Source organism: Hirundo rustica, chromosome Z (genome assembly GCF_015227805.2).
Source record: "Hirundo rustica isolate bHirRus1 chromosome Z, bHirRus1.pri.v3, whole genome shotgun sequence".
Taxonomy (NCBI): Eukaryota; Metazoa; Chordata; class Aves; order Passeriformes; family Hirundinidae; genus Hirundo; species Hirundo rustica.
Window position 1 is genome coordinate 14,880,268 of NC_053488.1, and position 72,089 is coordinate 14,952,356.

The 72,089-nt window shown below is 39.4% G+C and overlaps 1 protein-coding gene across 1 annotated transcript; it reads left to right on the top strand.

Annotated features, from left to right (window-relative positions):
* Positions 1-3,221: 3,221 nt before the first annotated feature.
* On the top strand, positions 3,222-30,328 carry EMB (embigin). Its single transcript, XM_040091166.1, has 10 exons — positions 3,222-3,549; positions 8,363-8,443; positions 13,071-13,154; positions 15,279-15,450; positions 16,631-16,719; positions 20,172-20,296; positions 21,242-21,518; positions 22,187-22,220; positions 23,806-23,870; positions 26,016-30,328. Exons 1-9 carry the CDS (start codon positions 3,462-3,464, stop codon positions 23,840-23,842), a joined length of 987 nt encoding a protein of 328 aa, XP_039947100.1. The 5' UTR covers positions 3,222-3,461; the 3' UTR covers positions 23,843-23,870; positions 26,016-30,328.
* Positions 30,329-72,089: the final 41,761 nt, after the last annotated feature.

Here is a 72,089-nt window from a genome sequence, read left to right on the forward strand (position 1 = left end):
AGTTAAATCCTTAAAAGAGAGCAAGCAAAAGATAAATGTTTCAGGGAGACAATAAAATTCTGGTTTGTAGTCTTGTACTAGCACTATTACTAGCACTATTACTAGCACTATTACTTTGGTTCTCAGAAGCATGCACATTTTGCATTGTTTTCTAAAAATTTTATTATAACCTGACTGTTGCCAGAGAATGGAGAAGTCATTCCCCAGTGCATGTGTTGCATAACATCTATTTCAGCACATCATTTTGATAGTGATCCACAGTTTAAAAACATATTATCTCCTGGCCATGCTTGCAAGACTTATTTCTAAAGTAATTCTAAATTGTGTCTCCTATTTACTACTGTTTACTTTAATGCTTTTACAATTAAAAATTTAATGCACATAAAAGAAGTAAAGCCTGATAAGGTCTTGATTCGGCTTCAGATATTGAAAGCTGCTAAGCACCATCCCTGAAGTCAACTTCCACCTTAAATGGTTTTCAGTCCATTTTGCTCATTTCCTTCTTTCTCACAGTTCTTCTCACATACACATTAGTTACCTTTTCACAATTTTGAGTGAATTTGATAAAAAGCAAACCTGTAGCCAGGAAAACTGCTGGATCACTTATGTCCTTTAGATATTTTACTATTTTAGTTTTCAACAGAAATAAATGAATGCCAAAGACTGGGCTTTGAGAACACAGGGTTTTGTTGTCAGTGAAAAGGAGCTGTAAAACTACAAATTATAATCAACATTTTTATTCAGCCAATAATAAACATATATCAGTATTTAGAGTTTCATTTACTTTCCTTTTGTCATGAAAAATTTCAGGAAATATCTTCCTGAATCAGCTGAATAAACCAGCAATTTCCCTGTATCAGAAGTTTTATTAAATATATATTTTTTTTTATAATCCAGAGTATGGTGCAACATATTAATTCTTGTTCCAAAACAACTGTCACATTTGCCAAGCAACTACCATGTGAGAATAAGTCAAAGTTTCTCTACAGAAGTGAAAGAAGAGGAAAATATGCTGGAGATTAATAAGTGGTATAGATGAGACTTGGTCTATAAAATTTAAATACTTTTCCTGAAATTTGTAATTACCCACCAGACAATGTTTCTAAATGCAAGTCGATTTTTATTTTTAATATTCCAACTATTCTACTTTATTATTGTTATCGCTAACCTTATAATTTCTAAAACCTCTCACTCTTACCAAATACAGCTGTAGTTCTTAGGAAGTAATCTAATCCAGCATATTATAATGCTAAGGTGATCTCTGGAGCATGGAAACCATTAAAGGGCTGTTTGGTTTGCTTTACAAGTTCCTCTAAATTCTGCTTCTTTTTTTGCCTTCCTTCTGATATCCTTCCTCTTGTCTTTGCCTTTCTCTTTATTGTTCCATTCTCATACTGTTCCATTTGTGGCTTCTGTTATCTCATACCACGAGTATAGGAAAAAACAGCTCCCTCAGTAGCAGTTTAATAATTGCTTTCTTTCAATTCAGCAGTAAGTGTGGGGTGAACCATTAGAAGATGACAAGAGCTGAGAGGGAATCCTGTGAAGATGTTCATCACGTTTTTTGACTGCTCACCATAGTTAACTTGGTGGAAAAGACAAAAGCCAGTCCTATACAGGACTAAACACCAAGTTACTCAAAACAACTTGTCTCCATCAGAACCTCTACAGTTTCCATTGAGCAAGAGATGACAAAGCTACAGCTAGGTCCCAGGCGAGACCTCCCTGTGTTTAGTCATACATTTCTCCCAACCAATCCATGTTGATTCCAGGCGGATAAAATCTATCTTACCAAAAGGAGCTGTATAACCATCAGCTAAATAAAGTGAATATAAACTTTTCTTTTCATCCAGGGAAAACTAACTGGAACTACAAACCAGTCCTTTCATATCTTTAGGCAGCTGACACTCCTCTCTCCCTCTCCTCCCCTTCTCTCTCCTCTCCTTTCTCTCACCCTCTCCCACTACCATGAGAGAAGTGTCTTCAGTCCTAACTGGTTCAGATAAAATAGCTTTCAAGTGCCAGCCAATTTTTTTTTCCTATTAAAAGCTGAAGATCATCTACCATTCCTAAACAGCTTTACCTGATATGGATTCTCTCTCTGAGTCCCATCACTCTGTGCTGTTTTAGCAGGCTGGCAGATTAACAAACATGGGGGGGGGGGGGGGGGGGGGAAGTGTAATCTCTCCTCGTAGCTCATTGCATTGTGAGTACTCCTGAACACACAGAAGAGAGGCTAAAGAAACAATCCAATTCCCACTCTTTTGCCATTAGCTGTATTTATTAGGAGGTTTTATGGATGAAAATTTTATTTTGAAGGTCACTGTACTGGTATTGTAAAATATGGATGGAAGCATGAACATGTCCAGTGCTGGAAAATCAAGGCACAGGGCATTTACTCTGCAGAAATTCCTAGAGCTCTGTCAGCATGGTGAGCTAAGATGATGTAAAGGCTTTTTTGCATTGACCTTTTTGCACCATTGATAAAAACCTCTTATACAAGTCAACCTCTGTATTAGCTGAAGCTGACAAGAAGGAAGAAACAGGAAGTACCCCATCACAAAGTTATTCCTTCAGAAAATGCCACCTTGCTAGAGTCCATTTTGCACTATCAGAATTCAGTTATTTATGAAGCAACAAACAGAAATGCATGTAATGCACATATATAAGTGTGCATATATACACATATGTGCAGGCTTACTACATAAGCACACATCTACCAAAAAAAAAAAAAAAAGTGTAAACAATTTTACTTAGCCATAATCAAACACCTGAGAAGCTTTTGCTAGAAATGGTGTTCCCTGGGCACGGCTGTGTAAGCTGGGAGATTTAGAAAAAGGGATGCAAAAGAGTCGCAGCTCCCATACAGTATAACCCAGTCGTCCTGGAGCCAGTGACCCTCGAGGCTGGGCTCTCCAGAAGATCACCAGCCAAAGGGCAGGGCTGTCCCTGCCAGGCTCTGCTCGAGGCAGCCTTCTCCGGGCAAGCCGTGCCGGAGGAGCCGTTTGCCGCCGAGGGTTGCTCCTGTCCAGGTGGCCCTGCAGCCACTGTCCCTTAGGGCCAAAAATAAGTCCCGACCCCGTGCCCCTACCGGCCCCGTCAGCCTCTCGCTGCCCCGGGAGTGTCCCGGGAGGCTCAGGCGCCAGGGCCTCGGTCCAATTAGCCACCGGTGCGCGCCCCCGCCCTTCCCCCGCCACTTAAAGCGCGGCGGGCCCTGCGCCGGGCACATCCTCCCGCGGAGGGAAACGGCCGTGCGCGCAGGGCCCTCTCGGCGGTTATTTCGGCCTCTTGCTTTTTCCTCCTAGTGAATTTGAGGCACCTTTCCTTTACATTTGGCCTCCGTCGTTACTGGCATAGCCGGCTCTCCCGCAGAGCTGCTCCGGCCCGCTTGAGGCTTCCTCAGGTGGTGCAGCCGCGGGGTGTGGATCCGGGCCGAGGCAGGGGAGCGCGGCGGGGACACCATGCCTGCCACCTTCTACGGGCGGTGCCTGGGGCGCCTGCTGCTGCTGCTGCTGCTCTGCACCAGTGTCTCGGGCGGGAGCCCTACAGGTAAATGTAAACTCTCCCCGGGCCGGGCCCCCTCCGTGTCGGGCGGGCGGGAGCGAGATGGACCGGAGCATTGCCTTGGAGCAAAGGTCCTTCTTGCTCCGCAGCATCCCCCCCCGGCTCTCCGGGGGACGCAGCACTGCCCCGGCACGGCAGCTGCCTTTCGGCCTTGCCTGTGGGAGCGGCTGAGGCGTTTCTTTTTCTCAGTGGCTCCCTGCCCCGGACCCTGCTCGGCTTCCCTGTCTCTCAGCGTCCGGGGTTCTTGTGGGACAGCGGGCATCCGCTCTCGCTGTCCCCCGGCAGCGGGGTGGTGGGCGGCGGCAGGTGGGCACAGCCGCATCGGCCATCCGCCGTCCCGTAGCCTCAGCACCCTCTCCGTCACTTACGGAAGGGTTTATTAGCTCACAGGTGCAGGATTGGGAATGTGTGGTGTTGTGTCTTGTTTCTGTCCTGTCCTTACAGAGTAAAGTGTTTAAATGCTGAAAAGAACCTGCAAAATACGTAAAAACTCCCCACAGATCGATTGATTGCATTACTGAGGTATCAGTGTGCCTGATGGGTCATGGAGGGGGGTTGTTCCTCGGGATTTTGTATGGCTTATTTAAGTATAGCAATTAAAATCCATAAAGAAAGAGGGACTTGAGCCTTCTGGTCTCTGTTCCTCCTCTAGAGGCTTTCAGCAGTTCAGGAGCAGGCCTACTTCTTCTCAAGAAATACGATCTTTTTTAAAACTAATGGATTTCTGTTAATTCTTCCTTCTTTTAGACGCCCTGCAAAGTAGTAGAGAATGGTTATAGTAGGAATTACCAGGTTGCTGGTGCTTGCTGTGGAGGGTGAGATTCTTGGAGTAGATCTTGAGAAGGCAAGAGTTCTGTCCTGTGTGCGCACTCGTACTTGCATGTGAACATCAGTGCTGTGACTTGAATTCATTGTGGTTTAGCTGCATTTTCAATGTGGGAAATACAAGCAGTTACGTTTTCTGCTGCCTTTGTTGCACTTCCTAGTACTGAGAGGACCAGTACTGCTTCCTAGGTGATGGTATCTTCTGTAAAATTTCTAGTAGATTTGCATAATGTGAAAGGTAACTTAATTTGCACTTCTGAAGACTTGTTTGAAATGCGTATTGAAGTATGTACACAGATGAAAATCTACTTTATAGTTCTTAAGTCGTCTTTAAAATGCATGTGTATTTATGTACACACAGAACTTGAAGTCCTTTCTAACTGTTTACTTAATTGAGAAATTTTTTGAGTGCAAATTGTTAGATATTTGTAGGAATGTGTGAGTCGGCATTTGGCTAATTGCCATAAGTTATTTATTTTTGGTAGCTGTTAATGCCAAAAAGCATACCTGATGATGGCTGAAGCCATTTTAAGTTTACATAAAGCCATTGGTGAAATGATAGCATCTCATGGGGAAAAAAAACCCCACAGAACAAACAAGTGAATCAAACAGCAAAACTTCCTTTGTGTTTCCAAAAATTCCACAAATCTACCATTTTCCTGAAGTGATGGGTATCATTGGGTTTAGAGCAGACATCAGAAGTAAGCCACTAGCTTTAGTATTTTTCATCTGTATAGAGTGAAGCTGTTGTTTTCCAGACCTCTAGTAAATGTTTTTATAGCTCTATGAACTAGATAGGCATCATACTTTGACTACTGTGATGATTTAAATTAAAAAATGGTAGTTTACTCTTTCATTGGTTATAAACTAAAGGTGTATAAAGCTAGTCAATCACAGGAACTATCTACACAGCTGCAGCAGAGGGAAGTTCATCTCACCTGAAGAGAGAAGAACTTAAAACAGTTTTCCAGTGAAGTCCAGAAGATGTTTTGGAGATGTGAGGGTTCTTCAACCAAAAGAAATGCTTGCAGAAGGAGCACTTACTGCACAAGGACTGAGTTGCAGAAAAGTGGATTACATGGTCTGCAGCTGGTCAGGCAGATGCCCCAGAAGGCCTGTTTGATTTTTATTTTGTGATAATATCTTGAAGAAGATAAATATCTTGTTATTCTTATCTTAGTCGTGTAACTGTTAGTTAATTGTTATGGAAAAATCTAAACTATTGTTTTTATTTTGCATTGAGTTAAGGGTAATTTCTAAGTAAATGTCAGCGCTGTTTCAGAGTTTGCTGCTTTGTTTGGTTACCTTTGTGGTTGTCTAATTTAGTTGCGGTAAGTGCTGCCAGGTTGATTTAGGAAAAGCAATCCCACCACATCTCATCTCTCACCTTCTGGTCCTGAAGAATTCAGGGAGCTGTGAGAGTAGAATATACCTTTCCTTACAGACTTTGCTTCCACTTTGGGTTTTTCTGGTTTGTTCTGAGGGAATGGCTTTTATCAGGGTATTTGGAAGGCCTTAATCTTGGTTCTCTGATGTCTCAGAGACATTAAGAGGTTCTAGTGGCTGGTTTTGGATGCTATTGAATGCATGTGAACTTGAAAATATATGATTGATATTAAATGAAAGAATAAAATAAAGATGTTAAATTAAACCAAACTTTATTTCAGCCTTTTCTTACTTAGCTGCTTTTCTGGCTGAAAGAGAGCAAGTAAATTTTTAAGCCTGAAATTACTCTGATAATAGTAAGCATGGTACATCCATACTTTTTTTCCCCCCAAATACTGGCTGCCGTATGAAGCAGAGGTGATGCAGAAAACTAAATTTATTATATCATACTCTTGCTTATTCCATCCTGCATGGAAATCAGGGAAATGAGAACTCTGCAAGCTGCCACACTATTAATTAAATCTAATGCAAAACAATTACAGGTTGAGGTGCACAGCTATGATTAATAGTTTGAGAAGTTACTTCATGTGACTTGCTTAAGTCATTGCCTGGCTGGATGACACTAATGATGCAGTACTGGCCCGTCTTGACTTCCAGCACTATTCAGCAAGTATATATGAGAGGAAGAGAGTGGTGCAATGTTATCTCTTTTCTATGTAGTTTGACATGTGGACAGATCAGATGAAAGATCTAGAAGCAGGGGTGACAAAAAATAACACTGCTTGACTTCTTTCACTTGATGCATGAATCAGGGAAGAAAGCCAAGATGAGAACCCTGTTAGTATGCAAACCACATTGCAGGTTATCTCCCTTCATGAATTGCAGGGAGATAACAGAGCTGCTGTACAGCTTGGCACTGTCACCTTCTAAATTTATCATCTTTGGGGATTTTAATTAATGTGCAGGTGATCCATGACATATTTAGAACACCTCAAGATGCTGCAGATAAAAAAAAAAAATTCATGGACCTTTCTTCAGCTGTACTGTGAATATCAGAAAACTAATAGCTCTCCCTACTCAGTACCACTGTCAGGCAAAGAATAAGACTCAGATTTCTTACTGTCTGGCTAATAAGCCAGCATGTCCTCAGAGCAGATTTTTTTTTAAAGTTTTTTTCCTTAGTGAAGGGCTGAGAGGGAGCAGCTGGCTGTGGGACCAGTGGGCTGGTGTTAAGAACTAATGCCTAATTCTTTTAATCATATCTTTTGACTACTTTGTTTTACTCTTCATCCAAACTTGAAGTACAGTGGGCAGATTGAGACAGCAGATGGTGTAAGCCAGGCATGGCTGTGGTGGAGTAACTGTGTGCTGGAGGTCCCAGTGGAGAATCTATAGGTTGTCTATGCCTATTGGTGCTGAACTGGGGTAGGAGTGTTGGTAATGTTCATTTGTAGAAAGTGGCAGACTACTGGCGCCACTTTCTGCAGAAGGTATGTGGTTCTCAAGTCTGAATGCACTTAAAATACGATGTAGCTTTCCACTGTTCACTTAAGAGTTGGACTGGATCCTTGTGGGTCCCTTAAAATTCAGAATATTCTGTGATTATGTCATCTGTATATGTTTGTTGCTGTCTTGGATGTCCAGAAGAGTTCATGATCCTGATTCCACCCCCCTCCAAGACTTCAATTACAAGTGTGAAATACATGTCCGCTTTTCCCCTCATGTGGCTGAATCACTTTCTCTGAGTGCTATGGTACTAGAGTATGTCCTGGAAGATCTTTGTCGGCCAAGATAGTACAAAATAAACACTAGTTCTGTCACCCAGATGTGGAAGTAGAGGAATGAGGAGATGTTTTCATTCTTATTGAACATCTAGATATCTTGAATTCTTAAGAGTTACACAACTACTAACCAAGTCCTTTGCCTCTTCTGCTGCTGTTCTTTTTCCAGTCAAGATCATAAAGCAAACTAGAGTCTTAACTGGTTCTTATAAAAACTGTATTATAGGAGGAGGAGGATCAGATTTGCAGTGGTACTGAGGAAAACTGAAATAATTGTTAGTATTAGATGTTGAAGTTAATGTTTGATACAGATGTCTTTTTTTTTGCTTACCGAGGTGCTAGTGGAAGCAAATGAGGTATGTTCATTGCTTGTTCATCAGACTGTATTTTTAAGGTTGTAATGAAGTCCTTACTCTATTGGAAAATCTGCTAATTTGTGTTAAAAGTAATTGACCAGTGTAAGTGGTGTCTCAAGCCCATGAGCAAAAAGGATGTGAGTACAGCTTAAAAAGTTCCTGTATGAGGAGTGGCTTTGCCTGGCTATAAGCTAACTGCAAGAAAAGAACTCTATACAGAAACTAGAGTTCAAATAAATATTGTCTTCATTCTTTAATCTTTTCTTGCCTAAACTGAGCAAAACAACTAATGAAAAACAATTTGTGTGTATTTTTTCATATGTATACTCATAACTTGGGGAAAAAAGGCTGGGGTGGGGATGTTCTGCTGGAATTATTTTCATGAGCTAGCTTTTTCTGACTCAAAGCTTCTTTAAACTTTTTCTGGTGTTTTATTTGGGTATTTTTTAGATCCAGCTATGACAACACAAGATTCCAATCAGACTGAGGTGAATTCTGTGACTAAGATGCAAGCTGGACATGAATCATCTGGTAATTATTTTATTTCAGTACACTTAAAACTATAGTCCTTTTTTCCTATCGATATTCATTTATCATATAGAGTTTGTTTTCACACTTAAGTCTCAAAATAAGATTGTGGCTTTTTGGAAGAAACAGAAGTAGGTATAGCACCTAGGTCATTTAAAGCCACTGCAAGAGCCTGAGTATCATAAGTATCTCCAGAACTGGAAAAGGCTATACAACTGCCAATTTCATGACCTGTTGCCCTTAGGCGTAAATGCCTTAAAAGCAGAAAAGCAGACAATGACCTGGGTAGTGCCCAGATTAGTACCACTGCAGGGAGGTTGTGTTCTAGCCTTTAGACATGACAGTTTTTTAATTTGAGAGCTCCTTATGCCTGTGTGAAAGGTATAAAAATGCCCTTGCTTAGTGAAAGGTGTAAGAATGCCCTTGCATCACTGTGCCTGCCTGCTTCATCTTTCTTAATTATGTCTGTGTCAAAACTGTCTGTTGTCCCTTATACCTCATTTGATTTTTAACAAGGAGCTGAGAATAAATTCCAGGCAGGAAAATAAACTAATGGTGGTTGTTTTTATTTCTCCTTTCTCCATAAAGATCAGAGAATCAGAATTTCAGCATGTAATAGTTTTAATTTTGAAACTGGGCAGAAACACCAATTAATGTAGTGGTTTCACGTTCACTAAATTCTGGTCTTAGCACTTACTCTTTCTGTGGGAGAGAGACTAGGAGAAAAACAAAGCAGGCTTAACTTTAAAAATAACAAATAGTTTTATTAACATAGACGAAAAGAATAGAAAAAAAAGAAAGTTGGAAAAAAAATAAAACAGAATAAAACTTCAAAAACACTCTTCCTTTCCCTTACAAACTGTTCCCTTTCTTACAAAACAACATAAAGAGACAAAACTTGTAATTTTCAGTCAGTTTTACTATCTGACAATAATGTTTCATCAATTCTTTAGGGGAAGAGTCTTTCTTAGAGTCAAGGATCCCACTGACAACTTAGAACAGTTCTCTTGTGGGTTTTAAACTGTCACAAAAACAACCGCCTGGAGAAACCTGCCTTTGTGACTTTCTCCCATTCGCAGGTTCCCAAGCTGCTTATGGGTCATGGGTCTTAGACTTTTGCATACTGGGGTGTTACTTTTTAAAGATTAATAACTCCAAAGCAAAGGATTCTTCATCTCAAGGCACAGAGATATCTTCTCACTACTTCACTGGCGCAGAGATCTTCTCATTTTTATCTCTGTTCAAGCATCTTACAGGATTAATATTACTTAGTCCATCACAAACACCTTTGCTCAAATCCACACACAAATCAAAACAATCATCTCCCCAAATGCTCATCTTTCCCATGATTTACAGGAATGGTCTAAATATAGAGTTCATTTCCACGGCTCAAGTAAGAATGGAACAACCAACTTTTCAACCCTCTGTCCCAACAGTCTTTTCACTCTTGCTCTACTGACTTCATGCTGTTTTTCTTTATGTTCACTCTCTTTTCTTTCTCTCTCAGAGAAGGGCTAAGCTCTGGAAGCTTCATCCTGCCAGGAAAGGGTTAAATCTGCCCAGAGTCTTTGTCTCTCCCTCTGTAGCTCCTGGTGCTAGATGTTCAAGGCTGTGATGGTTAGGGAGGAAGAACTCACACAGAAACATCAGAGATCAGAGTACTCGGGCAGTCCGGAATCACAAAAAAACCCCCGGCAGGATCATAAATGCCTTCTCAGCCCACCCCTCGGTGTAAATCGGGGCGGCCTCAGCCTAAATGGTGCCCATAGCTCTTATCAGGGGCCTGACAGAGATCTCTCCCTGCTCCAGGGAAGGTTAGAGAAAGTAGTTGTAAAGCAGCGACATCTCGTTCCACCTGCCCCCCCACGCAACCTGGGAGCTGATAGAATCCGTCCTGGCCTCAGGCCAGCTCCCTCCCAAAAGGGGGAGCAGCAGGCCCAGCTCGATGTTACCTGTCTCTCTCAGGCCAAAGGAAAGAAAAGACCCACCTGTGGGAAATCAAGGGGTTTTATGTGGTACTTCCCAAAGTCATAGCTAACAATTTCAGTGGTCAGAATAGGTGCCAATATTCCAACTAACCCTCTGATAGGTCCCTGTCCTTTCTAAAGCAATTCCCAGGTCCTGACCTGGAGAATTATTTTATATTCTTCTATAACTAAAAAACCAAACTGTACTAACCCATGGGTGTCCCAAAGCTTGTGTTGATTAGTGCAAGACAGACATGACCTAAGTTGTATTTCTGTGTGAACTCAGTTGAGTTTTGGCAAGTTATTTCACCTAAGAGTTTAGGTTTTTTTGAGGTAAAGGTATTTATCTGGTGTTCGTCTTCAGAGCTTTTTAGCACAATGTGCGAACTAGGACTGCAATACCTAATAGATTCAATAGTTCTCTACTTAAATAACACACACAGACATATGAAACATAGAAAGTGTTGCATATAATATGACCTCATCTGAACATTTTCATTTGATACCTGAATTGAGGAAGAAAGTCAGTATGAAAATCCTGTTTGTTGCGAGACACTTTAAAAGGCTGGTTTTGTGGCTGGATCTACCATATGAACTAGCACTGTTGCCTTCTGAATGTGTCATTGTGAGGGAGTTCAGTAAAAAAGCAGGTGATGCATGCACTGGACTGACGTGATAAACTTGGGTGAATTGTGACAACCCTGGCATGCTGTCTGAGTGTTTGCACACACAGGCTGGCTGAGATCTGCCAGAACTTTTCACCCTTCAAATTATTTTCCTGGGTAAACACTTGGACTAGTTTACTTCTCCTTGGGGCAGAGATCAAGGCTTGTTGTGTTCCTTTTTTGAGTCAACAGGACTGTTGTCTACTGCTCAAGACAGCTTTGATTTCTCTGCTTAAAAAGCCTTTTTTTTTTTTTCTATCAGTTGAGATTAACAGCAATCTACTGTCAACAACACCAAAACAAATAGCCCTGAAGTTCTCTTTTTCCTTACCAACCTGTAGTACACCTTAGTGTACAGGTTTATTTTTACTTAAACTGATTGAAGCTTGAGGGGAAGTATGGAAATGAAGATGGAGCGACCCAGGCAGAAGGTTGGTTGCCTGTGGCACAGAATTCCTTGTGCTGTAAACTTGACAGTATGTTTTCTGAAACCGGCCATCAACTTGAAACGGCAGGTGTACCTATGCTTATGCCTTTAGTTGCAAACCTGGCAGGGACCTCCTTCAGCATAGCCAGATCCTTTCAACCATAGCTCAGTCATGTATTTAAGAGCTTTACCTGAGAGTTTGGTATTTTTTGCAAGGGAAGAGAAGGAGTAATTTGATGAAATGTAGGCTTTTGGAAGTGCTGTTTCTACTTCACAGTGATCAACCCAGTGTATTTCTGAGTGGGAAGGCTGAAGCTGTAGCCCAGTTCCTCTGTCTTCTCAATTGTGATTGGGAATCTTTACAATCTGTGAACAGGAGATGTAATCAAGCCCCTTCTACAAAAAACAGAATGATTTTCTCTGTTAATGCTGTGTGATGAGGCAGAGTCAGTCTCTAATTACTGCAATAATTATTTCTGCAATATTTCTGCATATGCATTATGAAATAACTTGATAATGAAGTTACTCTCCAAGCGTACAAAAGCATGTATGGTGTAAAAATTAGTGACTCTTTTGGGGTGGTGAAATGTATTTCTTTCCATCACTTTAATTAAAAGAAGATTATTGTAGCTGGGCTATATCTGTTAGACCTGCAGCTTATGAATTTGCTTTCTTTCTCTGTTCTTGACATGCGTGAGATCAAGTGATGGAACCAGACTGTGCTTAGAGATGCTGTATCAAGCTTTGTAGAGCTTTATTAAAGGTCACATACTCTCTAGAGGATATGGGATCCAAAGCCCCACCAAAAAGGAATTTTGGTGACCATACCCCTTCTAAATGTAGGTTTTCTTCAATAAAGGAGAATAATATTTTTAGGTCAGGCGTGTGATGGTTGGTATCGGTATCCTTTCTTTGTCGAAGGGCATTGCCTGCTGTATAGCAGTAGTTTTGAGGAGTAGTGAGGGTATTTGACCATTTTGTAGTGGACCGCACAGTGTTCTTGCCTCTACATGCATTGGTGCAGCACTTAGATTATCTGCCTCTGGCTTCCTGGTTGTGTTATTAGATTGTAGTAGCTTTGGGAATGGCAGCATTCTGTTTTTATGGGGTTTTTTGTTTGGTAGGGAGTTTTTTGATTGGTCGGTTTTTGCTTTTTGGTGGTGTTGGTTTGTTTTTTTTTTTATTTTATTTTATTTTTCTAAAGCTTGTTAGTTTTTCAATAACTACTTAAGTGTTGATGTAGTCCTGTATGTAAGCTTTATGTGACTTTTTGAGTCAGGCTGTAAAGTAGCTATAACATTTTTAGATACTGATATTCATAATTGCAACATTATGATAAGGCTAGAAACCATTATCCAACAGCGTAATTGCTATAACTGCAGCACTGCTGCTTTGAGATTACAGCTGCTAACAAAGGTCTGTAAAAGAATCTCCGCAGTAGTCAGCATTTGGCAAGGTCTATTTTCTCCTTCTAAGATTGTTATAATTAATAATTGCCAAACCATATTGACACTACTGTGTGATTACTTGTATGGAATAACTTAACTTTGTCTCTGCCCAAACCTTGTTAGGTCCAGGTGTTGCCACAGAAAAGCTCAAGCCAGCAGGCAAGGAGAACTCATATAATGTCTCAGCACATGAGATACTCCTATCTGGTGAGTATGTTATTTTTTGTCTTCCAGTTACTTCATATTGAATGTGAGTACACACAGACTTTCTTATGAGTTGTAGAAGCATCTAGAATGGCTAGTTCTTAGTAACATGAAGATGTTCACAGTGAGCATGGGATAAGTCCGGTTAAAGTAAGTACATTTTTGCTGTTAACTTCTCTGTTCTAATAATAACTATTTTGCGGTGAAGAATTAGATTCCTACTTTCATTAAAGCTAATTCATAACTCTCTTCCTCCAAATCAATTGACATGATAGTTTTTTTGCACTAGTGCCTCCACTTGGAGAGACCACATAAGCTAGGGTGCTTGCTGACCAGCAGGTGTTAGCTTAAAACATTGCAGGAGTTAATGCGTGGAGAATAGCAAAAATAAACCTATTTCTAAAGTACATACAAAGTTTCTAGTTGCCAGATAATATTCTAGAATTTATTTCTTGGATAGCTAGAGAAGCTGATCTAGCTGAAGTATCTCTGGAAGATTTGCAAAGTACTGGCATGATATTTTAAGGATGTAATTTTGCAGATTTATACTGCATTTTCTTCTAGCAGGAAACTTGAAGTACTATCTGTTTCCTGTTTTGGTATCTGCACTCTTAGTACAGGGATGCCCCAGACATCAGTCTTGCCATTGATTAATCTTCAACATCATCAGTTTCATGTTTCATTCATTCAAAGGATGGATTTATTTTTTAAATAATTTCATAAGGGACAGATACTATTTTCAGCTGGTGTAATTAGTCTGTCTGTAAAACTTTTGCTGCTGTGAAGCCAATTCCAGTTGTAAATTATTTTGGTTATAAACAACCTCAACAAGCTGAGTTATGCTTGGCTCATTTTTTCAGCCTAATTGCTCTAATAAATGAGTTTTAGTAACTGATGTTGCTCTGCAGTGGAAGACTAAGCTGTTGCACATCTTAAGTTTATCTCCAGTTCAACAGATCTGAAGTATTTTAGCTGGGTCTCGCAATTCTGGACATGGTGTTCTTCAAGTTGTAAATGTCTCTGCCAGACCCAGTAAAGTTCACTTACTCTGGATCTGGTGCTGTCACTCCAGTGAGACTTTGCTGCTGCATAGGTGTGACTTGAATTCCTAAGTCAGTGACCTGTACCTTAAAACTTCATTTTCTCTTGGAAAGAATGTGAACTGTGTGATACACCTACATTTTTTTGACCCCCAAATATTGTAGGGTACATACAGAATTGAAGTGAGGCATGGATAAATTTTCTTGGAGTATTTAGATGACTACCCACACTTCTATCTAGAAGGCATGAAGGAAAAGGCCAGTTATGAAATAAAATGTCATTGTTAATGGGTACAACATCTAAAGTGTTTTCTTATAAAAGGTGGCTTCTGTGGATCAGAGAAGATATTTGCTGTTGTTATCTATTTTTTGGATATGCTTTTTTTATGCTCATGAACCTATTCTCATGAAAAGCAAAAAAGCTGACAAGTTTTTCTACTGTATTGGAATATTTTCCCACTCTAATTCTACTGACTTGCCAGGAAGGCAAAGGCAGCCCTAAATGGGTGTGAAGAGGATCTGATGTCAGCTTGAGTAGCTGTAGCATGAAAGGCATGATCCAACAATGTTAAGGTTGCAATCTGTAGCTTCCCTGGCAATAGGATATATCTGTGATGAGTGTGTTATCTCACAGTATCGTTAAAATCTGCAACTAGCTAAAATCCAGATGGTTATAGATACTTATATCTTAACGCTTCTTGACATTAATAATATAATTTTATATAGGTAATAAATTCTTAATATTTTCGGTTTTTATTAAATAATGTAAAAGCTTGTCTGTCTCTTAAATTTGTCTTGCTCTCAGTGAAATTAGTATTTATGCTTCTATATTAGAGCCCCCTAGGAAGTTTAAGTACAAAATGGGAGTGTGTTATTTTTGGAAAGGAATATGTGTTTTAACTCAGTTATGACTTAAGAAAATTACTGTGAAACTCTGATTTCGCAGGGGCTTTTTTTGCCCTGGAGTGTATGAAGAGCACATGTGTCCACCTGTAATCCTGTATGTGTAAACACAGTCTCTGAAGTTTTTTTTTGCCTAGAATGAGGAAATAAGCTTTTTCATTAAATGATTTTAAATTTCTTTTAGGTGTGTCTGGTGCTCCACTGGAAAAAAATGTCCCTGTGCCCAGCCCAGCTAAAGTTGAACTGACATGCAAATTAGATGAGAATTCCAATTTGAAAAATCCTCAAGTGACTTGGAAAAAGGGAAATGAAACAATCAGTCACACCAGTAAAACTCCAAACAGCTGGACCGTCCAGTAAGTAGCATTCTTTACACTATGATTTGCAGATTCTGTTGAGTTTACTGTGTTATATACAGTGCCCAATACTAGTAATATGTGTATTAGAAAAGGGTCAAATGCAAAGATTAATCAACATACTGAAGCTGCCAGAAAAGAGAAAGGTTGCAGGTACCTCAAGTCTGGAGGATGAGCTCCTGTTTTTCCTCTAATGCACAAAACCCCTTTTTTTTTTTTTTTTTTTTTTTTTTTTTTTTTTTTTTTTTTTTAATAAAAATATAGAATAAGGAAACAATTCCTTGAAGTCAAATAATTCTGCTCAGTAAGTATAACTATAATCAGTGTGTGATTACAATATTTTAGCGATTTCTCTTTCCACTCCCTCATTTTTCACATACTCTTTTCCACCTCATTGCTGCTTTGCAAGAGTCTGGGAGGCATCACAGTGTCATTTTCTTTCCTTCATGGTTAACAAAAGGTAGAAGTGAGATTTACAGTAAAGATATTTTGTATGTTTTCCTACATCTTCCAAGTCTCCAGTGAAATTAAAAAAATGTAGAAGCCTTTCTATAATTGATAGAATTTATTGTTCTTTAGAATTAGCCCAGTTGCACATTTTAAGTCATTGGTCTCCAGTTTACTTCTGTATAGCTTTAAGAGGAGTTATATAAAATTTCTGTTATAGAAAATATGATGTGAATATAACTGTCACTTTCCTGGTACTCCATATACACACACATGCAAATATTTTTCAGAGTGACAGTAAAATGTACCGTTTGCCGGTGGAGAAGATGCTGGACTTCATTAGATGAAAGCTCTTTTAACTGTTTTTTGTGTTGAACAGATTACTTAAATGGTTTGTTCTTCCTAAAGCCCTACATAGGATATGCTTCGTAGTTCACATGTTTAATTCAGTAATCTGTGGATAGTGCCGCCTAAGCCTTCTGTCAGCATGAAGGGTGAAAATGGTGTTGATGATCCAAAGTGTGCTTGTGCTCTTCCATTTTCTTGAAAACATTACACCATTTTTGCATTGCACTAAACCTGAATCGTAGTGTTGCATTGATGGAATGTTCTCTGCTTCACTACTAATTCTTGCTGTTTACTTTAGAATGCTAATTAGCAGTCACTTGTAATGGTACTAAAAGAAAATATTAAAAAAACCCCCACAAATTATTGATGATTTTTTTTTTTTAAGATTGACCATTTCAGAGAGCAGTCAGCTGGGAAGTTACAGTTGTATTCTGAAAAGTGAAAAAGAAGTCAGTGCTGTGTTTCATTTGCAAGGTAATTTAATTAATTTGTATTTATTTTAAATTTTTGTTTCAGCTGACCACTGCAAAGCTGTAGTAATATTCTTTCTGGATAGTATGAAAATTGCAACGGATTTTGATAAGTAATGGTTAATACAGTCAGACTAATTGAGAATAACTATCAAAGTAATTTCTATAGCATGGGTAGAAGAATTTTGAACCAAAAACTAAAAGCCTTTAAAAAAAAAATTCCAATAACCAAAAGAGCATATGAGTCTACTTTTTACCCTTGACTAATTGACTTCCCCTTTCCACTCCTTCTCTACAGTAAATGTGAATACACTTCACGTTCTGGGGCATGAAAATAAAGGATGGTGTCTCTTCGAAAAGCAGAGCCAATAATTTGCAATTTGTATCTGGGGTTTGGTGTTAAAAGTGAAGTAATGATTGGTAAAATGGAGGCAGTATTTTTAAAGTTTTGTTTGTATTTCTGAAACATCACATTATTGCTTTAGTGATTTTTTTTTTTTTTTTTTTTAATTCTGTAATAGTATCAGAACAGTACTTAGATGAAAAAAGTGTGCTTCATTGGGCAATATGAGTGCCCTTTCTTCTGTTTTGTGTTCTCCAGTAATGTTACCCTGGAAGCAATAGGTGAAATTCAGTTGCATGGAAGATGTGTGGAAATGATAATACAAGCTGCTGAGCTGGTGAATAACTCTAATGGGAGTTAATCCTTTCTCTATTCCTACCATCCAAATTTTGGAAGGAGCAAGGCAAACATTTCATCTGTCAAGGCTGATACAGGAGAGATTTTTCCCTATACACAGACTCTGAGAAACCCTAACTATTCAAATCATACCCCAACATCAGCTAAATTAAGCAGTGGGGCTCCCTAATTCTTCAGCTACAAGCTGCCTTTGTTCAGTGGAATATCCAGTGATAGGACTTGAGGGAACTTGGATGGGTTCAAATATCAAGTACAGATACCTGCTTTCAGACCTTCAGCCATGAGAGACTAGCTTGCAGTGCTGAATAAAGACAAAGTTATAGTTTATTCAGGCCCTTTAATCTCTAAAAAATAATTACGTACTTTTCTTGTCAGCATGTGGGTAAGGTTTAGTTTAATGGCTACCAAGTCGGTGTAGATGGAAAAAAAGTCCAGGGAGACCTTATTTTTTTCTGTAACTACATGATAACTGTGGTGGTGAAGACAACATACCAACAGATAACTATTACAGTAAGGGCAGCAATGACTCAATAGGAAAAGTCATCTTTTCCAGAACAGTGCATAGGACTGGTTGATTTATTATAAGAAAATGAGAGGATTGCTGCATGATGGTTGAATGCTGCCACTTCTGATGCCATAAAAAGTACTGGCTTGATGCTTTTAAAGATTAATGCAATAGTGAAGGAAATGGGAAAGAGAAGTCCTTGAATCTTCTAGTCAATAATGAAGGGAGAACAATTTTCAAACTGAAATATGAATGTGCTGGTATAGACTCAGTGGCTTAAGTCATCACTGCTGTAACTAACTGCAGTAGCTTTTCTACAAGGCAGTTTGGATTATTGGATATGTTATCTCTCTTCTTCCCCCCTGATTCCTGGCCTGGAATAATCCCTCAGATTTTGAGGAGTTATGTTTTCACTCAGAAAACAATGAGATATTTACAGGAAGTTCAAGTTAATAAACACAGAGGACATTTGTGGGTACTATAAAATGTTGTGTATACTGCTGGCTTCTAAAAGGGGAGAATAGATTAATTTCTTTGCTCTTTGTTCAGGGATCCTTAAGCAGCAGTTGAGGCATGTACACCATGAAATAAATAGCTTTATTTTTCAAAATATTGTGTAAATCTGATTGGTGTACATACTGGTGCTGACACTTGTCTGTTCCTTCGAAAGTTGGCTTTGTCTGTGCAGCAGAAGTATTGTGTCACCAAATCTGGTGTGATCACTTGCAAAAATACCTGTGACAAGCCTTGCATTTATTCAAGGATTAACTGTTACAGAGCCAGATCCCAAAGTTTTTAATGGATATTCATATCCTTAATCTTGGCTAATGTTGTCACATGTATTGCTGGCATGCCTGTACCTGAGCTTTGCTGAGCATCAGTGTGGCTAAATCTCTTTCACTGGCACATAAGCTTGTTGTGCTGGGTATATGGGGTTTTTTATCCTAACCTGCTTGTGTGTCCTTATCTCTAAATTGCAAGGGAGATTAGAGCAGTGATTAGTAACGTCATCCTTTTTAATGACAGCAGAGAACATACTCTGGCAGTACTCTTCAAAAGGATAGTGTTTAATGATTAAAACATACGCATTGGAGTGAGAGAATTTCCCTAGTAAAGAATCTTTATGTATGATGCAGCAAATTCTGAGACTAAAAACAGTGTTCTTGTTAACAGGCTGATTTTGTATGTATTTCTGTATAGGAAGCTTACGTTTGAATACGCAGGAGAAGCAGACCTTTTGGGGGAAAAATAATTTGTGCTCACCAGTCAAGAGGGGGAGAGGACAAGAACAATCTTAGCTTGTATCAAATTGTTCATCATAACTGCTGAAAGCAAATACACATGGCCTGTTTAGTCAAGTGTGATCAATAAAATGTAATGTCCTGAATCTATACTTAAAAAGTAGAGCAGTCAAACTTGAAATAAAATTAAAAATTAGTGGATCTGAGGAAAACATATTGGTAAATATAAAGAGGACAGGGAAGGGGAGATACATACTTCTTCAGCATTTACTAACCTCTGACTATCTGTACTAGTCTCTATACATTCAGTAGCCTTTCTGTGCACCTAGTTTTGGAAGCTTGATAGGGCATGAGGAGTTAAAATGGCTAGGATTCGTAGTTCTAAAGTTAAACTGATGTCTTGTTTCTTGTTGACTGTATTCTGTAATCAGCAAGATTGGACCAAAAGTCCTTTTTATTGGCATGCAACCAAAAGCCATTGTTTCAGCTCAGAAAATGTTTGTAACTTCAAATCTCTATCAATCTGCAGTCTTTTATCAGTTACAGAAATGCTCTCTGTATGTACAGCTTGTCAGATACCATTATGTGGCTGAAATAGACTTCTAGCAGTTTCTGCAGATTGAGTGAAATTGCAGGAAAATTATTTTTTTCTAGTGTACTAGAACTGAAGCATGTAGCTGCCAAGGAAGGGAAAGAGGAAATGGGCAAGGGTAGAAATCAGTCTGATTTTCTTTTTACTTGACATTTGGTATTAATTGTCAACTTTCAAGATCACACAGCAACTAAAAACAGGATTCCTTTAGTCTTCTGCACAGATTATCTATCCAGAAAGCAGCCCGAAATGACTCCTCATTTACATTATGTCATGAACGACAGAGGCATGAGGGTTTTAAAAGAAAAATGAATGGAGTATAAATGAGTAGTATAAATGAATACCTAAATATGTTCTTTGTAACACTAATGAAAACCTGTATCTCTCACTTGATGAATTCTTCTCTCCTTTTTCTTAGTACCAAAGATTGAAGGAAAAGAAAAACCCGTAATTACTTATGAAGGTGATAGAGCTGTAATGGTTTGTAAAACTGAGTATAATCCCAAGGCTTGGACCTGGTACATGACCAATGGAACTGAGCTGGTAAGGTCTTCCTCTGTTGGCCAAGCAATACAATGACAAAAAATAAGTACAGAAACTTTGTACTTTACTGCAAGCTGTACAAATTGCATTTTCATTAACTTTAATGGAAACCTCTTCATGGAAAATGGGAAAAAGAAGTCTGTAATATTTAGAAGTACTCATTGTTACAGGGATGTAGTTTTTTGTTCTGGTTTGCATGTTTTTCAAAAAGGCCCTGCCATACTCCCAAATAAGGTGTTCTGAGAGATTTGTTTTTACTTTATTTATTCTGGTTATACTACTCAAATATTGCTACTGCATACAAAAATAATTTTAAAAAAAGGGGGATATGCTTTTATCTATAAGATGTTGTATGACCCTTTACTTCCTCCAGGTACAAGTAATTCTATTTCCTAGCCTTATGACCTGTCTAGAAAGCACAGCTTCCTAAAACACTTTGTTTTGCTCTTCTGAGGGCAGCACTGTCAACTAAGAGGAGGTAAACAGATCTTTCTCCTTTATACGGCTGGAGATCAGCACTGACTTTTTTGACAGCACTGGTACTCACCAGTGTATTTCCTACTGAAGGAGGGCTCCCTCTTCCACTTCCTTGAAAGTGCATGTTTTCTGGTGTGGTGAAACCTGTGCACTAGATCTGGCAGCCAAGGATGCCTTTGTCATTGGAGAGTCAGTAGAGCCAAAGGTGCCTCTTATCTGGTCTCAGATAAACTAAAACAGGTCAGACAATTTGCCAACTGAAACTGTCTTTTCCTCCAGTGGTCTAGAAGGAACTAGGGTGTCCAGCTAAAATAAATCCTTCCCTTTGAGGTGGGGTGATCATTCTTCATGAATGCCTTTTGTTCCTAACTCATTTTACATATCTATACAGAACTAAATGTTGATGATACTGTTTGATTAAATACCTTCTTACTACATTATTAAGACTTGAAATGTATTTTTTTTCAGGTTGCTATTGATAAAATTTTGCCTATAGACAAGTTTCAAATTAAGAGACAATCTGCCAGTGTAAACCGTCTGGAGGTACTCAAGCTCAGCAAGGAGGATCGTGGTGTATATTGGTGTGAAGCTGCTTTTGATTTAGGGAGTGCTAAAATGAGATTTGAACTTAGAGTTCTGTCCATCATGGCACCTCTCAAACCCTTTGTAGCAATTGTGGCTGAAGTTGCTATTCTTGTAACTACTATTTTCCTCTATGAGGTATATTCAAAAAGGAAAGGAAAAGGTAAGTTTTGGGTGGGGGTTTTTGGTTGTTCTGTTTGTGTTTTTTTAAATTAATTTCTAGCTTTCTGTTGAAATTGCAGCCAAAGGTAGAAAAGTATGACCCATTGTGCATCTTATAAGAAGATGGGTCTTCACATATGTATTTCTGATAAAATTCTTTAATCTAAAACACTGCAGTGAAAAGAGCTTTCACTAACCAATACTTATCCATAACAGTTTTGATGTAGTCCTGGGGGTTTTTTTCCCCTTACAATACAAGGGAATTTTGAGGCTATAATTTTGGGGGGATGATTAGGAATGGAAGCAATTCTTGGTAGCCTTGATTGGGAGAAATTTTTTAAAAGACATTTTGTAAGGAGAAATGCATGTGTTTAATACAGACATAAATGTGTGTTATCTGTATTTTAAAATACAGAAATGTATAAACCTATATATAAGATGATTTGTATTAGACTAATAAAACTTCATCAAAATCAGCTTTTTCACCAATTTGGAGGTAATTCACTTGAATAGATAAACAAGTTTATTTGAAATACATATTTAGGAGAACTAATGAAATTAAAAAATAACATTTTTTTCTGATTAAACAATTGCTAAATGTGCTAAACAAGAAATTTTCTATTGTTTATTAAATGGTTACTTCTATATAGTACTTATTTTGTTCTGCAGGAGGTGAAAAAGAGCTTGACCAAACTGAGCGACTGTAAGCAAAAAAGTTCTTATACTGTAATTCAATATTTGTTCTTCTGTGTATTTGTGTTGTATAAAATTATACCTTGTTTTTGAACCCATTGGTAAGGGGGATGATGATCAATGTGAAAGAACAGTTTATTCTTTTGCATTAAGACTTCCTAATTCCAGAGTAAGCGGAACACTCTTTTCTACCTGGAACTTACTTTTGAAATTAGGAAATTTTTTGTGGTTTTTGGTTTGGTTTGGGGGTTTTGGGTGTTTTTCATGAGAGCCACATGTGTCTTCACAAAAGCTCATTCTAGAAGACTGTAAGTGCATGGAAACAACTTCCAGGTGAAAGTGTAACAGAAGTGGCTCTGATTTTTTTGTTTTTTTTTTTCTAAAGTACAGTTGTCCATGTTAACATACATTTCTCTCCTTTGCATGTGGTTGAAGCCCTAACTCTTGTAGCTAAGCCTGTAGTTGCTGAGGTGTTGGGAGCTGGCATTATTGGCTTCTTTGGGAACTAACTCCGTTCTCTCAGATTTCACACTGTGACGGTAGCTTGGGTTTCCTGGGCTGTGCTGCTGTAACCAAAGGAGCGGGTGTAGGCACTTCTGTTGCTGTTCTGCTGTTCCAGGGTCTGTGCTCCCATGCTTCAACCCCTGTCCTTAGGATCATCTATTTCTTTTGGCTTGCTTGCTAGAGTATGCTATACTTGTCTCTCTGCCTCTCCTCTGAAGCCTGGTTCCCTTATCTAGCCTGTTTACCTCTTAAAGTAAGAGGAAAGTTGCCTAACAGGTCCTCATTTTAGATGTGTCCAGTCTTCTCTAGTTTTTGTCCTCGTGATCCTTTCTCTTCTTCTATGTTTGTCTCCCTTTTTCTTCTGAGTAGTTCTTTCCCTCCTTGAATTTTTTTTTCTGTGGTGACCTTCTTTGTTTTCATGTGTTGTATTCACCTTCTTATTGCTTTTTTCAGTGCTGAAAATATATTTTGGTACTTTTCCACTTATCTTAACTGACATAAAGCTCTAATTCAATTACAGAATCAAGTGGGAGTATGTCTTAGGAATATAGTATGCTATTATACTGCTGAATGTTTGGGGATATGTCTTGAGTTGAAAATTGAAAACCTGTCCTTATTGCACAGCCCGCTTCTCATAAACATGCTGAAAATACCAGGGTGGTAACACAGAACAGTTTTAACGATTTTGTCCTTGTGGGATGTGGTTCTGTATAGCTGCTTATTGTGTAATTTTTAGATAAACACATATAAGGAAAATTTTATTTAACAATGTACTTCCCTGATTCAAGAATTGAAAGTTATTTCAATTATTGGCTGTTTAGAAGATGGATTTGTGTACCAGAGAGAGGCTCCAAAGGAACATGTCTGATCTATTATGTCAGGGGATGACTAATACAGCTGTATTTGGTTGAATTAAATGTCACATCCAGCAGTGTATTTAGGTGGGAGCCTAGTGAATCACAAGCAAGTGATTCAAGTGTTCCTTGTGATGCACAGCATAATATCTAGTTGCAGTAATTCCAGAAGGAGACTGGAAATGATTGCGCTCTCTTACTGTTCTGTTTTGGAATTTACGCTTCTTTTTCTTGTAGTAAATCAGAAGACAACGTTACTAGGAGACGCAAGTAGTTCCAGGCAGAGAAGTAAACCTTGAAAAGTAAGTAAGAGGTTCCTTGAAAGGTAAGAAATAGATGAAAGGGAGACCAGAGTTTACTTTTTTCTTGAGCAGCCTAATACTAAGATAAAGAAGTCAGCTTTGCCATCCCAATTGTTTGGTTTTTTGTTTTTATATGGGAGCAACATAGTAATTAAATCATTGTTTAGGTAAGGTAAGATACAGTTGAACAAGAAATCAGTCAAAATTATTTTAACTCAGTTGTGTTGTCGTTGTAATTTACTAGTTCTGTTAATCCATGCAGTCTTTAAAATGGGACCCAGGTTAATCTGCTTGACTTGTGATCATGAAAGAATCCAGTGAATGCCAGAGTAGGTGGTGCTGAGACACATGGGAGGTGCTGCTGTGTTCAAAATTCCACTCTTCCTAGCTATATTTTGGGTGTCAAGTGAGTTTCTAGAGAAAGGATCTGTAATAGCAAGTTGGGAATATGACAGTACTGGAGAGATGTAGAGTAGTCTGTGAGGGAACACTGGGCTTGATAGACCGTGATTGAAAGGAGTAGTTGTAGAATAAGGAACCAGAGGGCGTGTAGTCCCATGAAAGCTGTATAATGAGCTTCCTGATTCTCTGCCCTCTGTACAGTCTGATTATAGGCTTTTTCTACTTATGCCATCTGGAAATGCTTGTCAGAGGATGGTCTGTCACTTGAGGACCAACCCTACACACACTTGTTTCTCTTTGCATCTGGAACCTCAGCCTCTGATCTGTAGATGAAAGGTGTGAATGACTTTGTATTTGTCACTGCTGGTTCCTCCTCACTACAAGCTATCTACCAGAGTAAAGATTAGTGCCATACCCTTGGTTTTAAAGAACAGAAGGAAATACGTCAGGTGGAGTTCACATAAAGAGAGCAACGACTCAGAAAATTATACATAATAAATATTTCCCCAGATTACATGATCTCTGTTCCTCTTAGGTTTAACCCCACCTGGCAGCTCAGCCTCATGCAGCCACTTGATTTTGCTGTCTCTGGTGGGATGAGGGGGAGAATGAAATGAGTAAAAATGAGCACAGGGGCTGAGATACAGACAGCTTAACAGAGAAAGTGAAAGCTGAATACAAAAGCAAAGGAAGAGATTCATTTGCTATTTTGTATGGGCAGGCAGGTGTTCAGCTGTCTCCAGGAAGGAAGGGCTTCATCCTGCTTGAACATGTGTAATAGCTGCTTGGGTTAATCAGGAAAACAAATGCTGTGGCTCTGAATGTGTGTCCCCCCCCATTTCTTCTTCTTCCCCTGGCTTTACATGCTGAGCATGGTGCCCTATGAGATTGAGAATCCCTGTGATCAACTGGGGGCAAGTGCTCTGGCTGTGTCACCTCCCAACTATTTTTATTCTCCCAGCCTCCTTGCTGGTGAGAGAGAAGACAAGTCCTTATGGCTGTTGTAAGCACTGATGAGCAATACCTAAAACATTCCTTTGCGATCAGCACTGTTTCCAGCAAAAATCTAATCTAGCCCAATACCATATGCTGTGAAAAGAAATTAATTTTATTCCAGTCAAAACTAGCGCACAAGGATTTATCTCACGTTGGATCTGAGTTTCCATTCTTAAAAAGTTCTTTTGATGCATAGCACTTAGTCAGTAAATAAGGATTCTTCACTGATAATTACCTGCTTTGTTTTCCTATACAGTGCCAAAAGTTCTAGTTTTAATGTGATAAATGCCAGTTGTTCTCTACAACTCTGTGAAAATATGTTGTTGGAAGGTGGGGATCAGTCTCTTCTTCCAAGTGACAAGGGATGGAGCAGGAAGAAATGGCCTTGAGCTGTATCAGGAGAGGTTTAGATTGTTTATCAGGAAAGCTTTCTTCAGTGACAGGGTGGTCAGGCATTGGAACAGGTTGCCCAGGGAAGTGATGGAATCATTGACCCTGGGCATGCTCAGAAGGTTTGGGGTTATGGCTTACTGCTTAATGTGGTGGTGCTGAGTTAATGGCTGGACTGGATGGTCTTAGAGGTAATTTCTAATCTAAATGGTTCTATGATTTGATTTGCAAACCAGACCATACAAAAAAACTGATGCATTGATTAGAATGAATTTATTTTCAAATAAATATGGGAAAATACTAAGCAGCAAAATAATTCATATTATGGTAAAATGTGTATATTCTTTTTTATTGCAGGAGATTTAGACCAACAGAAGTGGAAATCATTACAAAGCTACAGAAGATGTATGCAACTATGCATTTTAAACATTCACTATGTTTTGAAGTCTTTTACATTTGAGTAAAAAGATGCTTTTAAAATAGCTCTGAGACTACTCATTTTGTACAGATGATAATATGATACATTGTACTTAGACCGTTATCTCTAATATTTTACTACTAGCAAGTGGTTTTTTTACATAATTAGGTTTACTGTTGGTTTATGATTGGTCTGTTTGATTTTTATCTACCTGACTGGAACTAGTATTGTATTCACTGAATAAATTGTTAATATAGAGTAGGCATATTATCTGAGTGTTATAAAACTCGACAAGTATGATGAAAAAAGTATTTCCACCAAAGAAAACGCCTTTTACTAGCTGATGAAGCAAAGGTGATGCAGCCATTTTTACCAAAGAAATAGTGAAAGGGGAATCTTTATCAGGACTTAAATGAAACATTAAGAGAGTTGCAATTTACTCTGAACAGTAAAATGTCTTCATTCCAGCTATTCTTAGCTTCATTCTCAGTTTTACTATATTGTAGTCCTTAGTAGGCTAAGCGTTTAGATACCATATAGCTTAGATATTTCAGAGTAGATGAAAGAACTATTAGGGACACAGTACCTTCTCAGACTATAACTGCAGTAATTCCTTATGCTTGAAAAAGTTACTGCACTCTCTGGGCCTGCAAAACTAGTTTGGTTATTATAATCTATGTGGCGTGCTGAATTTTTAGGAATACACTTATATATACTTCTGATCATACTTACTGTCTAACTGGTACTTGTGCTTCTTTCAGTGCTCTGTTGTTTCTTGGATTCCTTGCAATACACAGAGTGGGTCTTGAGCAGCTAAAATTTTCAGAATGGTAGGGTAAAGCAGCATGAATATCACTACTACTCTTACACAAAAATTTTCACACTGCTGTTGATGACATTACAGTACTGCTTTAGAATAGTTGCCCGTAATACCATTCAGTTACATTATGCATTCAGCAATTGAAAAATGTTCAGCTAATAAGAAAACAGTTGTGTCAGTTGCCTTTTTTTGAAATAATTAAAACTTAAATTTTGAGAGGAAGAAGTCTTCAGAAAAATGTTTTTTTCTCCATGAAAATATAAGGAAAAAGGCAGCGTTTGCAGACTCCATAAAAAAGTGAAAGAAGAAAAAAAATACACAGCACTTCTTTGTATTGGCCATTTTTCTTTGAATATAAAGGAGGAGGAATGTATAAAAAACAAATAGATAAAACAGATTTAATTCCCTTGCTTTGTTTTCTATTTTACTATTCTTATGGGTTTGAAAAATATCAAAAATCCTAGCATTGGCTGTTCTTTTGGAAAAGGGAGACAAAATCCAGTTTGATGTATGCTTTTTTATTTTTCATAATTTGTTTCCCAGTTTGAAGAAATACAAGTTAAGGTCCAAGTAAGACACCGTGAGAACTACAAAAGCATTGGCTGATTGACTATAAGGAGTGAACACTGATAAAGATTCCCCTTGCTTAGATACTGTGTTTATTGTATTTTGCCTTGGAGTTTCTATGCACTACTAAAACCAGAATGCATCTATAGTTTTTTAATAAGAGTTTCTCATTGATAAAATTGATATTTTTATTGCAGCAAGTAAATGCAGACAGTTTTCAAACATTTACTTCTGTATATTGTTTGGCATATCTCAGAGTTTGCAGTAACTTGTTTCTTGTAGGCAGTTAAACAGTAAAAAAGGTAGTCTTACTTAGAGATCTAGCAATTATATTCTGAATAAAGCAGCATTGATATATTTTGCAATGGAAATGGGGCTAGATACTGTCTGGAAAAAGCCTGCCACTTAATCAGAAATGGTAGCAATCTTTCTGCCTTCACTTAGTATTCCTACTGGATCTTGCCGTTGAGCTATAAAGTCTTGGCTAACATAGGCAAGTCATACAGATAGTTAAGTAGCTGTTTTGCACTAGCAGGGAAAGCCTGTATTAAGCATAGATTTTAGAAGCAACAGATCTTAGATCTATCAGGACTATATTAGTTTGGTCAGACTAGCTGCTGAAGCTGTAGCTTTGCCTTGACCACCTCTAGCATGTTCTGCTTTGTCTGAGGGGTTTGGTGTTTGTTTTTAAATTGGCGAATAGTTTTTTATCATTAGAAGTGGTTTTATTCTATGTGCGTTCTAGATTTAAACCCTTTTGGCCTGCTCTATGGAGGGCAATTACAAATAATATTAAATGGTAAATATTTAGTAATTGTCATAATTAATGGTCAACTTCAAAGACATAAACTCTACTTTCCTTGGTCTAAGTACCACAAGGAGCACTGGAAATCTTGAAATTTTCTTTTGAGAAGTATGTATTGTGTATGTTTAAGATATTCCCATTAGAGTTGCTTTGTGATCTTAGCATTGAATAGAACAAAAATATTGTAAATTTAAAAAAACTCCAAAACTCTAGTGGAGATTTTTTTTTTTTTTTAATTTCATTCAAGCCAGGAGATACTAAATAAGATCCAAAATAATTGTGAAATTTCCTTCAAACAGCAGTTGAAGCTAAGTGTAAGGACCCATAAAATTATAGTTTTAATAACAAAACATTAATCTGTAATAGCTGTCTTACATGGGTAGATCCAATCTAAACAATTACAACTGTTTGGCAAATCTTGTCTTCCAAGATGAAAACCTTTTCTTGGAAGAGGGGGTATTTTACTGGATTTTAGACCAGCAAAACCAAGCCTTACTAGTTTCTTAGAGAAGGTTGAAATCTGCAAAAGAATCCTGAAGGGCTGTTTCCTAATACTTCAAGCTGGTTCACTGCAAATCCTTCCCACCCTTAGATGCAAAGTAGACACAAGCAGCTGTGAGACCAAATTCCTAATGAAGATGGACAAATATTAGAAGAGCTTCCAAACCAGGGGTTCAAGTAGAACTGCATTAATATTGCTTTTGTGTGCAGGCTTGAATATTACCCTGCAGTTGTTCAACAAAATTGATTATCTGTAGATCCTTCGACACACGTAATCCTGGGGAAGAGAGGAAAGATGCACCAGTTCTGATGTTGCTACTAGAATCAGCATCCATGTGCCTTTAACTCTTTTTCAGACAGATAAAGTGAGGTTTATCATTCTGCCTTTAAATTGTGGCTCAGAACCTTGGAATAGTAACTGCTGAGCAATGAAAATTGAAAATAGACTGATTGGTACCTTAAGGCAGAGAAGGTTTTTGAGACAAGAGGAACTCTAATTGTTGAGCTGCCCAGTGCATGTTGTCTGACTGCAATTAGCCATATGATGATTCAGTTCTAGCTGAGAAGCACCCCTGAACAGGCAGGTGCAGACAGAATGTTGAGAATATTGTAGGGACATGGGAAGGAACTTCATGTTAGTGTTCTGTAGGGGTCCTGAGAGACAGACAGCAGAAGCTGAGATGACTTGTAATTAGACATATACAGGGAAGACTGAATGCAAATGTGTAGGAGAAAACATGTTATCAGTTGTACCCCTTGGATTGTGTAGGAAGTTCTGTACAGCAGCTGAAAACAATCTGCCATTGCTAGACACTTGAACAGATGAAAGCACAATGCTAAATGAGATGTCTTAGGAGAGAACTAGAAGTTACATGCTTAGAAAATACTTACCTGCTAGTTTAACAGTTTTGTTGTCTTGTTACTTGATTATGCTAGAATGTGCATATGTAGTTCTTTGTTTAAAAATAAACCAAGTTCCAAACTTTACAACTTCTAACTGGAGGTCTTGATTTGTCAAAGTTTGCTGTTGGAAATTGAGTTCATTTTTGCAGTTGTGTAATGTTCATTATGTCAAACTCAAAATTACTTCTTACAGAAACTTGATCTGCTTTGTTTTTGCATTCAGCTTTATATTTAACCAAAGAGATTTTGGGGGTTTTTTTATTACTTACAATATTTCTATCAACTGACTTGCTGAACTATTTTCAAATTGACATTAAAAGTTCATAGTGCCTTGAAGGAAGAAATTGGTTTATCAAGTTAATTTTGTTTTTCTCTTTTGCAATGATTTTGTTAAAAGTTTTCCTCTGAAACTTGACATCAGAATATGTTTTTCTAGTGAGAGACTACTAAGCCTAATGCTTTTATCACGCTTGCCTTATTTTACATTCTGATTTTATATTCTGTACTCCCTCAACTGTACCGTTGTACTGCTTAAGCAAATGGAAATACCCTCTGTTTGTTTGATGTATATCAGATAATGAGGATGGTAGTTATGAGTAGTGTGAATTGATATGTGTACTTCAAAATAATTTCAATAAATTTAACCATAAAAGTGATTGTGATCTTATGCTTGGTGTCTTTGATTTTGTCTCTAACTCCCTCTTTTTAATTTTTTTTATTTCTCCATGCCCTCAGATCTTTAGACCCAGATGCCCATTTGCATGATCACCCAACTGTCTTTAATTAGATCTGTAACCTTCTAGATTAGAATTCCCTAACATGAAGTAAAATCCAAGTAATTCTTCTTTAAATGCATGCACTGCATCTGGCCTAGATTAATCCTTTGTGATTTAGACATACAAGGTAGGAGGTTGCATCTAGTGTTTCACTGTTAATGGGAGGTGCTAAAGGGTATCTTCCAGTAGGAAATAGCAGCCTAAAGAGAATCTGGATTAAGCAGGGTAAATACCATTCTGTATCAGTCCTATTTTTTTTATAAAGCACAAGATACCAAAACACTTTGACATGATGTTTGTCTTCCCATGAAGATAACTCTCTGCATTTGCTTTAGAAATTTCCTTCCCATTACCAATTGAAGGAAGACCTAAGGGCATTTCATTAGTTTGCCTTCTATGCTCATAAAGGTATAATAGGAGATTTTGTTAGTACATACACTGTACTGTGTTAAGTAACACGTCCTTGGTTATTGCTGTCTTTTCCAGAAGAACTCAAATGAGTGAAATACACTTGCTCCTGTGCAGCTTTATATTTGGTCCCTCTTTTGGCCGCTGTTTTGGGTGCTTGTGAGCTTGTTCCTCCCTAGCAGAGGATGGTTACCAGGCAGGTGGATGTTTGCAAGAGGATTGAGTACCCTTACCTGTATTTCTGCCACTGGGAGTTTGCTGTACAGAAGGATGAGTCTACAAAAATAGGAAAGACTAAAGATAACCTGTACCAATAAATGGTCTCATCCTAAGCAGATGTAGGATGTGAAGCCAAGACCACTTGGTGGACAAATTACTGCAATAGAGTAAAAGTGAATTTATGTGGTCTTAGTACTAAATACTTCAGTGTTGTCTTTTTAAAAAAATCTACTATTTAAAAGGCACCATGTATAAAATGGAGAATAATAGCAGAGAGAGAAAGTTTGGAGTTCTTCCAAAAGAGGGGGCTAAGGGAATTTATATCCTTCGCTGTTAAGGATCATGAGTCTTCTAAATGTGTGAATACTTCCAAAGAACATAAAGGGAAACATGCAGAAGAGTATTGTTTAAAAACACCAAACAACTTGACAGCTCAAATACCATGGACTGGAAAGAAAACAGCTCCCCAGTACAAGTACAATAGCCTTAGCCTTTCCATATTGCAGAACTGTTGTTCACGCACTTTAATTCTTTTTCTGTGGATAAAGAGCAGGTTATCATGTCTGACATTTTAAAATACATTAACCTCTCCATTACTTACATTTCCCTCTAAGACTTTCAGACAAAATTAGGTCATGCAGTTAGTTACCCTTTGAAACTTGAGAATTAGGGTTTATTTTATTTTTATTAGTGGTGTATTTCTCTTGGTGAGCTCATCACAATTTGCCACGTAGGTCAGCCATTGCATGCAGTCGTTTAGTCAGAACTTGTAGGTTCAGGTGCAGTGGTTTCTGCTCAGAGAGTTTGCACAAATCTCTGTGGCACTAACTTTTATGACTCAGAAATGAAAGAAGGAAGCAGTAAGAAAGAACTCCAAATCCCAGAAGATAAAACCACCCATTCAGAAAAGCAGAGTGTGTGAATCAACACAAATACTCAAGGACAACCATTAAACCACTGACAAAAAGCAGAGAGCAGATTTATTTCATTTCCCTGCTAACAAGGCCAGGCAGCAGACACATGCAGGGAGACAGGCCCCATCAGGCTCAGCTCATCCTAGCAGACGGAGGGGGTGCCCTGTTTTGCCCAAGTCTTGAGTATCTTACCTCTCCATGTGATTTCTGCTTCTCAGAAGATGAGCAGCAGTAGGCATAGGAAATGGGAGTTTTCCCACACTGGTAATTTCAGTGTTCCCAGCTGCAAGGTCACTTAGAGCAAAATTATTCCTTCACTAAATCTTCTGGTTTTAACCCTTTTAAACCATACATTTAGTGCATGAAAAAGTTATTGGGCTTTTTCCATCCATGTATGTGTAGACACCTAGAAAATGAAATGCAAAAGCACAGCCAGTTTTTGGAGAAGTAAATGAAAGTATTTCTACCAGATCAGTTAACTTTGGAAAATGAACTGCAGGATCAGTTTATTGCATCAGGCTAGACAGAAGGATCTGCATGTCTGTATGCTCTGAGATATCATGAGAAAATAAGATCCAATGCTTAAAAGCTGTTCAGGTGATTTTCACTTCTGCCATGCCTCAGATTTTGACAGTGCAGACATATGAACTAATGACTATTCTGAGTATTGTTTCCTGTAACCCTTCAGAGTTCCTATCTTTGGAAGTTTTTTTACATTGCTTCTGGCTTTCTGGCACTGCTAGTAAGAAAAATATGCAAAGAAGAGAAGAGCAGTTTTTGTCCTAATTCACATTTTGGAAAGAATGTCTGGTTATTTCAGCTTGTAGTGATAATGGAGCACATCAGATCTAAGATCTCAAGGATTACATGCTCACTTTGTTCAACAGCAGCACAAGTGTTGTCAGGTTACCTGCGGGCTACCTTAGGGCACTCTTACCATACTGCATGCAAAGGAAAAGATCCTGATAAATGGTGGAATAAGTGGAGGAATTGTGGCTCTATAGAAAAGGGAGAATTTTCTCTCAAGTTCTGTGCAGTAGTCTCTTGGGGTTTTTTCTCCGAGATTCAGGTGGTTTTAGAGTCTTTTCGCCCTCTGCAAAGCTCTGAGCCAAATGCAAGAAAGAGACGGAGTCTTCAGGTTCTGATTTTTCAAGGTTGCGCGCTTTGTTTATTGTTTCTTATCTTACAGTTCTCTCTGTGCCCAACAAAGGTCTGTGCAGCTGCTCGGGCATCTGGTGACTCCTTGCGCTGGGCTGCTGTTATCTTTTATACTAGTTGCTGCGTATTCTTTATTTATCATTATTTGCCAATACCTATCACTTATGCTAAACAGGTCATCTCTACTTTGACCCCATCTCTTGAAACTACTTTGTGCCACCGTCACTGCAGAAAATGGAGTGAGGGAAGAAGAAAGAAGAAGCAGGAGACAATGCCCCAAATCCTCCATCTTGGTCCCATTCACTTCAATACTAAAAACCCAAACCTACTGTTTTCTCACCCTGTGATAAGCTAAACTACTATCTTTCACACTCTTGTGGCCTGAAATCCCTCCCACAGTGCAGGAAGCCTTTCCCATGGACTGAGATCAAAGCAAATGTCCCTCAGGGCTCTGGGCCAGGGTCCCAGACCCCCCTGTCCAGGTCTCTGACCCTCCAGGGCAGCCAAAGGAATGCCCTGGACTCCAACAGTAGTCGCCCCTGTGAAAAATTCTAATGCAGAAGAGGTGACAGTTTATTGCAGTATAAAACAGATACCAAATTTTAATAACAGGACATTTTTTTCTTTTTTTTTTTCTTTTTTTTTTTTGTCTGGTCTTACATATACAGTAACAATATGCATTAGGTGATAGTTACAAGAATACACTAGGAAAAGCTATCTTTGCACAACATAATGGCCTTTCCTACGATAATGTCCATAATACGTATGTTGAGTGACAGAAAAGCAAACAAAACAACTGTGTATCGTTTGACTTTTCCTTTGAATCTAGAGATTGCTTTTGCAAGGTTACAGGTACCCTTTACAAAAGCCAGACGATGTCCTTTTGATCTTGTCCTTCTAGTGACCTCTCCCACAAAAAAAGGTGTGTAAATTAAAATAATCTATGATGGTAATCCAGCACAGTATGGACAAACCCCACTACACATGAGCCATGTGGCTGGCCATTGTTTCAGCAGCTATGTAGGGCAAGCAGGAGAGCATAACCTGCAGGAAAAGCGAGGAAAATTAATGTCGCCCTCAGAACGCTGGGAGTGAGCAGAGAGGCAGGAGTGACAGGACCTCAAAAAGGAGAGCCAGTGAGAACAGGCATGGCCAAAGAAATTGAAGGTGTTGATAGATTTCAAGGGAGACAAATAGCAAAAGCTAACTCCGGCAGTGAATTCAAGCACACTTTAGAACAGTTCTTTCAGAAAAGTGTCTTCCTCTTACCAAAGAATCACAGAAATGCTAGAATGAAGAAAGCAGGTAAGACATCTGGAAAAATATTTCCTTCAAATCAGAGCCTGCCCTCTTCATTATTTATTAAAGCTTGGAAAGAAATCTTTCAGGTTAAGGACAGGTCTTTATGCTTAGATTTGTTGATACATCAGTAAAAAGTAAAATCAGCAGACATGAGTATAGATAGTACACTGAAGAAAAGTCAGTATAGGAGTAGTGTCATCACACAAATGTATAGGAGTTGTTCCAAGGAAACCACAAACTCATGAAAAGAATGAAATGGTGTGTTTAAGTTCCAAAAAAATTTTTACAAGGACCCATACTAGCAGTGTCTGAAAATAACAAGGGGGAAAAGCAACAAACCTATTGTAGAACAACAATTGATTTAATTAGAAAAATTTGAATAACGTGCAAGGATCAACACCAAGATCTAAGCTGTTCAGCATAGTAATAAAAGCAAAAAGGGTGCTTAGTGAGCTGACAGACCACTGATAGTTAACTATGAAACTGAAAAATGAGTTCTCAGAGTTGTAGAAGAAAAACATTTTAAGTAAGATTAGGTGGCAGTTAACAGAAGTGGATTGAAAAAAAACCAAAAAACAATAGCTGGTTTATGTACAGATTGTTAGTTTGTAGTTTTCCCACAAGATATAATTAAACTGAGAACTAACTGGTGCAGCATATTATGAATATCAAAGCTTAGACAAGCTTAAAAAGTAATTACGTACATTCACAAATGAAATGTCTGCCAATATTAAGTACTGATTAAAGCCTTTGTCTCAAGGATAGTCTAATCCAAGGATGGGTCAAATTGTGGCAGATATCCCTGAAGTATATCACTGTATGATAGCATACCCTCTCTGATGATATGCTAAGGGCAGCAGAAACATGCTGAATTCTTGCTTGTTCCCTTACTTCAGAGTTAATGCTGCAATGATTACAGAAAAACTGCATAATGCAGATTTGGGGGTTTTTTCAAGATTGTTTGTCACCACTTAGGACTAAAAGACTATTTAGATCTAGAAAAGCTGAGGTACCGTTTGTCCATTTTGTATTTTTTCCCAGTGAAAATACCATCTAGAAGACATTCATATTCCTTAGTAAGACACCAATGTTTTTAATAGTGCAAGTATGGTTCTTCGCCCTTACTGTTCTGTACTTTGGGGTTTTTCATATGAGGAGAAGTAATACATATTTCAGAAGGGACCACTGAAATGCTATTGATATTCTTTTCCTCAATTATATTTTTTTTGTGTGTTGGAAGAGCTGTATTAGGGGTGCATGCCCCAGAAGTCTGTGCTTTTCCTGTTGTTGGGTAGCTGGCTGTGGGGATGATTTGACACTGGCCAGCTTTGGGTTTCACCCAAAAACCCACACAGCTGCTCACTCTCTGTGCTTCCCTGTGGGACATGGAGGAAATGGAAGGCAGACAAAACCACTCTGGCATCAAGACAGTGACACTTCAATGCAGGAAGCAAAGGCTGTGCATGCAAGCAAAGCTAAAACAGGAATCCAGTCGCTAGCTGCCGTTGGTGGGCAGATGTCCAAATTCTTCCTGGGAACCAGGGCCAGCATGTGTAACAGCTGCTTGAGAGGGAAAATATCATATCCTCTGTCATATCTCATACTTTCTCTGAGCCTTTATTGGAGAGAAGGATGCTCTATGGGGTGGAAAATTCCTTTGGCTGGTTACAGTTATCCTTACCAGGTGCCCTTCTAGTGCCCTGCCCACCCTGGATTTACTCCGGGGAGTCAGAGCACAAAAGAGAAACCCTTGACACTGTGCAAGTTTTGTTCAGCTGTACCCAAAACACTGCTATGTTGTCAACATTGTTTTGCCGCTCAGCCACAATTTTGAAGCAAGCGCTGTGTGGGCTGCAGTGAAGGCCATTGACTCATCCTACCCAGACCCAATACACCAACATTTTACAAGGCTGAGTTTCCTGTCCAACACTGGCCCAGAAGCCACCAACAAAATCTCCTTTTTTTCTTATACAACTGTATACAACTGTGTACAAACTTATCAAACTTCTTGCCCACTGAGTTAATTAAGTACAAATTTCTAGCAAGAGTCAAAAAGGCAGAGGTCTAAGTAATGAGAACAACAATTTAAGCAATACAATTCCTCCCCCTCCACTGAAAACATTGAATATATCATTATTTAAAGTATATATCCCTCAATAGATGGCAATAGGGAAGTCAAATATACTTCTTTTGTGATTTTACAGTTTTTCAAATTTGCCACTTATTTGCCACTGGGAGTTTTCAAGATTTGGGGTGTTTCTGGAAATAAAGACTTCTCATGCAAGATGAGGCAGCAATATAGTCAGATTCAAGGCTATTAATTTCTTTTTTATCTCTCTTCCACAAATCCTAGCAGAAGATGAAATCTAATCTTCAACTTTAAGGTCCAGCTGGCAGATTGATCCTTGGTCCATCATATAGTGTAAAATATTATAATTACATCTCTAATAATTAAAAAAGAGCTAAAGCTGCACAAAATAGAGGGCTAAATAGTTATCTATATATGTGGGAAGAAATCAAGCAAAATCAACTTCTCAAAATTTTGTACTTGGCAAATGGGAATTCAAGATTATAATTTCCTTTAATAAAATTATTCAAAAAAGCAAATTACATCACATTGCACAGTGCTTTGAAGGCATACCTTGTAACTAGGTATATATATACCCTATGTGATTAGAGTTTGATCAGAGTAAAGGCACCTAAAGGTACTGGTGCAATGTGTTTGATCATTGCTGAATAGAACCTGGACATCAGAATACTGATTCAGGATTGAATCTGTGGTGGTATAACTCTGTTGACTCATTTGTCAATCCAATGATTTCACTGACCAATGTAGCCTTTATTTAAATTAATTTATCCAGGGGAAAAAAAAAAAAAAATCTTGATGTTGTTCTTATGGAGAAATGGAAGAACTGCTCCTAGAGTAGTAAAAAGGTCACAAAAATTCCTTTCCCCTGCTCACCAGGAGACCAAGTAACAGGTGGCTCCCAAATTCTGAAAGGAGATTCTTGTAGCAAAATACTGAAAGATACAGAAGGGTACATGATAAACTGTGCCCCAAAACACAGGACCAAGTGAGGAAGCTGGGTAGTTGCTTTAACAAGGGGAAGCCAGCCCCAGCCAGCCCCATATAATGGAAATATTATATGATACTTGATGTGAATTTGTCAGGAAATTATTTATTTAAACTACTGGGCAATTAAACAAAAAGTCCCAGTGAAAGAAATTCTGCATCCTGTTTATCAAAACTTTATAACTGAAGTAAAAATCCTCCTTCTTTGTCAGTGCTGTAGCTCTAATGACAACAAAGAAATATCTCATAGGACATGCTGTCATTCAATTTCTTACTGAAACCGTCCAGTATCACTTCATTTTAAAGAGTTACTCATTATCATCACTGAATGGAAGGGATCACCAAAACATGATTAGAAGGCAAAAATGCAGCCTAGGATGAGACATGGTGCAGTGGTTTTACCAAACGACGACAGACAGAGATTGTTGCTGAAAAGAATATAACAGGCAAGCAGACAACATTAACATAGCATTTGAAAAACACCCTGTAAGTGGAAGTAAGGTTTCCATGCAGTGGTTTGGTGAATAATTGGAGATTCCCAAAGGGAAAGGTCTATAAGGTGTACCTGGGTAAAATTATGGGCAATGGCAAAGCACCAACATATTGAATCAGAACATGATCATGGTCTCTTACTTGGTTATCAGTATACTACTAGCATTGATTTATTGCTTTCTGTTGGGGAATATTTTTAATCATTGACCTGCCCAGCCATACAAGTTAGGAGAAAATGAGGTTCTAGTCTATTTCATTTTTTCCCCCTTGACTTATTTCAACTTGAGTTAAAGGCATTTGTCTGACTTACTAAGTTCCAGGTCATGTTTAAAAGAATAGTATTTTTCCATTACAGCAGTTGGTGTAAAGCTGGTACAAAGCTCTCAGTTGGTGTAAAAGTACAGAACAGCTGAGTCAACCAACCAAACCCCCATCTCGCTCTATTCCCCCTGCTCTCACCACCAATTCTATTCATCAGTGGCCATCGTGATAGGCAGCATTTCAATCAAAGGTAGACTTTCTAAGGACTTCCAGGAAATTCAGTACATAGAAAGAATAATATAAAGTTTTTGTTAACTAGCTAATCCTGGAATGCTTCAGACACTCAGCAGCCTTACCTATACATCCATTTTCAGACTGTGAAAGAAATTGGGTGCCGGTGTTTGGCACCCGTGTCACAATCTGTGGAACCCCACATTGCTTGGGAAGTTCCGTGTGAGTTCTGTGCCTGCCGCCTAGCATTGGGACTGACTTATTAAAGAAATATGGGTACTGGTCTAGTATCCATACCCAACTGTGACAGACAAAAACTCTCTAACAGTTTAAAGTTAGAAAGTGTATGTTTATTGCAGCGCCGGACAGTGTGCAGGGTAGCTCCCAAATACACACCGCAATTTACAGGTGATCACAGAGTCCTTTTATTTACAAAAGTATTGAATTGAATACCCAAAACACAAATGCATATTCATTACCCTGGTACATCCCATTCCCCACTTTGTACGGTAATTAGCTCAAAAGCTATTAAGCATGCGTAGTTTGTTCTTTGAAGTGGGTGGATGGTCCTTTTCATGGGGAGGGGTCTCCAAAATGAGGAAGTAAAGAAGTCTTCCTCGCTCTGACCTTTCCCCCTTTTCAACGCAAATGTGATAAATGAACCCTTGGTAGGACTCCCACTTCATGTCTTCATGGCCGTTCAGTGAGTTTCTGGGCAGAGGAGGCCTACCACTGTCTTATGTTCCTAAAAGCTATTCATCAGTTTCAATATTCTTCATTATAAACACAGCTAACCAAACAAAGTTGACAAGTAATCAGTTATTCTAATATGGAAGAGTGATCCCAAACCCAATTTCTCTTAGTTAATTACTAACTTTTAATTTCAGCAAAGCCTACTATCCTAGGGTAACTTTATGATGCTTGTATCCCCAGTCATCTGTTCTGTTTGTGCTGTATATTGAGTCCTGTGCCTTTAAGACTGGTTCTAAGAGCAAGGAGAAGCGCGGAGTTTGTTTTGAGAAAACTGCCTGACTCCTCCACATTCTTCTGCGGACGGGGTGTTCGGCGGAGGCTTGGAGAGACGGCAGGACAGAGGGTTTTTTTGCTTTTAGTTAGTTTCAGCTAGCTAGGGCAGAGAAGTTCCCTGGACTGTTTTTTTTCCTTTTTCTTGGAACTGTTTAAACCAGCTGTGGACTGAAAACCCAGGGGAGCACTGGGGGCTGCAGCTGCGGCCCACCGGGGCCTGGACCTCGGCATTTTCCAGCAGCGCCGGAGGGACTGGGACTGAGGAGAGACTGAGAGAGAGCCGAGCTACACCCACGGCAAGGACTTTCTCAGTTTGCCATCTCACTTCAGAATGAGAGGTTTTATTGTTTCATATTATTCATTCTTTATACTTGTACGCACTTCATTTGTTTAGTAAAATAGTTTTTTCCGCTTTTCTCCAAAGAGGTTTTTTTTTTGCTGGACCGGTTAAAAGGAGGGGCCACTTAGGCTTGCTTCCTTAGAAAGATCCTCTACAGGGGTTTTCTCCCAAATTTGTCCCAAACCAAGACACCTACCTATCTACTTTAGTTAATTTCAGCAAAGCTTATCTCTAACTAAAATCTTAACCCCTCTAAAAACCCTTAATTCTCTAAAGTTTATGTGTCAGGACAAGGTAATGATGATATCATCACCAAACATCTCCAGAGAACGTCACATCTTCCGTCTCCTTAAGTAATGAATATTCATTAGGTTTTAAACGAATATTCGTAAAAGGATTTTAAAAGTGGTTGGTGTAGATTTGTTTAGTTCAGCCCAGTTCTAAAACATCACTGGGCAAATACTAACTGTGCAGTATTATGATTGCCAGCGTTAGGCGGTTGAATGGTATCGGTAGAAAGCAATTAGCTATCAGAATTTTAAAAGAAAAGAGAGACTGCAGGGGAGACAATAATTGGTCTCTCTGCACGCCTGCACCATCCGAACTGTGTGTGTTTGGGCATTTTGCAAATCTTCCCTCTGGCCGGAAGGTGTCACTTTACCACCGTTGTTTGCAGGATTGGGATGCGCTGCTGTCGGTCCGCAGAGCCCGCAGCGCCCGGAGCCCCGCGACTCGAGAGCGGCGGCAGCGCCGGGATGCCCTGAGGGCAGGAATTTCCTGAGCAGAGGGATGCCCTGAGCAGAGGGATGCCCTGAACGCAGGAATTTTCTGAGCAGAAGGATGCCCTGAGCTCTGGGATGCCCTGAGCGCAGGAATTTCCTGAGCAGAAGGATGCCCTGAGCACTGGGATGCCCTGAGCGCAGGAATTTCCTGAGCAGAGGGATGCCCTGAGTGCCGGGATGTCCTGAGCAGAGGGGTGCCCTGAACACAGGAATACCCTGAGCACCGTGGCTGCAGCCACCAATCTGAGGCACCTGAGCAGCTGAACCTGCTGATAGCAAAGACAAAACGGCATTCACACTACTAGTGCGCCCACCATTCGCATTCCTGAAGCTTTTAAGGAATGTTATTGTTTTCTATCCGAGAATTAAGTAATAGACCTAAATTTCTGCACCAAATTAATTAGTCACTTTTCATTCTGCCAGCATTTGGCAACATGTACATCACAGGAGATAGGACTGCTTTCTGTTCAAAGAATTAAGTTACTTACGTTTCTGAACTATTTTGTTTTGTTTTAAACCACAAGAGACAGTGCTGCTTCTGACGACTAACAGATGATAGGGAAGAGTGAGACCAAAGGCAGCAATGTTACTGAAAAGTGAGTGGGAGGGTAGGGAAGAACAACAGTGGATTGTCAGACTTGACATTTTCTATCCTAATGCTGGGCACTTCAGTTAGCCTCCCAGCTTAGACATCTATTTACCCTTCTCCTTCTGGATTTCATGAAGAGAAAAAGAGAGACATGCGTCCAGTAGAGACTAGGAGCTAACACAGCCAAAAAACTGCCCTCTCTCTGTGAAGCAGCAAGAGCCGAAGGACTCCCCCTAGTTCAGCATCACAGTAAAATGCTGGAGGATAGCACCAGGATGATCTGGACCACCTCCTCTTCACCGGCTTTTTTCAACAAGGAGTGACAAGGATGCCGTGCCCGAAACATTGATTTATATCAGTTGCAAAAGCTATAGGTCTCTTTTTCCCTGACAAGGCTCTATTTGTTTCCACAACTGTTTTCAAGCATCACAGATTTTATTCAAAATAAACACCCTGTGAGTAGCAGATCAGTGCAAACATCCTTGGAAATGTTCCATGGAGTAGCAGTTTTTAGATAATCACCTTCTGCGCAGCCTTCACACACTGTCCCTGTCAGATCCTATTAGAATCACTGTGAATAACATTACTGTGTTATTCCAACATTATAACTCACTGTTGTCAACCATGTTAGTTCATAATGTGCTGTGCCAGTACAAAAGATATGACCTTCCAGAATGGAGTTAATGAAGCATTAGGCAAGCACAATAATTCTATAAAAAGCATAAATATGCAGCATATATAATATATGCAGAAAACCACTGTTTGGTATGCTTTCACTTACTACGATACATTGCAACAAAATGGCTCCGTATATTTCAATTTAGGAACAACAGTAAAGTTCATTGAGTATGTTTGATCCTTTCCACTGTGATAGAAAGAGTTGCAGATTCTTTCTCTAACTCATAACGATATTACAAAGATATCAGGGAGTTCTTGTAATTCAGTATTTATCTTAAATAATGCTTCATGCAAATCTTAAAAAGTGTGTAAAAAATTAAAAGGAAAGCCTTGCTCTTACACGTCATACTAAATACCAGATTCTCATTACTTTTCTGGAGTCTGTTTTATAAGGTACAACGGGTCAAATCAAAAAACCGCAGCAGCATACTCAAAATGTATTTAGAGCCCAGAGCATCCCATTAGCGAGGCAGTAAACTGAGAAAGCCAGAAGTTCCTGAGGAACTCTCAGCAGGTTCTTCCTTTCTGGGAAAGACGGCAGCTCCAAGGGGCTGCCAAAATGTGTCCGCTTTGCAGCTGTCTGAGTTCACTGGAAAGTGGGCTGTTACTGTGTGTACAGCGCCTGGCTTAATCCGCCGACAACTGGGCAGCTTTGTTATACCAGTGTATATCATGTGAACTACATTCTTAGCCAACTACTCCTAGTTTGTTGGCTAAGAATGTGGTATTTGAAATATCATTATGTCAATTTATAGTGTGAACAGTATGTATTTTCTACTATATTGACTAAGCATGTGTTGTTATTTGAAATAATTCTTGATAATTTTAGCTTTATTTGGTCTTTTTTTAAGTCTTCAACATCTCTAGTCCTAAAATATTTATGGATTTTTTTTCTGAAGTTTCCTTTATCTGCTTTCTTTCCAGTCCCTTGAAGGATGCACAATTCCTTTAACATCTGAAGAACTTTAACATCATGTCTAAATTTCTGGAAGAAATGAAGACATAATGTGTCTATTTTTTTTTGAATACAGCATTTGGTTTGGCATGAGTATCCTGGCTAAAGGTCAAAATGTGCTCTTTTCTAGCAAAGACTTGGAAGTCTCTGCCAGCATCTTTTCCTCTCCTCCCTCTTATTACAAACTCTCTTGTAGCAATTTCAATAGAACAAGAACCAAAAAAGTGGTAGTTTTAATGATTCGGATAATTTAGATGTCTATCACTTTAGATAAAGAAAATATTTCTTTGTAGCTAGTATTGATGAACAGTGGAAAACTAAGAAAGCAAGCTGAAATGCATATCAAATATGTATTTTTTTTTTAATGCATTATAAAGTGAATATTGTGGGACAATACTCTGGTCTTAGATAAGAAATATATTAATATTTTGTTTCCATTAATTCTGCTAAAACCTAGGTTTGCTCTGCTAGGTCTTATCTAGCTAAATACGCTGTTCATAGGATAAGCTCTCTGACCTCCTGTTGGTCTCCCAAATATAATCAGATATTACTATCTTTTATCATATGTCAACATTGGGATTTTGGTTTTCACTGGTGATTAGGCTGGGTGGAGGTTAATGAGGAACAGTGTGCACAGAATGTGACCTTGCAAAGCTGTTTTATCCCCCAGCAGGTCACAGAAAACAGTCCTTTCTAGTTTGCAGTGAATCATTAATTTCAGCTGACATACCTGAAGGCAGCATAGACATTAGTGCGCAGCCTGCAAGCCACCTCTCTCTGCTGACCAATGAAATTACTCTAATTTCTACTGTCTTCCCCAATCTACTAGCAGTTCAGAAAAACTCCTCCTCATCCCCAGCGACTGCTTTTAAAAATGACCTTAATCTCAACACAATATCAAATGTTGCAGCAGTATGTTTCTAATGGACTCACAGATGTCCATCCTAACATACAAGAGCAGTAATTAATATTTTATATGATTCATTAGCAATTAAAGAGGGAAATATCAAATTGGTAATCATTTATTGAAGAGAAGCTGAAGTTATTCAAAGGCTTGAAGTTTTGGGGGTTTTTGATTTTTGGGGGGCTGTTTTTGGTACTGTTGTTCCTCCATCAAGAAAAAGAAATTGGACAATATTCTGTCATTTGCACTACTCTCACTTATAGGTCTCGATGTCTCATATTCTCTTCCTTAGTGCCCCACCAGGTATCATATTATCTGTACAAAAGCTTTAACAAAATTTCCACATTAATATGCACGAGACATACTTCAGGCAGCACTGACAGCTGCAAGGAGTAGTGTACATTGATTACACCACAGGATTGATAACTTTCTCAATCCAAATTAATCTGAAAAGGATGAGCTGTGACAGGAAGCTGAAATGTCAGAACAAGGACATTATTTTATGACTGCAGAATCAAAGATGTATGATCAGCTGACAGAGATCTGTTTCATCAGAAGAGGTTCAGATAGAATGTTTCTAAGTGTCCAGATGAAGTTGTCAGTCTGTGTTTTCACTGTTTGTACTTCTATTTCACCATTATATTTTCCAGTCCATGAAAAATGGAGTTTTGTCTCCATGGGAAACATTGTATTATTTCAGTGTAGATAGGCAGTAAGAACAGATTAGTCTTACTGCAGGTCAGGAATAAGAATTAGACTGGAGAGTATCAGTTCCCAAAGGCAGAGGTTCCTTTTTTCCTTATTTGTTTTTGCCCAAATTAAACAGGTTAATTTAGTTTAAATGGATGTCTAAGTTAATCTCATTGACAGCTCTTGCAGTTTTGCATTTTGAATATGGTAACAGGTAAGTTTCCAGGTATTTCCAAATAGAAATCCTAATGTGCCATATGGAAGTATAGGTGGTTCCTAACACACCACCGTGAATTTTTCTGTAAATTTCTTTGAGGCATGTAACAAAAAAGGAGATGTTGCAACATCCGGTGCTGTGAGTGCTAAATCTTCCTGTAGGTCTAAGCTGCTTTCACTGCTGTGACGGCAGCAGGAGCTGCGACACCGGGTAGTGCTCTTGTGGAGGGATGCTGAGACATGACGTGCTACTGTGAGGAGATGCCATGTCCTGGTCATTTGTTTGTGATGTCTCTGTCCCTGACTCCTGTGGCTGGGCAGAGAGCTCATGCAAGCAGAAGAAGGGAAAGAGGAGCTCTGGCTTCAGTGGTGATATATAGAGCTGTCTGCTTCTCTGTGCAGGAATATGAAAATAAAGATAGAAACAAGTCAAATGAGTCTGCCTATACTCTAGTTCTGCAATGAGTAATGATGTTCTTAACTTTTACCTTGATAGAAAATGTTTATTTTATGCTTTTAAAGCTGGTCTGTAACACACACATTTTTTTCCTTAGGGAGCTCAGTATAAAAAGCTATACTTCATTATTCTCAGTGTAAATTCCAGTTTTTGAAGTGCTTGAAAATCTGCAGTTCAAGCTTCCTTCAGGGTTCAAGGACTAAGGCTGCAATAATCATAACATAGGGTACCACACAGGTAATTTTGTCCTAATAACACTTAACCAGTTTTCAAATGGGAAAAACATGGAAGGGCGCCTGAGACTCTGGGCTCCTGCAGGGGATGATGCTCTGGCTCTGATGATCTAACTAATGCAATCGGGATGGTCGCACCTCCCTGTCTCTAATGTGATGCTTCCTGATCCTCCAGGTCTCCTGTAAGATCTCAGGAAGATTGTTCAGAGAGTTCATACAGCAATAATCAATCAATTTGTCTTGCAGGGTTAGTTTTCTTAAGTGTCTGAACTGATTCACAAGGGCGCTGGTCTCCAAAGTGGGGTGCAGGCACAGGAAAGTCCTCATTTTCAGATTTGGGGGGAAAATAATTTTTGTATTGTCAATAAAAGAGATTTTAGAAAACCACCTCAAAATTTATCTTAATCTCATATTTTTTTAATCTCTGTTTTTGTGCATGCCTTATAGTGTGCATAACAGTAAATATATATAACTTATTAAAAATATATAGGGTGTGTGCTGCAAATCTTAGTAATGATGGAGTGCATGATCAAAAATTTTGAAGACTGATGAATGAGAGAATCAGCTGATGAAAATCTGGGTAATGAGGGTGCAACTCATGTAGAGGGGTTGGCACCCTTCTTAACAATAGCTGGTGAAATCAGTCCTCAGTTGTGACAGCCACCCACCACTTCCTCTTCTCATTAGTGAAGTTAGCAGAATTAACAAAAAATACTCCAAAACCAAAAACAAATTAACAAAAGCCAATCAAAAACACAAATAAACAAACAAACAAACAAACAAGTCATATCTGTGGCCTTGACTTTTGAAATTTGAAATTTTGATTTCTCAATGACAATAACCTCTAACAGAATAGCTCGACTGACATGTGTGAAAGAGTCTCCTAAATTTTCTAGCATAAATGCCTAGAGCAAGTGAGCCAAAATTTTAGTAGTATTTATTCAAATATGCTTTCAAATGCACCTTTATTTCTAAAATAATGACGTTTGTTTACTATCAGCCTTTCAGGCATCAGATCATATGTATCTATGTGGACATTATCATTCTCTCCTCTCTGGATCTACTCTTAGAGTGTCTATAGTTAGAGGATCAGATATCTAATTTTAAATGGACAATGAAACAATGCTTACAGATGTTATCCGCTTGAGTTATATTTAATACTTGGACTGAAGGAATCACCATACAAACTGCAGAAGACATAATAACGTAAAAATCTACTTGATGGCTTCACAGCACTTTAAGAAAGTAATTTTATACCTGAAAAATACAGCTGGAATTGTAAATAATAGGCAAATAATTCTGTAAAAAGCTAAAGATGAAAAAAAAAAGACTAAGACCTACCCACATATCTAGCAAAACTAAAGAAATAGTATAATTAAGTGAGTGGAAAGAAAAGGGATTTTTCTTTATATTGAGAAACCAGCATCTGTATTTGGATTTGTACATATTCTAGTTCTTGCTAGACTTACAGACAGGTTAAAATTAACTTCAAAATCTTGGAAGAAATAATACTAATGGCAAGCTATATTTTACAGATGATTCGACTGTGTAAAATTCTCATTATAAGAAAAAGCAATGTTTGCTGCAGTAATTCAAAGGGCAGGGTTTTTTTCAAAGACATTACTGTCAGCATCTACGCTTCACAGGCAAGTGACCTGGCAGAGAGAGGAGCTCATGTTGCTAAAGGGATTTTTCAGTTAAGAGACCTCAAATTAACTGTGCTGGCAGCTCCTGCATCAGCTAGAGGAATTTGCCCACTTTAGGGGGTCAACAGTCCAAAACATTCTGCAGTCTTTAGAAGACAATCATCATCCAAGATGTCCCTTGATAAAAGACTATGATGCTAATCTCAGTTTTTATGTTTTCTTCATTTTTGCAATAACTTACAGAAAGTAAATACAGAGAAACTAGAATGACAAACCAAAGGCACAAGAGTGCAGATTCCAAGGGCTGCCTGGATCAGTGTCCATCTAACATATTATACATGCTCTAATACCTGGCTGTAGTGGATGACTAAGTAGGAAAATTAGAACAGAATGAGCATACTGTAGTTTCTTCAAATGCCCTTGTAACCCTCAAAAACATGTGGGTCTGGGGCTTACTGACAGAATGCAATGCCTCTGTGCTAATAACTTGCAGAGGATTTTCTTCCCATTGCTCTGATCATAAGCCTATTGAATCTATGCAAATTTTCTCTCTCCATTGCAGCAGCTCATGGCAGTGTAGTCCCAAAGTTTAATTGAACATTATGCAAAAGACCTCCACCTTTTCTTTGTTCTCCGCTTTTCCACAATAACTTCATTCAATGCTCTTTAGCGTGTACATTGGAGAAATAGTACTCATTCTTACACAATTCACGCTTTCTCCTGATTTCACAAACCCACCATATGCTCTCCATAGACTGGAGAATTTTAAGCTACTGAGCTGTTCCTGGTATACCCATTCTGGATTTCTACCAGTAAGAAAGTATTTTCAGGAGAAGTATTTACACTTCAATCCACAAATGTCTGGTATTAGGATTTGCTGGAGACTTATATGTGAAAGTTGAGTTATGAGTGGCAAAAAGAAGGAAAATACAGAACAACGATTTGTAGTCTCTTGCAGGGTCACTTTAGGCAATTGCAGTTGAGCTTTCAAATTTCTTGATTCAGGATACTGCAGTTGTTAAAAGCTTATGCAGGTGAACAAATATTTGTCCAGGAAAAATACATCTGGATGGTATATCTGAAACAGACGGACCTTTAGTTATGAACATTGGGAGTGTAGTCTGGATCATTGCTACACAGTCTTCTCAATTTCTCCTTCACACACCTCTGTTTTTGTATTTGCTAGGATTTATTGCTTTGTCAAAAGATGAAAAAGTTGCTAAGACAGAAAGATATGCTTGTGTCTTTTGTGGTTATTTGTCTGTCTCATTCTCTCAAGCAGTTGTTTCTTTAGAGAAAGAAAAACCTTTTGATAACCTGTATTTCAGAGTTATGGGTTCTTTGGGCCCTCAAATAATTTTGAACAGCTCATACAAGTTTAGTAAATAGTGATAAATTTTGCCTGATTTTCTCTTGTTTTCCTTAACTAAAATGTGCTAAATCAAGACAGGCATGGAGTAAAAGCTCTGATTAACTTATCAAGGGCAATAAAGGTCCGGGCCTAAAGCATCATAGTTTTCTTGCTAATTTTTGAGAACAGTAGGCAAAAACATCAATAAAGCTCAAATAACAATAAAGAAAAGAGGTTGAAAATTATGTTCTATCTACAGTGTACATTGTGTCTTATCAAGATTATCTCAATAAGAGAGATATCTTTCCTCCCTAGAAGGATTTATGTCAGAGCTTTCTTTTTGTATATCCCTACTGAGTCACTGGTGACCAGATAGTGCCCACAGATTGAAAGGTAGTGGAGAAGGTGCATGATAAGGATTGTAAACATAACCCTTTAGTCTTCTTTTCAAATTTTTTAAAAATTTTAATTTCTTTCAGCATGAAGGTTAGACTTACACACTTTGACAGGCAGACAATATTTTGATGCTCTTTGCAAAAACAACAAAGAAAGGGCAAATTTTTGATTTATCTCTCTTTACAGTTCTGCAACTAGGACAGCAAAGTGTCTAGACATTTATATTTTTTTCTGTCTTTCTTTTAGAATTACTGTGTGACTCAAGCTCAAAAACAGAAGCAAACTACTTCAAATGAAAGACCTGTTAAAAGGATGAAGATTTATAGAAACTGAGCCATATCTTTTGTCTTGTTTTTGAGGAGCAGATAGAGTATACTACAAACATGTCTGGTAGTTCTGCAGAACTAAGTATTTTAATAAGACCCTCCTATTATGTTCCCTTTTATTGGGAAGTATAGGATGATGAGGTAAGAAGATGATTGCTGATGGTTAAATGTCCTTGCAAAGGCATGTATATTCTCACCATGAAAAAAAAATGCAAAGAGAAGGCCACCTCAGAAAGGACTTCGGCTAAATGAGAAATAAATTTTTCCATATCAAGTAAAGAATTCTCCTCCCATAGTTTCTCAGTGGTCAGCAATAGGTAAATAATCTAGGTGTGACCAATGTCTTTATTTATTTATTCAAAGAAAAAAATTAACATACAATGCAATTTATATTGAAAGTGTCTCTCTGGTAGGAGACAATATATTACAATATAATTAATTTTCAATTAATCTCATTAATAGACTGAAATAAAATTACTGTGATTTACACTGAGCAGATTAATGGTCAAATGTAAACAGGGTGAAGATTCTGCTAAAAGCAGCAATACTGAAATAGGCTGTGAAGGCTGAAGGCTTTTTCTGGGAAAAACAAACAAACAAACAAACAAACAAACAAAACCAAAACAAAACAAAAACTAGAAATATTTCCGAAATACAGAAAAACTGTGTGAACTTTAGAAATGCTGTAACATAATATTAGGTGAGAAGACGAACACATAGTGACTAAAGGATGAAAGAAAGAGGAGGAAAGATATCAGGTTAGGTGACAAAAAAACTGTAGAAAAGCCAAAGATCATCTCTGTATAATCCAAATTAGATTTACTCAGGAGAAATAAGGAAGTATGGTCTTTAAAAAAAAAAAAAAAAAAAAAAAAAAAAAGGCCTCACATATTCACATGAGTATTCTGAAATATTCACCTTAAATATTAACAGAGCTTTGGTCACAAATTCACACTCATCTTTACCCAACAATCATATTTTCTAAGGATACTGGTATTTTAAAATTATTTTGAAGTAAAAGAAAAAAATCTTCCAAAACTGTGCTAAAAATGTTACATATTGCAACAAGCAATTGGTACAGGAGGCAAACTCAGTAAGGGAAACATTTATTGCAGACATAATTCTGTTAAATAATAAAATTATGAAGTTAAGATCATGTATTTCATAAATGTATGAATTGTTTTATAAGTATGTTTATCTGTTTCATTCCTATCTCCCGCTTCATAGCTGAGGACAGAGGACAATATATATTTAATATGTAAATATGTAATTAAATATGTATTTTTAAATTTATCTACATTATTCTGTATCACTGGAATAAGATTTTAGTAATCTCCTCGGCTGTCTTGCTGGGAACAAGGTTGTCTCTTAAATCAATTCACAAAAGTATCAATAGAGTATGTAATTCTGATGTCAAGATTCCTTAACATCTCAAAGCAATTGCCAAAGCACAGAGAATAGTTTTTAACTTTTGCATGTACAGGTTATGGAAAGTTCACATGTTCACAAACATAGACACATACATATCACCAGCAGATCTCTAATTCAGTCAGCAAAACAATGCTGATTTACTAATGAAAGTGTAGAAGACACATGCCAAATATAAAAAATTATTGCCCATGTACAGAGGGCAAAAACCTCAAACATGCACTCCATACTGGGCATTTTCCAAGCTTCCTGATGGAAAGATACCAAAGATAAATGGCTCGATCTTATTTTTTAAATACTGTGAAAATGTTTATTCCCAATGCATAGTTAAAAGTACAATATCCTGAAGATGTTACACAGACAGACATGAAGGGGAAAAAAGGGCTGGGTGACTGCTTTACCCTTCCAATGCAGTTTCTTATGTACAATATAGAGCAGAGTAAGAGAACAATTAGTGAAGAATCACAAATCTTTTTGCAAGCCTGTTACCATATTTCCGGTGTCTGTAAGGAATCATGTAAAGAGCTGCCACTGATCCTGAGTATTGTCCCACAGTTTTATCCCCTCTATGCTACAGAATTCACACAGTATGAAAGCAACCCAAATGGAGAGCCTATGGGGGAGTGGGCAGGGGTGAAGCCCGGTTGGCAAGATTCCCACCCAAGGAAGTGGTCACTGACTCCCGAGAGGCCATCCAGAGATGCTGCATCTGCAACTCCCCACCATCATTCAGATGGCTAGCACCTAACAGCCTTTGACAAACCACATTCCAAATGGCTGCTCCTGTGCATAACCAGCATGTCTCTCTGTACTGTCTTAGGCAGTGCTGGAATCCTTAGAAGCAAACCTATTTGGGACTGTTATTCATCTAGTAAAGCAATTTTGCTAGACAGAAACTCTTGAGGTTTTACTTTTTTTTTTTACTATGAAGTGGGACAGTACTTTTGGTTACCTGCTAAGGACTAGATGTTCTTACTTTCAATGAAATTTCAAACCATTTAAATTATGGTAAATTAACTACTGCTTGCAAGTTTTGTATCTGCACCCAGACATACACCGCTCCTTGGAATATGTTTACTAAAACAGCTCCTGGGAACACTTTGGAAGGTGATGGAATAACCATTCCGTGCACATGAAGAACAAGAAGCTGATCAGGACTGGTGTGGTTTAAAACCACCTGGAAATTAAGCTCCAAGCTACCTCTTCTCTTCCCACCACACCTTCCAGTGAAAAAGGAACAAAAAGGAAGGAAAGACAGGTTGAGATAACAATGTACTAGAACAACAATTAGATGAGGAAAATAAAGAGTAATACCAACAATACTAATAAAAACAGTATAAAAAATAGGGTAATTACATGCAAAAAAATGGCTACAGGGGTCCAACTCACCCATTGTTACAGTGGCCAGTCACATGTGGCTTCCCAAGCAATGGGAGAAAAAGGCAGATGTTACCACAGCTGAAGTATTTTTTCCCCAAATCCAAGGCAATGAAAAACAAGGATGGACAAATCTCCAAGCTGGATCACCCACACCATACCAACCCACCACTGTGTTCGCTGCTTTGCTACCCTTGAAGAAAGGAGCAAAATGTCAATGGCTCTGTGTCGCATTCCTTTTTACTTCCACCCAAAATCTTGCCCCGTGTTATGGTATTGAATAGCAATCTAATCACGCCCAGTCATCTCCAGGCTCCACACCTCTCACAGGATCTGAAAGGGAATTAACTGTTCTGTCTGAAACTAAGACAACCCATCAGCATGGATTCACAAGGTAGTCCTGCTTGCCCAGCCTAATAATCTGTGATGAAATGTCTGATTTGGCAGAAACGAGTGGAAATTTTCTGCTTGACTACCTAGACTTTAACTTTCTAACACTGTCCCTCATGAAATCCTCACAGAGAAGCTGCTGAAATATGGGCTAGGTGGGCAGACAGCAGAGTGGGTTGAATGGATGGGCCCAGAGGATTGTGATTGTGATCAGCTTAGCTGGAGGCCAGTAGCTGGAAGTGGATCTCGGGAGTCCACACTGGGTCTTGCCCTTCCATATCTTCATCAATGACCTGGATGAAGGGGCAGAGGGTACCCTCAGCAAGGCTGCTGCTGATATAACGCCAGAAGTGGCTGATACTACAGAGGATTGTGGTGCCATCCAGAGGGACCTTGACAGGCTGGAGAAATGGGCTTACAGAAACATCAATAAATACAACAAAATGTGGTGCAAAGTACTACAACCAAGGGAGAACAACTCCAGGCACTCCTATGCAACGTATGAGGTACTATCCCCAGATGTGGCATATCTGGAAACATTTATTAAAATTGTACATATCTTTTATAATATTTTCACTGTCAGGTTAAAGTAGCATGAGCCTGGATAGCCAATAGTGTAAATGTTCAGAGGTCTGCTAACCAATAATATATATGATCGATTCCCTAATAGCAACATCAGCTTTATTCCCCTAAGGCATTTTTTTCTACAAAACTACTGTGCTTCTTGTTACAATTTAGGAATGTTAATACATCTTTCCTGCCTTGACTGAATAGTCCTTTCTCCTCTAACTAAAATCTCATTGCTTTTTTTCCCTACACTCCTATATGATAGGGACCTAATAGCTGGAAAATTACTTTTCAGGAGAGTATCTAGGAATCCTGGTGGGGACAAAGTTGAGCAGAAGCCGTAAATATTCAAGCAATGTTTGAAAGTTTGCATGAGAGCAAACGAAGCTTACTGAGTTGCAAGAGAGCGCTTAGAGGAAGATGAAAGAGATTTGAGGTATTAAGAGCAGCTGTCATTAAAATAAAACTTTTATGAGCTTTCCAAAGGGCACAGGATCCCGCTATCTGCTATCTGCTTCAGTCACACAGTAGTACTTCCTCACACAGTGACCAATGTATTTCATAGGAAATGCATGAAGTGTCATGTTCATCCATGACTTAAGTCAATGGATGCAGATTAAGGAGTATTACCCGTCTAGCCTGTAGAGAATATCTTCTTTTCTGTGTTTATGTGGGGGGAGGGGGGGGGGGGGCAGGGAGAGGGGTGTTTGGGGTTTTGTTGGGTTTTTTTGGGGGGGGGGGTTGGGGGGTGTTTTTGGTTTTTGGCTTTTGGGGTTTTGGGGGGGGGGTTGTTTGTTTTGGGGTTTGGTTGGTTGGCTGGTTTGGGTTGGGGTTTTTGTTTGTTTGTTTGTTTGTTGTTTGTTTTTGGTTTTGTTTTTGTTTTTGTTTTTTTTGTGTTATGGTTCCTCAAGGGATAGTAACCGTGCTTCCCTCATTTCTGTTTTTATGTCTCACCCTGTCTCTCCTCTGAGAATAACCCCCAATTTTGTTGTCTTAGTTACTGTAAGTAAGCTAGGTAAGATTCTGATTTGATTTTCCAAAACCATTAGCTGTATGCAAATTATTTATTAAAAGTTTGCCTGTTCCAAATTAAAACAGAAAGTAAAAGTTTCCTGAGAAAAATCAGCTTATGTATTTGGTCTGTGCCCAAAACCTGATCTTAGCTATTTCTAGTTTTTGTGGTCATACTTTACATCCTAAAATAAAGTTAAAGTCTTTGGACACCTAAGATAAAAGCAGAGAATCTGATTCCTTGGACAGAAAAAGGTATTTTCGTAGGGATATTGCTGCCTCCTAATCAAATTAATCCCCATTTGGACACCTGGGGGCAGTAAGTCTTCACTAGCTGTCTTTCTAACTTATGCTTCTTACTTTCTCAAAGCAAAACAAATAAAAAACTCAGAAAAATAAACTAATAAGTTTCTGATAGTCATTTTTCAAACAGGATAAAGAGTTCACAGCAATCTCAGACACAACTTCATGTTGGAAGGAGCGGTGACTGACAGCAGCCTTGCAGAGGAAGATTTGGCAGTGATGGTTGATTAAAAACTCAACATGAGCTTGCAATGTGCACTTGCAGCCCAGAAAGCCTGGGCTACACCAAAAGGAACATACCTAGCAGGTGAAGGGAGGTGACCCTTTAATTTAAAACCACTACTCTTTGTCCTATTTAAACAGATCCTGATAAGATATATGTCCTCACCTTTCTTATCAGCCTGCTTTAAGTATTGAAAGGCCAGTGGGAGGTCTACCTGGAACCTTCTCTTTTCCAGGCTGAAAATCCCAACTTTCTCATCCTTTCCTCAGAGGACAGGTGTTCCAGCCCTCTGGGGATTTCTGGCCTCCTCTGAACCCATCTTAAGGTCCACATCCTTCTTGCGCTGGAGGGCCAAGAGCTGGATGCATTAATATAGGTGATGTCTCACGAGAACAGAGGAGGGGGGCAAAATTACCTCCCTCAACCTTTTGGCCACGTTGCTTCTGATGCAGCCCAGAACAGACAATGGTAAATGAAACCTAGATTTAAAATAAATAAATAAATAAATAAATAAATAAATAAATAAATAAATAAATAAATTAAAAAAAAAAAAAAAAAGAGTAAAGACTAAAGATAATTCATCATTGAAGATAGCTAAACACATCTGAACAAGGCCCTTAGTAAGATACATAGTAAGATGAGGAAGTACATCTTGCTGTAAGCTGGAGCAGGATTAAATGGTCGTCAATGATTCCTCAGTTATCTGATCATTGTAATGTGAACATGATATCATAGCACAGATACACATTTAAAAAAAAATCTGAAGATTGTTCCGGTCAAAGTTTTAAAAGATGCTGTTGAGGAGATTTCCAGGCCTTGAAATAACTCTTCAAACACTTCAACAATATAAACTTATTCTGTGTAAGGCACTGACCACTGTCGGTCTGGATAACAATTCTGAAAATGTTGCCAAAACCCTGGAGACAGAGTGGCAGAAGAACCACTGTGAAACTGCCAGCAGAAAGGGCCAGCAGTTTCCAACACTGTGAATAGGAGCACAGCCTCCAGGAGGGATATGATGATCCCCCTCAATTCCACACAAGGCAGATGTAGATACTGTGTCCTCTGATCTGGGGTCTTCAGTTCAGGAAAGACAGTGCCAGGATTAAGGGAACCCAGCAGAGGCCCACCAGGATGCTGAGGGAACTAGACCACCTGCTCTGCAAAGGATTGGAGCCCATTCTGCCTGGAGACAAAGGGCTTTGGTGGAAATTCAGATTAGCCATCTCCTATAACCTTGCATGTTGGGAAGCAAGGCCAAACTCTCAACGTGAGAGACAGTGGGCAAATGTTGAAACAACACAGCTTCAGACGCGACATAAAACAAAATTATTTTTCCTCTAGGGACAGCCCAGAGTGGCACAGCCTGCCCAGAGGCTGTGCGATATTGCCTCCTTGGAGATTTCCAGGACCAGACTTGAAAAATTCCTGAGCCAAAGGGTGTGGCCTCCTCACCAACACTGCTTTGAGCAGATAGTTGCACAAGGGACCTCCTGTTGTCATTTCCAGTCTGGAATTTCCTATGAACCTATGATTACTCCCCTCTTCCAACACTGTTTTCTCTCCTATCCAGACTGGCCCATCCCATTCTTCTCACCTTCAGACCTTCCCCAAGACATTTTTGTGGATGAGTGTCAGTCATTTTCACAACATCCCTCCATAATACTTGTGGAACTCCAAATACTCTTGCTCCATATCCTGCAAAGTCCCCCCCCAGATCTGGAGGCAGTGACCCCTGTCAGCCTACAATAGCCCTCCACAGAAGTTTTGTGGCTGACTCATCCTGGTTCTGAAGAAAAGGATGTCTAGATCCTGGTGGACACCAAGTTGAACATAAGCAAGCAATGTGCTCTTGCCTCAAACAAGGCTAGCAGGATCCTGGAATAGATTAGGAGGATTGTTGCCAGCAGACTGAAGGAGACAGTATTTCCCCTCTCCTTGGTATTGGTGAGGGCACCATGTCCAGTTCTGGAAAATTCAGTACAAGAGAGAAATGTAGATTTTGGGGATGGAGTCTGAAGAAGGGCCACTGCGATGGTAAAGGGAATGGAAAATCTGTCATAATAGAAGAGGCTGAGGGACCTCAGACTGCTCAGTCTAGTTTTGGGAGAATTCCATGCATCTGAAGGGAGGGTGCAAAGACGATAGATCCAGACTCTTTCCTCTGCTGTATGCTAAGCTGTAGTGGATACAAACTGAAATGCAGGAGGTTTCTCCTGAACAGAATGAAACCCTTTTTTCCCTGTGAGCATGAAGGAGCATGGAAACAGGTTGCTCAGGAAGGTTGTTGTGTCTTCATCCTTGAAAGTACTCAAAATCAGTCCAAGCAAGCTGTCTCAGAAGACTCTAAGATGAACTTCTGTTAAGCCAAGGTACTGTTGTGAGCATTCCTAAACCAGCAAGACCTTGGAATTAATGCCAAGAGAAGTGCCCCAGCCCCTCTGTTGTATGCGTAATACACCTTATCTCTGCAGAATAGCTGGCAGGAATTAAAAATCAAGGCCTCAGGGGGGACAAGTGAGAACGAGATGACATTGTAAATCCATCAAACAAGTGAGAAGAGGAGGAGAGTGACACCACAAATTCCCCAAACAAGGAGATTACAACAAATGGTTGAAAAGGCCAAAGAAGAATTGTGCTTGAACTTTTATGCAAACCTTTAGTTATTAGCTTAGTAAAATACATGCCCATAGCCTGCAGTGGCCTCTTACTCACTTTTGGTGTTTTACTGTTTGAGGTGTACAGAAGTGAGTAGCTGGCAGGCTGAGAGTGTGCTGGCCCTGTGGATTCCCCACAGGTTGATAAGAGACAGGAACATTTCTCTTTTTAAGAAAGGCTGAGTTTTTGCATCTGGTCAGCCTCTAGAAGAGACTTCTAAGAGGGAACCTCATCAATGCCTATGCGTATCTGAAAAGATTGTGTCAAGAGGATGGAGCCAGTCTCTGCTCGGCGGTACCAAGAAATGGGACAAGACACAACAGGCAGACACTGGAACACAGGAAGTCCCACCTGAACACAACAAAGAACTTTACTGTGTGGTTGAATACACACTGGAACAGGTTGCCTGGAGCAGTAATGGAGTCTCCCTCATTGGAGCTATTCAAAAGCTGCCTGCATCCAATCCTGAAATTACATACTCTAGGGGATCCTGCTTGAGCAGGGAGACTTAATGACTTCCAACCTTATCCATTCTGTGTGGAGAGCCCAGGAACTGGACTGTATTCTGGAATCAAGATTGCAACACAGGTACAGCACCTGTAAGCTTGTGTTCAAGAGGAAGCCTGAGAAACCAGTTTTGAAGGTGTATTCAGCATCACATTCAGAGGAGGCAGCCGTGGTACTCATATCATCAACAGAACTTGCACGTAGCTGCAGAGGGACTGAGTTGCCCTAAGCATCAATACTTGCAGCAGTTTCAGTAAAATCAATCCACACACTACCCAAACATGTCTTCCTTACAAACCATCATCTTGAAATATATACTGTCCAGTCCATTTGATCTCATCCATTTTGTGATTCTGTGATTCCATATTTGATGAAACACAGACCTCCTCTGACTTCATTCAGAGATGTCTCTCAGAACCGGAGAAGCTCACTCTCTCCTGGCCCACATCTGCTCCATCTTTAATATTTTGCTTGCAGCTTTAGTTAGGGCTGTGAGTACTTGAAGTACTGTTAGCAAAGATCAGTTCACACCTGAGTCTGTCACAGAGTCCCATTTGTGGGCTGGAATAACGAAATTGTTACATATAGTGAACAGTGTAATGACTGCTGAATGTGTCATCTAATTGATTCTCAGACTTCAGAGATGGTTTCAGACACTGGAAAATCAGGGCAACGAGGGACAGAAAACCGTTTCTGACACTTGGTTTATAGAGACAATAGCTGATGGATAGCATTCATTAACAAGTGTTCAGCATTATGGTACTCCTACTTAACTTCTGTCTGACTACCTTCCACATTCACCTACCAGATAAATAGTAAAGAAGAGAGAAATCTGTGGAGATGTGCATCTAAAATCTGCATTATGGCCAATACTGTGATAGGGGAAGGAGAAGGTCACAGCCAGGGCAGAAATTAGGTGACAGAAATGAGTTGGAAATGCGGCACAGAGCTGAAGGAGCTCCTGATGAGAGTAATGAGTCCTGGCTACACAAAATTCCCAGGTCTGGGATCCCTAGCTGGTATTTATACACTGATGCAGATGTGCATGAAGTCTCCATCAAAATATTTGGGGTTTTAATCATTGAAACAAAATGGTATAGGGACTGCCTCCAGATTTTAAATGTGCATTTATTATCTATTTTTATTTCATTTTACACATATCCCTTGGAAGATGCAGGAATATGTGCATGCATGATACAATTGATTTGTGTGGATTTGAATGAAAAAGCCGCCGTTTCTCTGGGGAATAATGTACACACGCTACGTGACATGTTTTTCACCACTAAAGAAACACATCAAGCAATAGTTTTTCATAGCAATTTATTCTGATTTATGGCAGCGAATCAGCGAAAGGTATTGTGGGTGCTTTATAATCAGAGACCGCTTCTTCCACTAATTAATTATCGAGCAGATGGTTCCGAAGAAGATGCGGCCACCTTTGGACTGGAAACTCGGCATTTTTAATTCGCTCTCCGCCGTGCGCTCCCGTCCCCGCGCTCTCCCGCCGGCGGGAGCTGCGGCCGGACCCCCCCGCCCGGACTGCGGCCAGCGCGGCTCGGGGGCTGCCGGGCAGCCCCGAGGGGCTGCGAGGAGCACCGGCACCCCGAGGGGCTGCGAGGAACAGCTGTGAGGGGCACCGGCACCCCGAGGGGCTGCGAGTAGCACAGGCACCCCGAGGGGCTGTGAGGAACAGCTGTGAGAAGCACCGGCACCCCGAGGGGCTGTGAGGGGCACCGGCACCCCGAGGGGCTGTGAGGGGCACCGGCACCCCGAGGGGCTGTGAGGAGCAGCTGCGAGGAGCACCGGCACCTCGAGGGGCTGCGAGTAGCACAGGCACCCCGAGGGGCTGCGAGGAACAGCTGTGAGGAGCACCGGCACCTCGAGGGGCTGCGAGTAGCACAGGCAACCCGAGGGGCTGCGAGGAGCAGCTGCGAGTAGCACAGGCACCCCGAGGGGCTGCGAGGAACAGCTGTGAGGGGCACCGGCACCCCGAGGGGCTGTGAGGGGCACCGGCACTCCGAGGGGCTGTGAGGAACACAGGCACCCCGAGGGGCTGTGAGGAACAGCTGTGAGGAGCACAGGCACCCCGAGGGGCTGTGAGGAACAGCTGTGAGGAGCACCGGCACCCTGAGGGGCTGCGAGGAGCACAGGCACCCCGAGGGGCTGTGAGGAACAGCTGTGAGGAGCACCGGCACCCTGAGGGGCTGCGAGGAGCACAGGCACCCCGAGGGGCTGTGAGGAACAGCTGCGAGGAGCACCGGCACCCCGCGGGGCTGCCGGCACCAGCAGCGCCGCGGTTCGTCCGGGGCACAGGCCGCCCGAGCCCTCCGCTCCTCCCCGGCGGAGGGAAGCGCCGGGCCGCGGCTGCCTGCGGGCCGCGGGCCTGCGGGGCCCGCAGCGTGCTCCCTGAACAGCGTTGTGGCGGCATATGCACTTCCCAGGGTATGGCCTGCCGTAGGTGTTTGAATAGACCTTCTCCGCGAGGTCTAATCATCCTGCCCAGCCCCGCCTCCCTGGGATGTTATCTCCTACCGTGAGGGGGATCATCCATCTGTCTTTGGTTTCACATTCGTGGGAGGCCCTGGAAATATTTTTCCTGTATTTTAGCTAGATCTCTAGGGGAATAAGGGATGGTGTATGTGGTGCGTTGGTGGACACCTTCCGACCGACAGCGACAGTCGCTGTCTCAATCAGGCTGCCTCATGGCCCCCTCTTCCACCATGGAGTTTAATTCCTTTATATTTTCTAAGTCATTGGATGGATATGCTAAGTTCGACACCCTCTTCTCTCCTCCTCAAGGAGGAAACGAGCCCTCCCCAGCTATTCTCTTCGTATTTTTTTCCTTGTCCAATGATTCCACCAAGATGGCCTGCAGTCCCTAGATATCAGTTCAGCAGCAAGCCAATGGGAAAGGCTGCCTCATTTCCTAGCAATTCCTGTAAAGCCTTAGCCATGACTGGTGATGACTCAGTCGTCCCACTTTTCTGCCTCCTCTGCCTGCTCATGTGCTTTTTCTGTTGGGTGCTGACTAAGGGAGTCCCTGATAACAGAGACTGATGCTTTCCCTTTTCCCCATCTCAGCCTTCACTCAGAAGCTAAGACGGTAATCCAGCCACTGCCAGTGAATCATGACAGTTGCTATGGGCCAGAGTTGTGGAGAGCAGAGAAGGCCAGCCACAGTAAGCCTCTAAATCTCTCCAGGAGAGGAGTGCAAACCTGTCACTGGGGAGGCCCTAGCAAAACGTACAAGTACTCCCTGGGGTATGGCTCTTCTCAGAGAAGGGATTGTGCTAAGGAACCTGGTGCCCTCGACTGTTTTTAGCGCAAAAAAATGGTATCCTATCCCTGATGCCAATCTAAAATGTTGGGAGAGAGCAGTCCAGGGTGGCATTCTCTGAGATAGCTGACCTTCAGGATACCTTTGGGTGAAATTATGGCAGAAGCATGCCAAATGATCACTTAGAAAGTTTTATTTATGGCAACAATTATTTCAACTTTTAAACCTTATGATAGGTTGAGCAGCCTCTGGCAGCAGTGATTTACAGCACATGGCAACAATCATTTTGGGAGAGCCTGTAGCAGCAGAAATTCAAACTTTGAGCTTTATCTGAATGGGGCCGAACAGCCCATGGTAACAGCAATTTAAACTCTAAGGAAAGGAAGAAGGAAAGATAGGAAAATAAAGACCCAGATCACCACCCAAGGTTCCAGCATCATCTCTGGGGTGGCTTGTCTGGATGATAGGTGCACAGAGGGTGGGTGCACACACAGCCCCTCTCAGTTATGCTATTTGTAGAACAGTCCTTACACATACACATTTTGTTATTCTGGAACATTTTGAAAAGGAGGGTGCAGAGTCTCTTGGTTTCAATTCCCTTCCCCTGGCCAGATACACAAGTGCAATCCTGTTTCAAACTTTTTTTTTGAGAGAGAGATGAGGATTTTGGTCCCAGAAAATTGCTATTCTGCCTCTGTAAGACCATCTTTTCTAACTGCGCTTTCCCCTCACTGGCATAGTAACATTCTTGTTCTCTGACAAGTGTCTGAGACTACATTAACCCTTTCAGGTTTTAAGTCTCACACAAAAGGCAAGGTGATGAGTGCCATGTGACAAATGGCAGAAGCCGTGGGAAGCAGAGACTTATTTCCCTTGGAGCCATTGTGACCAGCAAAGGGCAGCAGCTGAGAGGCAGCCTCTGTGGGATGTCACCATTGAACATCTGTGACTGCCTGCGGCCTCACAGTTCTTTTGCAGCCCCTGGCACTGTCCTGGAGCATTGTCCTCAGGGCTCCTTTGGGCACACCCAGTGTGCACACCTGGGCAAGACCCTGGTCTTGGGCTTGAGTTTTGGCTTTGGGGAGATCAGCAGCCCTGGATAATGTGCTACGGCCGGTTCGTCCTGCTGCGAGTCCGACACAGTGGCTGTCCCAGGGCTACAAGCCCTGTTGAAGGCAGACAGCAAATTTCTCTGTCTTCACAGAGCACCTCTTCCTTCAGGAAGGGTCCTGCCAGCTAAAGTCATGGTGGTTGTCTGGAAGCTGGGGAATGAGGTTGAAGGACTGTGAATTGTTTTCAGTATGTCTCTAGATGAGGGGAGCAGCCCTTGGTTGTCTGCCCCACAGGACTGCTGCTGCTGTTGCTGCTTGTCAGCTCAAGAAGGAAGGAGCCTTTGGGAGACCTGGAACTCTCCTGTCCTACCTCTTGCTTCTGTTCTTCCTACTTTCCCCTTAAGCATTGTGTAAGCTTAGTATATGGCATGTCTGTCCTTGCAAGACATGGCGTCAGCTGCTGAAGGAGCTCTGGAGGAGTGTGCTGTGCCATGACGGCCAGGAGCCAGCTGGAGCTGGCAGGGCAGTCAGAGGCATCAGAAGGTGACCCATGATGGGGATCTGCCTGGAAGAAAGGACCAACACAGTCTGCATGGCCTTGTGCGTCCGTCATTTCTGCTTTGGCTGTGTCCAGTGATAAGTCTATGATGAGAGCTGCGCACCCTTTCTTCAGGGTCTCTTTTGATTGTAACTGGCAGGTGCCACCGCCAGATAACAAGGAAGAAGAGGTCAGAACTTGCTTTTCCACCTGCCACCAGAAAAATGAGGCCATGGGGAGGCCCCAGACCAGATCCCCTCAGCAGCGCTTGGTCCAGTTCAGGTATGTCATGAACAACAGCATCCCAGCTTGAGGAAGGAGGCCTTAGGGAGGAGGAACCAAGCATTGAGTGGTATCAGACTGCAGGCCCCTCAAGCACCACTGCCCAGCACGCATCTGTGCCTGGGATTTCCTGGCACAAAACCCCCCAAGAACAGGGGAACCTGGGGTCAGCCCTTGGGGCATAGCACATGTCCAAAACTGTTATGTTGGTAATTCCTCCACTGCACACCCAGCCCTCCTTTCTGCGGAACCTAATAAATACACTCTAGCTCTTCACAGAGTGTTTTTTCATGTTCCTCAAAGTAAGCAGTCAAGAAGAGCAGGCATTTCTTCTTTCATCCTCCCCTTTCTATATACCAGGGCCACATAATCCAAGCCCTTTGACCAGAAGCTGAGCTGATGGTCTCCTGAAATCCTGCTTACCCAGAGGCCACAACACTGTCCAGCTGATATCCCTCACCCTGCTGGGTCACCCTGCTGATTCCTTTGCACTCAAACTTCCCCTGCCATCCTCCACGCACACCACTCAGAGCCTTTCTGTGACACTTCTCGCCAACGCCACGCCCAATTCCTCAAACCCCATGTCTTATCACTGGCTCCTAAAATCCATTACAGGGGAATAAGTCCCTTTTGATTGAGCTCCTTACCTTTGTCGATCCCTGTCAAAGAGAGGGAAAGCTTCAGACCCACAATCATCCAGGATGCTGTTCAAACAAAGCACTTTTTTTTTTTAACAGGCCTAATCTGTGGAATAGTTAGATTTGATTAGCAGCCCTCATGAGTATCTGTTTTGCACCAGGAGAGACCAGGATGTTATGATCACTGTAAGAAATTGCTCTGAAAGTGTTCATTCAAATGTCTGTCCAGCCTTGCTACCACTATGAAGCAGAGAGTGATAGCAATGGTTTTAATTCCCCTTACTCAGAACTAATGTTGGCCATTTATCACAGAGTTGACCAGTTTAGGAGCCTCCTAAAGGATGGAGGGAAATGAGTCTTTTTCAGATGGTAATAGAACAGAAGAAGTAAAACAAGAGCATTTGTAAAGTCCTGTGAGCCTGCAGCTGGTACAGAGTCTATGGACTATGGAGTACAGTGCAAATAGCCAGACCTCATAGGAGCAAGTTGTCCACAATCAGAGAGAAAAAAGAAGAACTTGGGAAAAAAGAAAGTCACTGAGTTGTTTAAAACCTTGACAGAAATCAAGTATTTGCCCTGCAAGGACAGAATGGGCAATGGGGAAGTTATTTATAACCTCTTTTGATTTCTTTTCTCATTTACTCCCTTTGAATTTTCTTTATGCCATCTCTATAACAAAAGCTAATGAATTTAATTTATGATCTAATAAAGACTGTCTGCTTTTCTATGCCTGTTCATTTTCTTTGGGGAGGTCATTAGAAGAACACAGAGGCAGATCTATCTCATAGCACCGTTGACTGTGGGAGGTTGGACACAACGTGCAAATATATTTAGGCCAGTTTTCTCGGATGTTGCTATCTCAGCTCAAGCACCTGGTAATTTGTAGATAAACTATGGATTTTTCTGGCATCTCCAAATCCAATCACATTAGGATTTAAAGTTGCTTTTGTGAGAATTTTCTGAATATTTTTATAAAGTGCAAGTCTGTCCTTTTTTTTTCTTTTTTTTTTCCCCATAAAAAAGAAAAGTGACTTTTTCATAACTTGGCTGCAGAATCTACAGGAATTTCTCAGATTTTCTGAGATTTAAATTTCTTCTGGGGAAAAAAAAAAATCACGAAGGCACTGGACTGAGATGCAGCAGTTCAGAGAACTGTCGGCTGATTTCCAGAGATACCTTGTGACACAGTCACAGGCAATTAACTCACTTTAACCTTTGGTTCGGTTTGGAAATTAATGACACTTGCCAATTGTTTTGGCAGATTAGAAGAAAAATCTATTCTTTTATTATACGGCAATCAGATAATATTCAAAGAATGCCTTAGAAAGCACCCAAAGAAAAGATGTTGCTTCTACAATGCAATTTAGAAGGTGTAAAATTATTATGTCCTGATGCTGTATGTCAAACAACGGTACAGACCAGTTACCTCCTTCAGTAAACTGGACTGTTCTTTGTGATATCATAACATAGTGTTGTTTCATGAATAAGAATTGCCAGAAATACAGTATTTCACGTTACACATACACACATAGGCCAAGAAGCTGATATTTTTCCTTTTATATTGCTAAATTTTTAGGAACTTAATCCCAGGAGAGTTTTGAGAGAGAAAGCATCTAAAAATCTTCAATTTGATATGTAGCAAAAGCATATAGATCTACTTGTCGTGTTTCCAGGAAACTTGAATTCCTTCCTCAGTGCCCTCTCTCCTGGGTCATTCTCTTTTGCAACCCACAAGGGCTTCAAACTGACATGAACACCATGTTTCCATATAGAAGCCATTTTATTTTTTCTTTTTTTTGCAGTCTCAGCCCTGGATTTCTTGGCATTATCCTCCTTTTGTCTTCTAATAACAGTGTAATTTCTGAAGGTTTTGTCTATTGTTTCCATGCGATAGCTGATCTATACCTTTATGAGCTGAACAAGAGTCTTCCATTAGGACATGACTTACTTTTTGCTCTCTACTTACACATGGGTGTTGCTATTGCTGTTGTTTATGTCACCCTCAATTCAGTTATATTCATATAAAACCCCATGCTGTTTAATTATTTCATACTATTCAACAAGCCCTGTTTCTAATTTGGCAGCCCAGCAGGCTGGAAGCAGTCTGTTCTAAAGGATCACCTTTGGAGTAACTGCATATTTTCACAAAATGGAATGTGAACCTCAGTGCATCACATCTTCCTCTGAAAATTCTAAGGCAAGCTTCAAATGTATGCAAGTCATCACCACATAGAAGGATGTTTTTTGTTTCTTTGGTTTTTGTTTGTTTGGTTGGTTGGTTGGTTGGTTGGTTTTGTTTTTGTTTTGTTGTTTTTTTTTTTCAAGGGGGGGGAAAATAGCTTCATCTGTGCTCTCTGCAGGTACATTCATTTTTAGGAAATGTTGTCTCTCTGAATAGGGGGGCAGAGATAATCAATTTTCTCAAACAAGTGGGCATAAAGAACCAGATTCTCAGTGTCTGTACTGTTGTTCTGAAATCTTGTCAATTTCAAAAGAAAAAAAGATGTTTAGTATAAATATGAGGCTCTGTTTCAGGTCAGAACCAGTTTACTATGTAAGAGACAATAAGCTGTCTCAGGAAGTGGTATTAGAAAGTCTGAGGTGGTTCTTATACTATTTCTCATAGTGATGGAAAATGTACAGAGATACCAGGAAAGCAAGAACAGAATATTTTCTCCTCTGCTCTTGTCTTAGAGGGTAATTTATTATTTTTCACTAAGTTTCTTTGGCATGACAGTAGTGTCAAAAGTCCAAGCTGGAACTTAGGGACAGATGTGCTTCCATCTTATTTTAAAGCGTCTTGAGAGTACTGAAGATGATTTAAGTCTTAAAAAAAAAAGTATTTACACTCAATCCCAGATTTTATCCAAGGAGATATTTCTAATAGAATATTCCAAATGACATAAAAACCAATTTTCTCCCTTGAATGCACTGTAGACTTGTAGGATGGGTTTTTTCCTTCATTCTTTTTCTCACCTAAATTATATTTTGGGGGAATAGAAGTTGTTCTGCACCAAGTCTACATAGCATCATCATTGTTTTGTTGGGATAGATTTTACCCTTTTTTTTTTTTTTTTTTTTTTTTTTTTTTTTTTTTTTTTTTTTTTTTTTTTAATTTCATACTTTTTGAAGGCCATTTCACCGAACTTTTTGAACAAAATCTTACCTCGTTCTCTATGCACCGCAATTGGTCTTCCTTTATTACTACACTGATATCAGATAATTTCATCCTCTAACTCCATTAATGTAGAGAATCCCTCACTTTTCAGATCCATGTTGTATTTAACAAGTTTACACATTTGAAGACCGAGTAATTTTTTTTAGCATAGTGCTTTTAACAACCCATATCAGACATTTACCCAAGTGCTGAAAAACAGTCTTATCAGTCTGTGCATGTATTTTTACTCAGTGCTTACAGACAAAGCTTCTCTAGTATCTCCTGGAACAATCTGGAATTATTTTCAGAGTGAAAATATAAAGCAAATTGGTTAGCCTGGCTGATAGACTAACCAAATGTTAATGTCTCAGAAGAGGAAAAGAAATATACAAAATTTTGAACTAAATATTAAAGTATCACTGATTTTGTGCCCTTAGCAGGCGTTGAATACTGCAGTTTGCAGCATTTGTCCAGTGTAATCCACCAGCTTCAGAACTTCAATCTCCATCAAACTGTTGGGAAACAGCATTCCCTGTGAATATTAAACAGTTACCTGGCAATGCAGAACACAAAGAAGGTGGTTATCTGTTCACATCACCAGAGAGATAACATTGGAGTACATTAATGAACTTCACATTTGTAATATTAATCCACAAGGGTGTAGACATTGAAACCTTTGTCTTTGAAATGACAGACCACTTATAAAGTTCCACATTAAATCTGCTGAAATGATGAAATAATTTAAAACACTGTTGAAATTCATAGTATGGTTATTTGTATAATATGCTGTCTCAAATTAGAAAAAAAAAAAAAAAAAATCCTTCCATGTTTTTTGCATTTAAAAAATGTCTGTGAAAGAATGCATGGCAGATAGCAGAAGAGATGTCACCAGAATATAAGTATTCCTAAGAGGAAAAACAGTTCTAGAGAAAGCTGTCAATAAGAAAGGGGAACCTTTCATCTGGAAATATCAGGTCTAACATAGAAAAACTTAGGGGCTGAGGAACAGATTATCTGCACGTGAAAAAATGTAAGCAAGTGCTACTGTCACCTTCCACAATATCTTGTCAAGGCTTCTATTCTTCCCAAGATGAACAAGATAGGTGTTAATCTGAAGAGGAATAGATAACTAGGCTGTCAGGGTATTACAAATTAAAATCAGGAATTAAATTTTCTTCAGATCCATGGTTTCCTGATACAGTTTCCACTCAGACACACATCAGAAATACGTTAGATTCCAATGCAGCCTTCTAGTGAAGCAAATGAAACTCAGATGCAAACCTAAAGAATTTAAAAAAAAAAAAAATTATAAAGAAATCTGTTGCTCTCCAAATTCAGAGTATTGATTATGGACATGAATGATCTTAAAGGTTTTTACCAACCTGAGTGATTCTATGATTTCACTTGGAAAAACACTACCATTTCACATGTCCTTTGTGAGGCTATTTCAACTACAACATGATTGTAGACCCAGAAATTAATAACTTAGAGCTGCAGGATTTTTTTTTTTTTAAGAAAAAAGACAGAATAAAAGACTGCATATGTGCATTTGTGTAAAAGTTTCCATATTATTGCTTGAATAACTGAACCATAAAGCCATTAGAAAGGCAAAGCTGCATACCACACATGCAAGACTTCTGAGTAAATGCAAATTTCATTGGAAGGATAGGTAATTTTTCTTCATGTCTACAGACTTTTTCTCATTGCAAATGTTTATACACACAAAGCATGTATTATCTACTCTTTGTAGTCTGTGAAGATCAAAATATAGATAATTAATTTACATTTCTTTGCTTCAAATAAGAGTAATTACATAAAACTGAGAATTGAAAAAGAGGGGTTTTCTCTTTTAATACAATTAGATACAATTAGCAGCAAAGCAAAATATAAAGGAATATTATTTCAAAACAGCACATAATGTTTTGCTAATTCATTTCTTATCACTAGGAAAAAAATAAAACCAGTTATCAAACGATGCTGCTGTGAGAAGTTATGTAAATCTCAAAACATTATTAAGGGCACATAGAAGGGGAGATGTAAACAAAAACTGCAGAAGGACTGCATTAAAGTTTTCAGATGCATTACTTCACAAATGCATTACTATCCCCTTCAAAGCTTAAAAATGGTAAAGTAAGTCAAGATCCCTTCAATGAAGCTGAAATTTCTTGGTATGACATGAAAATTCTTGTCTCCATTTGAGTTTCAAGGCTCTGAAAAAAAGGATGCGTCTATGTAATACTAAAAGTGATCATGTAAACAAATTACATTTAAATATCTCAGATGTTTTAATATGATCTTTTAAAATTCAGTTTGATGAGACATTTTAAGAAATAACAGATTTTCTGCAAAATTAGAACCCAGTATGATGTCCTATCAACAAATACTCAGTATCTGAGTATTTAGTACTTTCACTTAGAGGTGACTTTTATTTCTGCATCTCCTCAAAAAATGTTTGGTTTTCTTAGCCTTCAGTTTTCCACTGGGAATGTTACCTCCTTTTAATGAAAAAGTTATCTTAATTTGGAATCTTTGTTATTTCATTGCTTAAGAATCTCTAGAAAAATACCTTCTAACAGAATTAGGTCAAGAAACCCTAAAGGGGGTTTATTTTCTGCCAAATTTCTCTACTCTTAAAGCAACAACTTCAAAAGTTTTATTTTGGGGTTGTTGTTGTCGTTGTTGTTGTTTTGTTGTTGTTGTTGTTGTTGTTGTTTTAACATTGGGTCAGAGTATTGGGCCCATCAGCATTTTCTGCAGCCAATTTCAGGACAATATTTTAAATAATTTTTGAGTATTTCAGTAATTTCTCACATAATTAGGATAAACTCATCATGTATTCAGGAAAAATCGCATGATGCTGTTAAAACGGTCATCAAGAGGGCTTAGTAAAGCCCCAAGCACATGCTACTCTACCATCACAATTAGTTGCTGTCTCAATTTCTTTAAAATTGAAAGTTGATCTGCACAAACCCAGTCTCCAGAGCACTAATTTCTCTATAGAACTAATTCTGAATAATCCCTGAATATAAGAAACACATAGGCAAGTATTCAGAGAGAGAGAGAGAGAGAGAGAGAGAGAGAGAGAGAGAGAGAAAGAACCTGTTATAAAAAGGTTTCTGCAAAAATAATGCAAGTGTTCAGACACATGGTCTCCTAGAGCCTCCTTGATATAATTAATATTTTCTTTTTATCTCTTTAACATTTTGAAGGTCAAGAATAGTGCAAAGAAGAGGCGTATCATCATCGTAATATTTAGGATTGCTTTTCTTTTTACTCTTGGAGATTGTAAAAGTGTAAAGTATCATAATGAAATTGGCAAAAATCATAAGGAGACCACTTATATTGTAGTGCCCTAATTATATCATGACAATTGAACATATATGCCCATTTTTATGCCAGCAGTACTTTATAGTAGTCTTATTTTTTTTTTTTTAAATTGAATTACATTTGTTTTGGTGTATCCATGTTTATCTATATTGTGGTTTCTTTTAATACACCCAGTTTTCATACCTACAGAATTTAATTATATATTTAAAGTTAATTCAGGAAATCTGAATTAGATCATCAACAAAAAGATTCTGGCAAAAAGATCAGGACCTGGCTTTGACATAGTGATAGAAGCGGCCTGAAGAAAACAAGATGACCAGCTGAGACCAAAATGCTCCAATAGACTGATTTCCCTCAATGACACTGTACGTCTACCAGCTCCTTGAAAGTGGCAGGCATCAAAATTGATAGCAACAAAAGGGTAGATTACAGCCTTGAAAAACTTTGTTATCCACATATACTATTTTATATAGTTATTCAAGGAAAAATAACTAAAATATGTTCATCTTTTTCTGATATTAATTAGGGGCAGTTTGCCTCCCTTTGTTCCAGTGTCTTTAAGCAAAACAGTAAGTAGGCAGGAATAGCAGCAACCATCAAGCTACAGAGAAGATCCACAGATATGTCAAACTGGGGCAGGAAGTCAATTCTTAACTGTATTGAGAGCTGTAGCAAGAAAAAAAGGCTATTTTCTAGCTGCCATCAGCTGCTGTGTCAAGTTATGTCCAGAGTCAGTTCGAGATTTGCCCCTCTAGCATGTGGCTCTTGTTGAAAGAGAACACTCAAAATTTTACCCTGCCACAGTCAGGCAGGTGATGAACTGAGTCTTTTCTCTCATTCCACAGCCCTTGCAGGTTCAGAAACACCCACATTTCCTCAGGTACAATCTTACAAAGATCTTAAAACAGCCTACTTTAACAAGCGGAGAGACCCTTCATAAGGAAGCAGGAGGAAAGAAAAAATAAACAAAATATCAGCAAGAAATAAAGTATTAAATCATCATATCTCTCACTGCAGGATTAGGTGCTAATGCTTGCATTGTGGAAAAGCTGTCCTACAGAGATATAGCCATGGTTTGTTAATGTGAACTCTTTCATCTCAGTGCGTACAGACACTCAGAATTCAGTCTCCTCTTACACTTACTTCATGTCTGGCATAATTCCCAGGGCTTCAGTTTTCCTTTTGACAGCAATGACTCCCAAATCATCAACTTTTCTAAACACTGTTTATGTTCATCCTTTGACATCACATTCGAAATGATATATATATTTTAAATCTACAGTTACTTCATTCACCACTTTTAAGCTTAGATACAGAGGAACTTCATTTTAACATAACTTTAAAATTTGCCTAATATTAAAATTTACTGTGGTTAATTGTTACATTTAATTTGGGGTGATTTTTTTTTGTTTTTGTTTTTTGTTTGCTTGTTTGGTTTGTTTGTTTGTTTGTTTGTTTGTTTTTGTTTTTTGGGGGGTGGGAGAGAGCTGAATATGATTAATTAAAAATTTAATAACAACATGATGGAAATTCAAAATATTGCATACTGTGAATACAGTATGAATTATCCAATAGATTGTCTTTCAACAAAGTATTTTAATTTTGTGTAGATTGAGTCCTGGTGAAATGCAATCTGTTATAACCAATAGTATTAGTTCAGTTTAGCAATCCAAATAAGAATCTTCAATAACTGGTTTAAGCAAACTAGTATGAGTACCAATGTAAATTCCTCTGGAATAATTCTGGTGTGTTTTCCATTGTGTTTTCACTTGTTTTCTTTCAGTGTTTTCCATTACCCAGGAGTGTCATAGCTGATACAGTAGGTTCTTTACTACTTGAAGTTACTATTTTGTTTTCCTATGAGAACTAGTTTTGAGGAAATGTGTATTCAAGATCCTGTGATAACCTTTGAACATGCTGGCCAGGTCCAGCCAGAGCTGATGGAAAAAGCTGATGGAAAACTCTCAAAAACTGTGCAAAAAACCAGTCATCCAGTACTTCCACAGAGAGAAAACTGATAGCTTGCTCATCAAATACCAGATAACCTAAGTAGAAGAGCTTATGCCCCAGAGTGAAAAAGAAGTTTTGTTCAGCCCTCACACTGTAATCTGTTAGCCTTTAATCCATAAGGAAGAGGGCTTTCTTGAGACCAGTGTTCACCCTTTTATTTCTTTTCTATTCTGTGGAGATCAAAAGGATGTTTTATTTACTGATTTAGAAGACAGGGCTAAAAAACAATAGGTTAGTGACATCTACTTG

What these genes read in the sequence shown, in the direction of transcription:
- EMB (XM_040091166.1), top strand. Translation starts at nt 3,462, where the DNA reads ATGCCTGCCACCTTCTACGGGCGGTGCCTGGGGCGCCTGCTGCTGCTG. An exon ending in CCAAACAGCTGGACCGTCCA is followed by an intron (nt 15,451 to 16,630) that starts GTAAGTAGCATT and finishes TTTTTTTTTAAG; the next exon opens with ATTGACCATTTCAGAGAGCA. An exon ending in TGACCAATGGAACTGAGCTG is followed by an intron (nt 20,297 to 21,241) that starts GTAAGGTCTTCC and finishes ATTTTTTTTCAG; the next exon opens with GTTGCTATTGATAAAATTTT.